Here is a 72,089-nt window from a genome sequence, read left to right as displayed (position 1 = left end):
TATGTGCAAGCTTTGAGCCAACTGTGCTACATAACTGAATATTCAGTGCAAAGAGGCTCTGGTGCTGATGAGATAAAATGTGATTCTTGCATTAAGAGGGCCCATATGAGCCATGTTGGGTCCCTGGTTCACAAGCCTGTGACCCCCTCTCTCTGCCACTCTCTGAAAATATTATGCAGATTATAAAATATAGACTAGTGATTGGGTTTCATCCAAGGAACTCCTGCCTTGTTCTGTGCTCTGGAGGTCTGTAAAAGGAAAATGTCCACTTTCTCACCCAGAGTAAAATAGATCCCCATGGGGAGCAGCAAAAAAGCAGGCCTAATTCCTGGCAACAGCCTTTCCCAGTGCCCTTCACTCAACCCATTTTGGGAGAATGCATCTGATTGCAGTTCGCTCAGCTCATTGTTAAGGAGCATTCAGATTTAACAAAGGTGTATTTTTAAAATGTGTCTGTCTCATTTTACATTTTTCTTTCAGACAAGAAGTCCTAGCATATTATAATATTTCTTAGATCTTTCCCCTCATTTTTTTCCAGCCATTGCCCAAATGCAGATCATAATCACATCATCCTGGGCAATTATAAGGTCTCTCCATCTCCCGTGTTAATATATATGACTTTGCAAAGCCATTCACTTATTTATTCAGCCACCAAGTCAGTTCGTCAGCCAGTTAATATCTGATAATTAACAGATGTGCATTGGCCACTATGTGAGGCCCTGAAATAGGGGAAGAGGAGGGAGATATAAACTAAACCAGACACCCCCACACACACACACACAAAAGGCCCACAATTTAACAGGGAAGATAGACATCTCTGCCTGGGAAGACACAATTTTTCATTATTCAACACCCAAACCAAATATCACAGGCAGAGGCAGAGGTGTTTGCTGCTCCTCCATGCTCTTGCAGTGCTCTGTTTACAACTTCACTTGGCTACCTGTTGCATTCAATTGAGGATTCTCTCTACTTCAGAAATAGTAATGTCCTGGAGAACAGGAACTACAAGCTGGGTATGCAGGGCTTAGTGCATCAGAGATGGCTCAGACCACATTAAATGAGGTAATAAAACAAGAGTAAAAGTTAATGCTAAATTGGCTTCCAAAATGAGTAGCATTTATTGGAGAGCAGGGGCTTCTTTACTGAGTGCCTCTTCTGCAGCCAGACAAAACTGCTTGCCACTCCGTGAATGATCAGTGATTCACTTGTCTTCAACTCCCAAAATTCCTGTTCCAGGCCTACCTTCTGTTATAGCACAGTGCTTCTCAAACTTGCGATGCACACAAATCAGTTGAGAATCTTATTACAATGCAGATTCTCAGTCAGTAGGTCTGGAGGTGGCACCAGAGATTCTGCATATCCAACAAGTTCCCAGTGAAGCCATGCTGGTGGTCCAAGGACCATACTTGGAGTAGGTGAGACTCCAGCTAGATTTCCCTAGTCTCATGCCTTCTAGTAACTTAAGCCAGGACCACTATGTATGGCTGTGTACCAAGGCACCCAGCTGCAGAGGAGAATGATTGTTGAAATATAAACCATGTTCACCAAGCCCTATACCCTGTTATGGTACTAGCCACATCTGCTAGGAGAAAGAGGAACTTTTTCTTCTTTTGCTACTTCCCACAAAAGCTCTGTAGGCTACACGTACCTTCACAACTGAATCCATAAGAAGCCAGCACCTTTTTTTCTAATTCACACAAAGGTGCCACATGGGGTGCCATGAGTGACACCCCCAGCCAACCCTGTGTCATTGCTCTTCTTTTGACTGATCACTCAGGTTGATGATTCTGTATATATGACAGAAAAGTCATTTGTTTGTGTGCCCCTGCATTTCTTTGTATGTGAAAAACAATAGTATGCAAAGGATCACTGTCTTCTTAATTATAGGACTTGGGCTCTAGCTTTTTATTACTTGCTTCATGATATCAGGCAAGGCACATAAACGCTCTGAGCGTTGGTTTCTTCATCTATCAAATGAAGATTGGTAAGACCTGCTGGGCTGGGTCCTCTAGGTTATTGTGAGGATCAAATTGATTAACCTAAGGGAAATCCCTTTGTAAATTATAAAGTTCTATACAAATGTTAAAAATTATTATGAAGGGGTCAGGTGGCATATCTTTAAATCCCTTTTTTACTTCTCCCCAGCTTGAAAGAACAGTGTGCTTCAGAGCCTACTACTGGTTGATGGACTGTAGGAAAGAGCACTGTCCAAATTCTTTCTAACAAAGCCCCAGCTTGCCTTGATGAATAGCACTGTGTGACAGCTTTGGAAGGAACTGTAACCCAACTTCATCAGCTTATAGAGTCTGTAAGATGATAACATCCGTAGCACAATCACAACTGTTTAATAGGAACTATGCAGCAGAGAAACACTTAAGACACCAAATTCCGAATAGATTGTTTTAAGGGTAATCTTTCACTGAAAACTTTTTCAAATGTAGAACACTGACTCACCTGTTTATATGCTAAAAAGAACTCCCTTATTTTGATTTCTGAATAATTTCTCTCCTAGTAGTCAAACTTATTATGGAATGAAAAGTTTTGATAATTGCTTTTTAATATGATGAAAGGTTGGAATCTTTTCCAATGACAAGGAAATGAAAAAATATAATGGAATGATATCTTGTAATTTTTATAACTTTCAAATAGCAAATGAGACAGTCATTCATTTATTCACTGAAGTTTCCTTCCAGAATTACAGGATTACTCCTACACAGCAATTAGAAGTGGGAGATGAATGTTTAAGCATTAGATGTAACTTGTCTTTCTGGGGAGGAAGGGACTGGGTTGAAGTTGTTAGCAATGGGAACAGTTAATTAACAAATAAAAAATTTCAGATATTACTTCCCTGGATTCTGAGGTTTCCTAAATTGAATAGTTAAATAAACCATTGCTCTAAGTTTCAAAGGTTTTCTTTTTAAAAGGAAGTCAAAGTAAATAATCTATATTATTTCAAGTGCTAATCTTTACTTTAAAAATATGTTTCTTTGGGAGGAAGGTTTCTTATCTACAATTTGTCAAAGTCCATAGCTGGGAAGCTCAGTGAGAGCATAAATCTAACAATCCCACATGTTCAGTTTCTTGTGGGCCTCTCAGCTGCTCTCCATCTCAAGTTCACAGCCAAGCCTGCCAGCTCACAAAGGACACTGGCCAAGGAGGATCCTGTGGGTGAAAACAGTGCCATCCTCATTCTTTAGACAAGGAGAGATTTGTAGTAAGCACTCATGAATTATTTTCTTTTTAAAAACATTTCTTTATTGATTACGGTGTTACATATGTGTCCTTATTCCCCCATTAATTAATTATTTTCTTGATTGCCAGAAAGGGCAGAACAATTCCAACATTCAGTTGTAGTAACTCGTATCTTCAGTTCCAAGTCCATTCCCATTTCTCCTCATTTTCTGGCAGAGTTGCTAATTTTTCTCTTATGTTTTCTTTAACTGATATAGTTCTTTCTTTCTTTCTCTCTCTCTCTCTCTCTCTCTCTCTCTCTCTCTCTCTCTCTCTCTCTCTCTCTCTCTCCCCCCACCCCCCACTATAAATCTTTAAAACGTGATGACTTAGATTTAAAGACAGCTGACTCGGTTAACAGCATATCCCAGTGGGCAAAAATAACTTCATCTTTTACCCTGAATCTTTATTTATTTTTGACACTTCTTTTCTTCATCTCTACTTAACATTGGTTTTCTTACCAAGGTAATTTACCAGTTAGCTCTGAGAAAAGAATAACAAAAAATTAATGAAAAAGGACAACATGTGTTAGTATCCTGTGTATGCAAGCTCTTCCAAGAGAATTGTTTTGCTGAGAGTTGTGTGCTACTGCCAAGAGTGAAAAAAGCAGAAAATAGGATTTTGAAGATGTATTTTATTTTTTACTGTTTTAAATCAAGAGGTTAGTTGTTACAACAAATCATTCCTTTGCTGTCCTAAATTTATATTTTACCTAATTTAAGTGTATGTAACTCTCAAGGCATGTCAAATCCTTTTTGAAAAAAGCTGTATGTAAATTAACAGGTGTTTTAATTTTTTTTTTATTTGTTTGTTTGCCTTGTCTGCTATTTTAGTGTTTCATATACCATGGTTTGTCTCCATCCTTCGTTCATTAGTTCATCAGTCAATAGCCATTCATTAATTCAATAAACATTTAGAGAGCATATCTCTTGAGTGTGACAAGGCCATAAAGTTGTCCTATTTATCTTTTGTCCCACAAAACTTTATAACATTGACAAAATTTGGCTCTGAATCCTTGCACTGTTTTTGCTACTAAAAGTGCAAGACTCCCAGTTTTCTGCTTTGCAGTACATTCTGTGGAGGTATAAGTTCTTCCAGGATCTGGGGTAGAGAACATTTGATTGAGAGCCCTCTGGGTCACAAATGTATTTTTTTTTTTTAATGATTTTGAACTCGTCCCAAAGCACAAAGTTCCTTCCTTCTTTCCTCCCTTCCTTTTTTTCCTTCCTTCCCTTCTCCTGAGTCCTCTGTCTTCCTGGAGAATGGCTCCACTCCTCAGCCAAAGGTTAGGAGGCTAGGTCACTCTCTGCATGCCTACTTTGACTTTAAATCCTAGCATGGGAGACTGATCTCTAAATTCCTTTTGTGATTTTGTCAAGAGGACCAAAGGGCATTTTGTAGATAGGAATTCTTATCTTCTAGCCTGTTAGCTCAGCCTCTCTGATGTGAGTTTGCAGAATAGGTTCCTACTATTAGTCTTGCTTCACTTTAAAAAAAAATCTATCAAAATACTGAGATTCTTTTTAAGCCAGTTCACTAAAACAGTATGTTAACTAGTTAATTAGTTATAAAGTCCTTATAAGGAAAGTAGTGTAACACCAGTTAGCACATGAACTCTGTAAGTAGACAGATACAGGCTCTGCCATTTGCTAGCTGGACCTTTGATAAATATCTAACCTTTTCAAGCCTCAGTTTTCTCACCTGTACAATAGGGCTCATGCTGAGAAAATTAAAAGAGACAATCCACATCAAGTACATAACACAGTGTAAGACATTGTAATTGTTCTACAAATGTTTGTCATTATTGTTATTGCTCTCTAATAAGATGGGGGCACTAAAAGCAGGGATTCTTATCTGTATTGTTCACTGCTATATCTCCAGTGCCTGGAACACAATTTGATACATAATAGATACTAATAAATTATTTTTTGAATGAATAATGTGTTTTAGTTTTTTCTAGTTCCTACAGTGTTAGTTACATGTAAATGTCTATTAAAACCAAGAATCCTGGAATATTATTGCTATAGAACCTGAGATATCAAGGCCAACACAAACATTTTACAGATAGGAAATGGAGGTTCAGGGAGATTGAATGAGCTGTCCAAAGTCATAGGTTCAGTAGTTGCAGTATGGGTGCTTAAGACCCCAGACTCCAAAGCCAAAGTACATAGATTCAACTCTATGTTTCCACTCACTAGCTGTATGATTTGGGCAAGTTATTTCACTTCTCTAAATCTCAGTTGTCTCATGTGTAAAATGGAGGTAAGGAATAATAGCCTCTAGCTCATAGAGTTTTTATGAGCATTAGACAAGTGAATCTATGTTCCTGGCATATAATAAATGCTATATATAGTACATATGATTGTTAGTTTCAGCATTAGAAGTTTTCCTACTTTCAGTTCAAGGTGCTTCCCAGTACATTGGTTGGTTAAGTATTTCTCAGCTGGAATGAATGAAATTATATAGATTTATAGAAAGTATACCATGACAATGGGGTGGTGAGGGCCTGGGAGAATGGACAGGAGCAGTCTGGAAGAGGTTAATGGGGGGAAATAGAGGACCTATGTAATACTTTCAACAATAAAAATTTTAAAAAAAGAAAGTATATCATGGCTTCTGTGAAAGGCAGAGCAGATTAGTTTGCCTGAGATCTCATATATGTCTAGTGGCTTTTCACTGTAAAATTTAAATTTCAAATGCAGTATTGTTTATCTTATCATCTGGAATAATAATAATATGTACTTTTCTTGGTGCCAAAAGTATAGTTTTTATAAACACTATCCAGGGCCCTTATCATCTTTTAATTTCAACTCTCTGGACATATTTGAATTTAGTTAAATACTAGTTTTTGTTGAGCGAATGCACCCTCTTTTAGATCCTTTGACATATGATCATACAAAAATAGTAGGAGTCAATGAAGTTTTTCTGTAAAGGACCAGATAGTAAATATTTTAGGCTTGTGGGCCACATGGTTTCTGTCACAGCTACTCAAGTCTACTGTGAAAGGAGCCATAGGACATAAACAAATGGGTATTCCTAAAAGTCTTTATTTACAGTCCAGGCATGAGTAATAATTTGTCAACTCCTTGTTTATTAGAATGGCAAGAGGCTTAGAGACAAAAGTGAATAAAAGCAATAAATCTAGTTAGGAACATGTATGCAAATGAATTTTAAGCATTTAATGTCCATTAAACTAACAAGTTGAGGTTTAAGTCATAAATTCATCTGAATTCTAAGCTTTTGTATTGCATGTTGTCTGCATCTGTTTTATCCATGTTAGTAAATCAATCAAGCAAGAAAGGCCAAAACAAAGTTAACAAGGCACAAATTACTGTGGAGGTCAAGAGTGCAGTGATTCAAATTTTGTGCTTATTTATTCTTTTGTATTCTTATACTTGATTCTTTTTGAATGCCAGTAGTTGTTAGCCACATGACTTATGGTGTGGTTGGTCAGTGGTCCATGGGGACAGTAAAGCACTACTGGGATTTCCTCTTCATATTACAGATGCCCTCTGCATAGTACTTCTTCTTCAAAATCTATATAATAAAGTCTCTCTCCTCTTGCTTTTTAAAATGTGGAAGAAAACACAAGGGAGGAGGTACTTACTCATTTCATTTGATAACCAACTCAACATCTATTCTATGATAACTAAAGGCCCAGTGCATGTAATTTATGCATGGGGGGGGGGTGTCCCTCAGCCCAGCCTGCACCCTCTCCAATCTGAGACCTCTCGGGGGATGTCTGACTGCCAGTTTAGGCACTATCCCACGTACTACATCCCCCTCACAATCCAGGACAGCTGGCTTTTAACCACTCACCTGCCTGTCTGCCTGATTGCCCCTAACTGCTTCTGCCTGCCAGCTTTATCACCCCCTAACCATTCCCCTGCCAGCCTGATTGACACCTAACTGCTCCCCTGCCAGTCTGATCGTCCAGAACTGCCCTCCACTGCTGGCCTGGTCCTCCCCACCTGCCCTCCCCTGAAGGCTGGTCCCCTCAACTGCCCTCCCCTATAGGCCTGGTCCCCTCCAACTGCCTTCTCCTGCTGGCCTGGTCGCCCCAACTCCCCTACCCTGTCTGCCTATTCGCCCTCAACTGCCCTCCTTTGATGGCCTAATCACCCACAACTGCCCTCCCCTGCCAGCCATCTTGTGGTGGCCATCTTGTGACAACATGGGCATGGCCATCTTATGATCACATGGGGGTGGCCATCTTGCGATGACATGGATGTGGTCATCTTGTGACCAGATGGGGGTGATGGTCAATTTGCTTTTACCTCTTTATTATAGAGGCCTAGAACATGAAATTCATGTACTTGGGGAGTGGGGGAAAGAGGTGGGGGTCCTTCAGCCCAGCCTGTGCCTATCACAGTACAGGAGCCTGGGACCGGGCTTAAACTGGTAGTCGGACATCCCTCTCACAATCTGGGACCACTGGCTTCTAATTGCTCACTTGCCTGCCTGATTGCCCCTAACCTCTGCCTGCCTGCCTAATCATCCTTAACTGCCTCTGCCTGCCTGCCTGATTGCCCCTAACTGCCCTGCCCTTCTAGCCTGATCTCGCCCCCAACTTCCCTTCTCTGCCAGCCTGATGGTCCCTAACTGCCTCTGTCTTGACCCCAACCACCATGGCTTTGTCTGGAAGGAAGTCAGATATCAGGAAGATGGCTGGTCAACCAGTCTAATTAGCATATTACCCATAGTATAGATAATTATGGGAACCTAGAAGTGGGAGCTGAAAGGATGAAAAATGCACCATCTCTACTCTTATAGAGCTTACAAGCTAGTGGGGATGACAGACCAGCAAACAGATAATAACACAATAGTGTGTGATATCATTAGTGTCATTGGAAAGCATTTGCTAGTTCCAGAGTTTTTTAATCATAGAGTATATTATTTGGATATTGGAGATTTACATTGCACCTTGAGGAAGTTCAGACCTAGTACTTAGTGTAAATAAAATTAATTTCTATTATAACAGTTAATTTTGTGTGCATACGGATGTGCTTAAAGCAAAAGCTCATCTTTAGAAACATACTAAGAACATAAAGAATTATTCCCATTGGTTAGCTTATGAAATAGCCAATTAATTTGACATTTGTCTCAAAAGATAACAAGGTAAAACAGACCTGGGAAGAGGCAGTTTCTCATTATCTCATGTTCAATACTAGGTTGCACAGAACAGGGTGCAGAAAATAAGAGAGAAATATCACTCATTATAAATATGAGTCATGGCAACCCTATTTGATGTATTTGGAATATGGGAATAATTAGAAATTATATTTATGATAATATTTATACTTCTATTGTAAGAATTTATGATTCACTACAAGTGAGAGGATTTACCTATATGCATCACCATCAGTCCCAGTGATTAAATTAAAATATGTTTATATTTCCACAAACCTTCATTTTCATTGCAAAACAATTTTATGTGCTAACATTTATGACCAATAGCCTACAGTTTTCCCTAAATGAACAAATCCTTATCCTTCAAATTTTACTTTTATTTTTAAAAGGTTTTATTAACTGCTAAATACAAAGACATGCATAGCATAGGTATGAGGAATGAAATTAAAACAAACCCCAAAATATCCATCATCAAGAAATAAGAAGGGAGTTTCAAGATGTTAGTGGAATAGGTGGATCTTTCTCTCACTTCCTTCTATAACCAAACTGGAAATAAAACTAAAGTGGGTTTCAATCACCCTGAATTACCAGCTACAGACTACCTTAAGAGGAAACTTATAACAAATAACTGGAGGAAGAAATCACCATGACACTGGTAGGAAGGGGAAACACAAAGGAGGCTGTCCCTGCTCCCAAGGGCAGTAGCCATGGTTGAAAAGGGATAGCTCAGCTGTGGGATGTTCCTCATGAGAAGTGGGAAGACTAGACCCCAAGTTGGGCTCTCCAGACTGGAACTCCAAAGCCTGGTGGGTGCACATATAGCATTTGACTGTGAAAAGCAATGGTGTTTCTGTCTGCCTAGGAGAGGCAGAGTCTGCTGGAGACAAAGGCTAACTCTTAAAGCTTCATTCATGGCCACTCACCCTGGGCTCTGGCAGAGGGAGGGCAGTGCAGACTGGAGTAATCTGAAGAGAAACTGTGGTGTGTGGGTTGGGGGAGACATGTGAGGGAGCAGCCACCAAAATTCCTCTTTGAGTCGACCTCTAAAATCACAGCAACTATCTTTCCTTGGTGAAACAACCCTCTTGGAGCAGCAATAGCCTGAGGAAAATCTATTGCTTCACCCTTAGGAATCCTGATTGCCCCACCCTGCATCTTAAACCCTGCTGAGGAGTCAGTGGCATAGATAAGGGTAGTGGTGGGTAGCTGGGCAGACTCAGCAGGTGTCAGGGGCTGGGCCATTTCCCCCACTTTCCTGTGAACTAGACTGGCACTTCACTCTCATTGGACCCTGATAGAAACATCCTCCTGGTTTCTAGCAGACTCAACCTAGGTGAAATAGACAAATTCCTAGAAACATGAAATCTCCCAAAATTGAATTAAGAAGAATCAGAAAACGTGAATAGACCAATAACAACTTATGAAATTGAAGCAGTAATTAAAATAACTCGTAGCAAAACAAAAGTCCTGAACTGGACGGTTTCACAGAGGAATTTTACCAAACATTCAAACAAGAACTAACACCCATCATCCTCAAATTATTTTTTTTAAACCAATAGGAAGGAAGACTTCCAAGCTCTTTGTATGAGGCCAGCATTAACTTAATTCCAAAACCAGATAAAGATACTATTGTACAAAGAAAGAAACGTATAGGCCAATATTCCTGTTGAACATACATAGTAAAATCTCAACAAAATATTACCAAACCAGATTCAGCAATACATTAAAAAGATCCACCATATATCATAACCAAGTGGGATTTGTTCCAAGAATGCAAGGTTGGTACGATGTTCACAAATCAATGAATGTGATATATCACATAAATAAAATAAAATATAATAATCACATGATCATTATCAATAGATATAGAGAAAGTATTCAATATAAGCCAGCACCAGTCTATAATAATAAAAGCATATATGCTAGTTAGATTGGACAGCCGAACAACCTTCTGGACATAATTCCAGATGTCCTTCCAGATAAAGCCGCCACAGCAGGGTCGAGGCAGAGGTGGTTGGGGATGATCAGGCAGGCAGGCAGAGGGGTTGGGGCGATCAGGCAGGGAGTCAAGTGGTTAGTGGAAATCAAGCAGGTAGGCATAGTGATTAGGGGCGATCAGGCAGGCAGGTGAGCAGTTAGGGGCATCAGGCAGGCAGGCAGAGTGATTAGGGGTGATCAGGCAGACAGGCAGAGGCAGTTAGGAACAATGACAGATAGGCAAGCAGTTAGGGGCAATCAGGCAAGTAGACAGAGTGGTTAGGGGCAATCATGTAGGCAGGCAATTGACCAGTTAGGAGCTAGCAGTCCCAGATTGCAAGAAGGATGTCCAACTGCCAGTTTAGGCCTGATCCTGCTGCAGGATCAGGCCTGAACTGACAGTCAGACATCCCCTGAGGAGTCCCAGATTGTGAGAGGGTGCAGGCCGGGCTGACAGATCCCCCTCCACCCCGTGCATGAATTTCGTGCACTGGGCCTTTAGTTTATTATAAAAACTCTCAGCAAAGTGGGAATAGAGAAATCATACCTCAACATAACAAAGGCTATATATGAAGAATCTACAGCCAACATCATATTCTATGGGCAAAAGCTAAAAGCATTTCCCTTAATATCAGGAATAACCCAGGAATGTCCACTTTCACTATTCTTACTCTCATAGTACCAGAAGTCCTAGCTGCAACAATCAGACAAGAAGAAATAAAAGGCTTCCAAATTGGAAAAAAATTAAAACTGTCACTATATGTAGATGACATGGTATTGTACATAGAAAATCCTAAAACTAGGTCTAAGAAATAAATTCCACAAGGTGGCAGGATACAAAATTAATATTCAAAACTGGTGACATTTTATACACCAACAAATGAACTATTAGATAGAGAAACTAAGAAAATAATCCCATTAACTATTACAACAAAAAATAAGGTATCTAGGAATAAATTTAACAGCCCTACCTCTCTGATCAGGCCCAGAGATAGGCCCAGTGATGCTGACTCGCATAGAAACCAATGAATCAGAACCAAATCTGGGTGAACTGTGAGGAGCCAATGGATGCCCAGAAGGCGGAGCTTCTGACACTGACTGGCATAGAAACCAACCAATCAGAACCTAATCTGGGTGAACTATGAAGGCAGAACCTAAGGTGGGGGCTGAGAAGGAGTTTTAAGGGCAGCAACTGTTTGGCGTAAGGTGTTAGAAAGCAGTTCAATTTTTTAATGACTGGTTTGGCAATATAGTGCATATAGCTGGCTATCAGTCCAGAAATAGGGATTATGTATTTTTGTCTGCCAAGTGCATCTCCTCCTGCTGAAAAAGGCTCCCGCACCACCCCCCCCTTATAAGCAATCTTATCCTATATAATCTATCTATACTAATAAAAGGGTAATATGCTAATTAGATCGGGATGTCCAACTTCCTTCTGGACAAAGCCATGGTGGTGGAGGCCAAGGCAGAGGCAGTTAAGGGTGATTTGGCCTGCAGGGGTGGGCCATTGGGGTTGAGATCAGGCCTAAAGGGGAGGGCAGTTAGGGGCAATCAGGCCAGCAGGGGAGGTCCTTTGGGGGTGAGATCAGGCTGGCAGGGGAGAGCAGTTGGGGGCAACTAGGCCAGCAGGAGAGGTAATTTGGGGGTGAGATAAGGCCAGCAGGGGAGGTCTGTTGGGAGTGAGATAAAGTGGCAGAGGAGGGCAGTTAGGGGTGATTAGGCAGGCAGACAGAGGCAGTTGGGGGCAATTAGGCAGTCAGGCAGGTGAGCGGTTAGGAGCCAGGGGTCCACCATTGGAGAGGGTGCAGGCTGGGCTGAGGGAATCACCCCCCGCCCCATGCATGAATTTTGTGCACTGGGCCACTAGTACTATTTAACAAAATCCTAATATGCAAATTGACTGAATGGGGAAATGACTGGGTGCTTTGATATGCACTGACCACCAGGGAACATACACTCAACACAGGATCCGCCCCCTGGTGGTCAGTGTGCTCCCACAGGAGGAGCACCATTCATCCGGAAGCTGGGCTCAGAGACTGGTGAGTGCAATAAGTGCTGCGACAGTGGAGGGAGCCTCTCGCACCTCTGCTGCAGGCAGGCAGTAAGGATTGACGGGTCCTGGACTGCAAGAGCCCTGGACTGTGAGAGGGATGTCTGGCTGCTGGCTTAGGCCCGATCCCCCGGCGGACATCCCTTGACGGGTCCCGGACTATGAGAGAGTACAGGCCAGTGCAGTCAGAGCCCACAGTTGAGTCCAGATATCCACACCTTGTGCCCCATGCACTATTACAATTCATACAAGGACACAAAGATGATAACTTTAGACACGTGGTAGGCTTATATATTTTTATACAAAGAAAAATTTATACTTCTACCAGCAATGCATGAGAGTGCTTGTTTGCCCAAACTTTTGTCAATGAAATGTGTCATTTAACTTAGTCAATGTTATACGGTAGGTTAAAAAAAAAAAAGGGATATCATTATGAAATTTAAATAGACATTTCTCTTATTATTACTGAAGCTGAACATATTCTCATATGTCAATAATCATTTGTATTTGCTCTTCTATGAACTGCTTGTTCATCTTCACCTATTTTTCTATAAGGTTTATTGGTCTTTTTCCTATTGATTTGTAAAAGCTGTTTATTCAGGGAAATTTGCTCTTTATCTCATGTTAATCCCACTTCCCCTCAGTTCATTTTTTTTTAGATCATTTAAGTGATTTTTACCATGCAGAAATTCTTTAAAATTTTTTTAATTTAAGTATTGTTGGTATACATATTATATTAGTTTCAGTTGTACAATATAGTGATTCGACATTTATATACCTCACAATAGGTCTAGTAACTATCTGTCACTCTGCAAATTTATTACAATATTATTGACTATATTCCCTGTGCTGTATATTACATCCCCATGGCTTATTTATTTTATAACTGGAAGTTTGTACATCTTATTTCCCTTCACCCTTTTTACCCATCTTTTGGGCAACCATCAGAAAAGAAATTATTATTGTGTAGTCAAATGTATCAATCTTTTCTTTTATAGTTTTGAAGTTTTCTGATATATTTAGAAAGGTCTTCTCTATTCCAAGAGTAAAAACAATAGACATTTAAATAAAATCGTGATTCACAAATCTTACTGTTTATAGAGGGTAAATACTATTTTACCTGTGGGATCTCTATATCTGATCTCCAGCAATGAATGGAATGGACTTGGTTTAAAGGATTCTACATGGCAACACTTCAGAAACCCAGTTGCTATGGAAACCTGATCCAGTTCTGTTGTTTAAAAAAACATTCCTCACTTGTCTATTATGAGTAAAATACTGTGCTAGGCACTTTGTGGAAAACAAATATGAAAGAAGGAAAAAATGAATTCTTTCCTCCAAAGAGCTTGAAATACTGTGTGGGAAATAGATATGTTTTAAAAATGGGGTCCAGGCAGTGAAGAGGAGATTGGTGTGTAGGGATAAGTGGTGGGGCTAAATGTAGATGGAGTACAGACCTAGCTAGCTCTTTTTGGCCTCCATATTGGATCACTGATGTTCTTATGTGGAGCAGAGATTGGCAAGCTTTATCTTTAAAGGGCCAGATAGTAAATATTTTCAGCTTTACAACTACTCAATTCTGCCTGAACAATAAGAATTTCTATGTTCCAATCAAACCTTATTTTATGAACACTGAAATGTGAATTTCATCTAATTTTCATGTGTTGTCAAATACTCTTTTTTCTTATTTACTTTTTTCAAACATTAAAAAGTGTAAAAAAGAAAAACCATTTAGCATGCGTGCCATACAAAAATCAATAACAGGCCAGATTTGGACCACGGGTCACAGTTTGTCAACTCCTTGTGTACAGGAATGACTGTGAAATTTGATTCCAGGAACACAGATGATTTTTGAAGGGTATTAACTATTGAAAGTCTCAAAAAAAAGTAACTCTAAATTCATCATTTTAAGTTTTGCAAAAGGAATCTGGAAGCAATGAATAGAAAGGCAAGAATATGACTCAGTGATCTGGGTTTTTAAGTGATAGCGTCCAGTTTTTCTTGTGTAGTGCCCTGCAATAAAGCTACCCTAATTCCTCCACTGTAAAAAAAAAAAAAAAAAAAAGAATATGAGACCTGCTGCTGCTCAGCTACACACTGCTTTGAGGCGGAAAGGATACAATTCTTTGAATCAAATGCACTGATTCCTTCTGTTAAACTGCCTTTCACCTAATATTTCTGTCAGAGAATCTAGAAACTATGGTGACTGATTCCATAGAAACACACTGTGAGCAAGTAGGGTGATGAGCTTGTGGATGTTGGCATGGCTAACAGGCAAAAGCTTTTTAGCTGCAATCTAGAGGTAAAATAATAGAATAAAATGCAATGCGGCTAGCATGCAGAGAGCTTTCCTGTTTACCGAGCGCTTTCCGCATACATTGTTACCTTTAATTTTACTCAAAACTCATAAATAATAACCCTGTGTGGTAGAGATTTTTATGATTTTACAGATAAGGATCTGACTCATTTTTTTTTTCCTGACACTATTCACACTGCCCTAAGTGTAAGGACAAGGTGCTCCTCAATGCTAAAGTTAAGGTCACAGTTACTAAATAATAATAATAAAGATGATGACAGTAAAAGTGTGGTAGTCATTATGACATATTTGGTTTTTTTATCACAAGCTTTGGAGTCAGATGGATCTAGATTCAAGCCTTGGTTCTGCCACTTATAACTCTGTGAACTGGGCAAGTTACTAAGCTCTGATTTTCAGTTTACTGACCATTACAAGGCAGGTGTCATAATTCTACCTACTTCTTCTAGCTATATATAGCATGGGTCAAAGGGGATAATGAGTGTAAAGTTCTTAGTAAATGGTTCACACATCCTAAGTGCTCAATAAATCTACATTATTACTACACAGAGCTTATAATAAATACCTCTGTTAACGCTGCCAAAGATGATTAAGACAACTTACTAGAATCCACACTTCTGGCATTCAGACCTTTTAAAAATATTTTTATTTGAAATAATTATATATTTACAGGAGGTTGCAAACACAGTGGAAAGATCCGCACACCCTGCACCCACCACTCCCCAAGGGTGACATCTTATATAGTTGCAGTACAATATCAAAATCAGAAAATTAACATTGATATAATGCCATTAACTAGATGAAAGACCTTATTAAGTTTTCACAATTTTTAAACCTGCATTAACTCATGTGTATGCAATTTTGCCCCAAGTGTAGATTCATGTAACCACCACCACAATCAAATGGAAAACTGTTTCCATTACCACAAAATAATTTTAAATTTGCATTCCTGACCCACAGCAACCACTTATTTGTTCACCATCTCAGAAATTTTGTCATTTCAAAACATTATATAAATGGATCATACAATATATAATATTTTGAGATTTATTTTTTCACTTAGCATAATGCCATTGAGGTCTATTCATAATGTTGTATGCATCAGTAGATTATTTCTTTTTATTGTTGTATTAGAGGCCTGGTACATGAAATTCGTGTATGTGTGGGTGTCCCTCAGCCCAGCCTGCACCCTCTCTAATCTGGGACCCCTCTCACAATCCAGGACTGCTGGTTCCCAACTGCTCGCCTGCCTGCATGATTGCCCCTAACCGCTTCTGCCTGCCAGCCTGATCACCCCCTAACCACTCCCCTGCCAGCCTGATTGACACTTAATGGTCGGACCTGCATCACCACCATGTGTCCACCAACCAGATCTGAAATACCTTGGCTGACATGTACACATAAGCAACTGTTTGGCATTGAAAATGGGACTCAAAAGAACTGTTGGCCCAGAAAGGAATTCACTACAGACTGATTTATTTTCCTCTCAGCATAACCATTATGGCTTGTCTCAGTTTCGGTTTTTATAAGGGAATTACTTGTATCACATGATCTAACGCATCTAGGGAAAATAATGAACAACATAAATTGATGAGCAGAAACAGACCCAGAGACAGAGAAGCAGAGATCAGATTGTCAAACCTTAGAGGGAAGGTAGGGGAGGGTGGGGGCACGGGGAAGAGATCAACCAAAGGACTTGTGTGCATGCATATAAGCCTAACCAGTGGTCATGGACATCCCTCGAGGGGTCCCAGATTGGAGAGGGTGCAGGGTGGGCTGAGGGACACCACCCGCCACCCCTGGCCCCATGCACGAATTTCATGCACCAGGCCTCTAGCATATATATTCTTTGCTGATGTCATTAGTTAAAATGAGGTCATACTGGATTAGGGTGGGCCCTAATTCAATGATTGGTATCCTTATGGAAAACGAGTCACAGACACACATAAGGAAGAGTGCCATGTAAAGACAGAGGCAAAACTTATACAGATATAAGCCAAGAAACACCAAGGATTGCTAGCAACCACCAGAAGCTAGGAAGAGGCAAGGAAGAATCCTTTGCTTACAGCCTTCATAGAAAGCAACTGACTATTTGGTATTTGACTTCTGGCTTCCAGACTGTGAGATAATAAATTTCCATTTTTTAAAACCACCAATTTAATGGCAATTTGTTATGGCAGCCCCAGGTAACTAATTGTTTGTAAATGTTTTTTTTTTTCTAGTCTCTTCCTGGTCTTTGCAACTATCTTAACAGGATCTCAGGGATTCAGGCATTCAGGGCTGGATGACATCAAAGATTTTGCCATGGGGCACCATGGATGGGTCTCACTAGACCTTGGAGGTTCTGCTTCTTTGGGTTAGAGGCAGAGACAGAAACCACAGCATAAACTCTAAAGGCTTTGAAATGTTTTCTGTCGCCAACCCTATAAGGAAATATGGACTTCAGTATGCCACAGTCCAGTAGCCTTTTCCAAGGGTGATTTGCTTGGGGGAGCCCTCTGTGGAAACGACTGACTATCAGGAGGAGACCAACTTAGATATAACAATGTTACCTCACTCTAAACAATGGTGTTTATCAGATTAATCATGCCTTCATGCTCTGCAATCCTATAAATAGGGTTAGGTAAAATCCTATGCAAGTCATAAAGTGTGGTACAAATAAGGGGAAGCATTCACCAGTAGTCAAGGGAGCTATTCTGAACTTTTTGGGAAATTGTGCTTCTCTAACTAGTAAGCCAAGAGCAAGTAATAAACTGTAACCAGCCTGAACTTTGTGTTATGGTCTGGATATCCTGTTTGTGATGTCACAACACTGGCCTTGCTCTTGCTGGATTCTCTTCTAGGAACCATAATCTGACTTCTAGACTTTGATACCTGCTAATAGTTTCCTGTCAGTCTATTTGGATTTCTCTTGTATCTCAGATTCTTCATTGCTATAGTGTACTCCTCCCCTATCTGTCAGATCTCCCCCTCATTTCTTTTGGCACAGATATTGATTACATCGCCCATGTCACTTGTCTGTCATGGTCATTCTTTGCCTCATGATCTGACCTTCGTGTCAGACCTGAAGTTTAAAAAAGCACAGGTGTTTGCACCAAACACAAGACCATTTGCAGCAATCACCTACACTTGATTGTCTCTGGCCCTACCTGATCCCCCTGAGTCTCTCTCGTGGTGCTCCTCAGAACCTCATAGTTCAGGGCAGCTAAAGCAGACCCATGAAGGCAGCACATACTAGGCTTTCCAAGACTGCCCCCCCCCCACTTTTGCACAAAGTCTAGGAACAGAAAATGTTCCAGAAGAAGAAACCAGTCAGAAAAGTGATCCTTTAAAGGACAGAGGCTCCACCTAAGTGCAGGAGGTCCAGTTCTGGGTGATGTGACCAGACCACTAGTCACAGCCAACAGTAGCTAAAGCAGATTGTATATGCCACTCAAAGTGAGCTTCTCTCCTGGAGATATTTTATTAGTCCTCTGACAAAGTGTCAGAACACCTATTCCTGAGCTACAATCTTGTTTTAGAAGAGTCAACCTAACAGACCTGAAGAAAAGGAGAGGAAGGCAAAGAGGGAATTGGAGTGACAGGAGAGAAGAGAGAAGGGGGAGGGAGAGGAAGCAAGAAAAGACTACTGGAGGGAGGGAAGATGGGGGCCTTAGAGGCAGAGGGAGGGAGAGGTCAGCCAGTGTGATGAGAGGTGCCAACTCTTCTGTTGGGTATAGACAATAGGGGCTGAGGGGCTGAGAAGATGCTAAATACCTCTCACAGACAAAGGCGCTGAGAAATAAACTGGGAATAAGAGGCCCTCCTTCCCCTCCACAAGGCTAGTCCCTAAACCTAATCCTGTAGTGCCTCAGCGAATGCTCCTCTTCCTGCTTTTGAATGCCTTAGCATGGAAGAAGGGAGGAGCAGGTATGAGGTAGGGTTTATCCCTTATCCCCAAAGCCACACCTCCTTCCAATAGGAGTGGCAAAATAGTGGGAGCCACCAGGCAGGAAGGGCAGAGGTGAATATTGGAGGGAATGCCAGTGAAGGGGAGTGGAGGCTAGGCCAGAGGCTTTCCCCAGATGCTATCTGATGGATAGCATAAGAAATAGTTGTAGTCTATGCTGTTTAATTGGAAATACACTTTGAAGAGACTTCTGTGCACCACAAGTTAAACTTTTCCTACCTGTTCGTCCTTCAATTCCACCACTGCTAATTTCGTCCAAAAGTGAATACTCAATTACCCCTGGGATCTATCCTCCTTTAGGCCCTTGTTAAAGCCCTAAAAGAAATAATCTACTAATTGGTTTATTTCCCTTATGAACCAATATATAAAAGACATTAGGTACTCTAGGCCCCTGCCCTGATAGGGCAAAAACCTAGAAATGCTTGCGAAAGGAGAAAGGCAGGGAGATATGGAGTGAGTGGATCTATTGGCAATGATACTTCCATTACTGTTCCTACCATTTCTCAAAATACTTCCAGAGGACCCTAAACAGTGTTGGCATCTAGTAAACCAACAGACAATCTTTGAGCTGTCTTCCAGCCTATCTACCACACAAGACAATGATCACTATTGATGCAAATTGTTCTATCACAAATCACCACCCACACATCCCTTTCACATAGTTAAAGCTCAAAGATGACAAAAATGTCATGAGTAATTCCAGGCACCTGCCTCTGTACAGGCAGGAACACAGTTGCTGTATCCCAGAAAAAAAGATCTTTCACACCCCCTGGTCCAGGGCTAAAACGTGTTATCCACTATTTCTACCATACTCTGGAGCACATGTGTCAAACACAAGGCCCGCGGGCCAAATCCAGCCCGCCAGGCCTTGCAATGTGGCCCGCACCGCGCTGTCATCACTGCACTCCGCTGTCAGTTTATGACATTGTCAGTTTATGACTGTTCAGTAAACCATTCGGCCCGCGATTTAGGCTGGATTTTAGATTTTGGCCCCTTCTCTGATTGAGTTTGACACCCCTACGAGGAACGCTATCAGAGTTCGCTGTCTGAGACTTCACACTAAACCTCCTCCCATGGGGTAACACTATAAAGGAAGAGCTAATGTGGACAGGGCAAAAAATGTGTCTCTGTTGTTCTCATCATTTTCTTAACTATTACCAAATTTCCTTGTCTGGACAATTTACCTGAGTGTCCATCTGGGCTTCTTCTTGGCCTCCTAGCAAGAGTAGAATGTCTTTTGATCCATCCCACTCTTTAGTGCATCATTTTTTCTATTGGTAATAAGTCAGACTCTGGAAAAACAGAAAAGCTGATAATATCTCCAGTCCCAAGCTCGGTAGAGATCCGATGACAACTGTTTAATCTTAGTCTCTCTTAGAGGAGAGGTCTTCAGAGGCTTGTGGGTGTGCTTCTGCATCTCACAGGACAGCAACATTTTATCCACTGCTACTTAATTTCTCTGGACTAAATCTCTCTCTAATTCTCCCTTTGGGCTGCCTTCCCACCTGTCAAGCAAGGGGGGATAACTCTCGATCCATCCCCGTAATATTCGGTGCCCCAACTGTTTCTACTGGAAATAGATCAAGCTCTAGTAAAATGGAAAGGCTAATGGTGTTTTCTGTCCCAAGACTCCATAAAGGCACAAATATAACTGCTCAAATATAACTTTCAGTCTATCCAAGAGATGGGTGAGGTCTGGAGACCCCACAGTCTAGACTTCACAGGATAGAGGGAAGAAAATGGAGTGGAGGAGATTGTATAGGAAAAAAAAAGTGTATTTATCCTTAGGTGAAGAGGATCGCTCAGTTTAGAAAAAGTTTGACTTTCCAGAGATTAAAAGATTAGTCTTAACTTATTCATTTTAGAAACCCGAAGAGCTTGTGAACCCTTGTCCATAATAGATACAGCAGTAAGAGCAAAACATTACCTAAATTCCTTACTCTAGCCCTGTAAAAGCCCTAACACAGTTTCTTTAAAACATTTTTGATTGATTGATTGATTGACTTGAGAGAGTAAGGGAGAGAGAGAGAGAGAGAGAGAGAGAGAGAGGTCCATTGCTTTACTTATCCATGCATTTATTGGATACTTCCTGTATGTGCCCCAACTGGGGATTGAACCCATAACCCTGGCATATTGGGAGGATGCACTAACCAACTGAACTACTTGGCCAGGGCCACAGTTGCTTTTATTTACAAGGGAGTTAAAGAATGGAGCAAGGCAGATGGCTCCAAGTGCCCAGACCTGTGAAAAGTAGAATCTCAGTTCTAAAGGACTGGAACTGCTGTTAGAAAATTGCTCCATGCTCACCAATTTATCTCCCTTCCATAGTCATGATTGTGGTAATCATATAATCTTTTCAATGTCTTCTAAAAGATCATTTTTGAGATTATGTAAGTAACTTTGCATATTGATGTGCACTGGAACATGTAGTTAGTGTATGTGAAAGAGAACTACAAAACAGTTCATTACCCTTGTACAAAAATTGCTAAGCCAGACTTGTTATATACTCTAAAACACAGGAAAATTGGAGGTGTGGGGAGTCTTGCTTTGGCAGCCTTTTTCTCATCCTGCCTCTGTTAACCAACCTCAGGTTAATCTGGGATTGTCCATTCCCCAACCTCATGTCCACTATGGACCCCTAGTTAGCTAAGGGCTGTAAAACTCAGACTGGCATTTAAGTCCACATAACCATCCCATTAAGTAACCTGGAACACAACCTCATACCACTTCACGGAACAGGCCTGACCAGTTCCTTTGAGGGTCTGTCAGGCTCAAATCCTAAATGTGAAGAAAGAATGAAAACTTTTGGTTTAACAAATGCCTGCCCTAGGAAGCTGAAGGAAAGGCCAGCTGTGAGGAGGGATCCCAGCTAAGTCCAAGCCATTCTTACCAGTAATTGTCCCTTGCTGATTCTGAGGCACTATGCTTTCTCCTGGGGAGGGAAAAGGGGGCCTCTTGCTTTTATCAGCTAGATAATGTAGATTGCTATTTCTCCCACCACTTTACTGGAAAGTAAGTGCACAATGTGAAAACTGAGGGAATAGCATCTCAGAGTAACAAAAGAGAGAAAATGAAATTTGGACCATGCTTACCAATTCGCAATGCCACAGCAATTTGTTTTGCTTGTCAGGAGTCTGTGGTCCATTTATTATTTGTGTGCAGAGTTTCAAACTATCTTTATTACTCACAACTATTATCTCAATTTGTCTACATGTTTATTTTCTTATCATTGATATTTAGATTGTTTCATGGTACCTGATATTTTATTATTCAGGTCTTCTGCACATCTACTAGAAATGTGTTCTAGACACCCAAATAACACTCAGTAGTCAAGATGCCACAGGCATGGTCTCTAGAGTCAGGAAATTCAGGAGGAAGCACTGTCAGGAGAATCAATCTTCTCTTGCACCGAACTCTAAAGTACTTTATATGACTTGTGAGAGGGGCAGTGCAAATCCTGTCGTACTCTGAGACTATGACGTCCTCCTGTCCCCATTCCTGGGACAGTAAGACTCCCACTTGTGTATTTAGTCCCAGTGCTCTGTCTATATGATCAATTGTGGCTTTGAAGCAAACGGGTATATAAAGAACTCCAAACCAGCATTCTGGTCTCATCTTTAAGCTACCTTTCTTTCTTTTGTGGTCTGCCTTTGCTATTAATTTAGATGACTTCAATCCTACCCTTTTCTTACCTTTTCTAAATTTGGACCTGCCTAAATCCTTATCTTGATAATTTACAAAATACCCTTCATTTTTATTCCCTAGATGGGGATTTCTCTTGTTTCTTGGTAGGAGGTGGAAGGGGGTGAATCATAGTTTTGAATGTAACTGTGAGGTTCTAGAATAATCCTTGAAATAGCCCAGAATCACCAATCCTTAACCTCCCAATTCCATGTAACCATCTTCACTGATTTACATAACTCATCTTCCTCCTAGAGTTTAGCAGCTAAACTTTATTGTCCACACGTCCCCTTCCCATATATGAGCCCAAGTTACAGAAACCAGGCCAGATTCAGCTAGTCAGAGCTACTCACAAGGACCTAGGGCTACCAAAGTAATGCCAAAGGAATCTACACTAAAGATCATCCAGGCCCAGGGATGCCCACTCTCGCCACTCCTGTTTGACATAGTACTGGAAGTACTAGCCATTGCAATTAGACAAGAGGAGGAAATAAAAGGCATCCAAATTGGAAAAGAAGAAGTAAAGTTATCCTTATTTGCCGATGACATGATATTGTACATAAAAAACCCAAAAGACTCCATTAAAAAACTAATTGACTTAATAAATGAATTTGGTAATGTAGCAGGATACAAAATTAATGCCAAGAAATCCATGGCTTTTCTATACACCAACAGAGAAACTGCAGAAACAGAGACTAAAAAAGCAATTCCATTTACCATCGCACCAAAAAAATTAAGATACCTAGGAATAACTTTAACTAAGGAAGTAAAGGACCTATATGGGGAAAACTACACGACACTGAAAAAAGAGATAGAGGAAGATGTAAGGAGATGGAAGAACATACCATGTTCATGGATTGGTAGGATCAACATCATCAAAATGTCCATACTTCCTAAAGCAATCTATAGGTTCAATGCACTCCCTATTAAAATACCAACGACATATTTCACCGACCTAGAAAGAACTCTCCAAAAGTTCATTTGGAACAATAAAAGACCCCGAATAGCCACAGCAATCCTGAGAAAGAAGAGTAAAGTAGGAGGGATCTCAATACCAGACTTCAAACTATATTACAAAGCCACTGTTCTCAAAACAGCCTGGTACTGGCACAAGAACAGACATATAGATCAATGGAATCGAATTGAGAACCCAGATATCAACCCAAATCACTATGCTCAACTAATATTTGACAAAGGAGGCACGAATATACAATGGAGTCAAGACAGTTTCTTCAATAAATGGTGTTGGGAAAATTGGACAGACACATGCAAAAGAATGAAACTAGATCACCAACTTACACCATTCACAAAAATAAACTCAAAATGGATACAGGACTTAAACATCAGACGGGAAACCATAAAAATACTAGAAGCATCCACAGGCAGCAAAATCTCAGACGTATGCCAAAAGAACTTCTTCACTGATACTACCCCTAGGGCAATGGAAGCTAAAGAGAAAATAAACAAATGGGACTACAGCAAAATAAAAAGCTTTTTTACAGCAAAAGAAACCATCAACAAAACAACAAGAAAGCCCACAGTGTGGGAGAACATATTTGCAAATGATACCACTGATAAAGGTTTAATCTCCAACATCTACAAACAGCTTATACAACTAAATAAAAGGAAGATAAATAATCCAATTAAAAAATGGGCAATGGACCTAAATAGAACATTTTCAAAAGAAGACAGAAGGAAGGCCAAAAGGCACATGAAAACATGCTCAAAGTCACTAATTGTCCGAGAGATGCAAATCAAAACAACAATGCGGTACCATCTCACACCTGTCAGAATGGCCAACATCAACAAATCAACAAACGACAAGTGTTGGCGAGGTTGCGGAGAAAAAGGAACCCTCGTGCACTGCTGGTGGGAATGTAGACTGGTGCAACCACTGTGGAGAACAGTGTGGAGTTTCCTCAAAAAACTGAAAATGGAACTCCCATTTGACCCAGTAATCCCACTTCTAGGAATATATCCCAAGAAACTAGAAACACCAATCAGAAAGGATATATGCACCCCTATGTTCATAGCAGCACAATCTACAATAGCCAGAATTTGGAAACAGCCTAAGTGTCCGTCAGCAGATGATTGGATCCAAAAACTTTGGTACATCTACACAATGGAATACTATGCGGCCATAAAAAATAAGGAATTCTCATCATTTGCAGCAAACTGGATGGAACTGGAGAACATCATGCTGAGTGAAATAAGCCAATCAATGAAAGAGAAACACCACATGACCTCACTCATTTGTGGATAACAAAGAGCATTATAAACTGATGAACCAAAAGTTAGATATAGAGACAGTAAATCAACAAGTAGACTGTCAAATTACAGCGGGGAGGGGAGGAAGATCTGGGGGAGATAATAGATCAACCGAAGGACTTTTATACATGCATATAAGTATAACCAATGGACACAAAACTCTGGGGAGGGAGGGGATGTGTGGGAGGGAGGGTGGGGGGCAAAAAAAAAAAATCAATAAAATATATTAAAAAAAAAAAAAAAAAAGATCATCCAGGCCATTAACCAGAAAGGCCAGGCTCCTAGAGAGTAGATCTTTTAAGTAACCACACTGACCCCTATACTGTGTACCAGGGAACTGCCCAGAAAAGGCGTGCTCCAGTACAGACTCAGCTGTTAATAGCCTTCATTCTTTGCATCTGCTTTTGCTCTGCTTCCATCTTATTTTATGCTTTCTCCCTTTCTGTCTGGCCTTGTAAATAGAAGAAAAAGAAAAAAAGAGAGAGAGAGAAATAGACCTTGCTATTTGAATTCTACTCTTCCACTGGCAAATGCTTGTAACCTTAAGCAAATTTATTTCTCTTCTAAGCCTTTATTCATTTCTAAAATGTAAAAGCATATCATCTACCTCTCAGACCTGTCTTTGTATTAAGTGCCATAACACCTGTGAAGATGCATTACAGCACCCGATGCACAGTAGGTGCTCAGTGAATCTTGGCTGTTATTCCACTTCAAATCAAGCTATTGAGGCAGCACCTATTCCACTTAATGTAAGCCTAGTTGTGGCCAAATGAGAGGATGAACAAAATACACATTCTGAATTAATATTTAAATCCACCCACTTTTTTTTTTTCCAGAGCACTTCCCTCTACAATCATGTGTGTTCTCTCCATCAGCGAAGCTCTAGCAAACAGACTTTTAAAAAATTGGTGTGGCCCTAAAACCCTCTTTTTAAAGCCCCTCCTCATTTCCAGCTCCTCACTGTAATTCAACAAGAAATGCTTGTATGGGCTGGATTCAGAAAATGGGAACTGGAAAAGCAAAACAAGACCGGATATTAAAGCCAAATAAGACTACTTGGAGACAATGTAATAAAAAAATAAGATGAGTTTTTGGGCAGGTCAAGGTGATGTTCAGAAATGATTCTAGGAATATAGGTCAGCACCCATTGTATACTTCTTAGATATAGTTCAGTACACTTCTTGAAAAAAAAAACACACACACACAAATGTGCTTTATATGGTTTTAAAGGAGCCAAACTAATCCAGACACCAACTTTAATTCACTCAAGTACACAACCCAACCACAAGTGTGGCTGCTGTATCCCTAAGTTGTCAATCAAAATATGTGAGAATTCCCCCTGGGTTTCTGGTCTGAGATTGTAAGAGGGTGTCTGTACATATCACTCTTCTACTCAAGTTTGAAATAACCTTTTAAAAATATATTTTATTGATTTTTTACAGAGATGAAAGGAGAGGAATAGAGAGTTAGAAACATGAGAGATAAACATCTATCAGCTGCCTCCTGCACACTTTCTACTGGGGATGTGCTCATAACCAAGGTATATGCCCTTGACTGGAATCAAACCTGGGACGTTTCAGTCCATAGGCTGATGCTCTACCCTCTGAGCAAAACCTGCTAGGGCTGAAATAATTTCTTATTGTCCATTGAATTAAGTGTTACTTGTTTCTATCCTCTAAGGGTATCTAGCCCAGGGCTTACTATTTTTTCTCATTTTTTATCTTTATTGAGGTATAGCTTGCATACCATGAATTCACCTTGTTTTACATGTACACTTTGAGTTTTTATCAATGTATGCAATCATGCAACCATAATTATAGAACATCCCCAATTTTTCCCTTGTGTTCCTTAGCAGTCATTTTTCCCCCAACGTCCAGACTCAGGCAACCACTGATGTGCCTTCCTAGTTTTGACTTTTCTCATTTTAAGAATCATATGTTGAACCTAGTGTCTTTCATTGAGTATGTTTTATATTCATCCTTTTGTAAGATGTACCAATATTTTGTTCTTATTTGGGATTAGTTACAAGTCTCAACTCATAAGAGTTTACTGCTAACATGTAAGGAAACCACATCTCTTGATATTCCCATCCTACAGTGAAGGTGAGATGAGAATAATAAAAAAGGCATTTAATCATTTGTGTCTTTGATAATGTGGAATTTCCAATTTGCAAGTGTTACTATTTTGATTTGAGACAATTCCAACTACAAATTCTATATCATAAAAAGGTTTCATATCACTAACTAAATAGCCACAGTGTTAATATTTATGTCTCATAAAAAAGTAAAATTCATAACCAATGAACTGCATTAAAAACTAGTTTATTCTTTTTTATTGCTGAGTCATATCCATTATAGCCACATTTTGTTTACCCAATCACTAACTGATGGGTATTTAGGTTGTTTCCAGTTTATTTTATGAATGCTTCCATATACATTCATATACAAATCTTCATGTGAACATATGCTTTAAATTATCTTCCAGTAGATACATAGGAGTGGAATTGTGGGGCCATATGGTAAGTGTATAGTCTTTATTGATTTAAAGTGCCTTAGCATGAATTAACCTGCAGGAGGCTGAAAGTAAGCCCTGTGGGAATGGAACACGTGATCAGGGACATGAGATAATTATAAGAAAAGGGAGATTACTGAGAAGAGAGGTAGAAATGCATTAAAAGATAAATTCATCTACTTCATTATTTGTACCTCAGTATTCAGGAAGCATAAACATCTTACTGCTGCAAAACTGCCTCACTGTTATTATAATTATAGAACTTCACATTGACCCCAGCACACAATATTAGGCTTGTGTGGGTGGACAAGTACAGTGATTCGGGCATCTAAAGGCATCTAAATCTGAACAGCCTGCATGGTTGTCCACTTTTAGGGATCCATTAGTTTAATCACGACAAGAATTTGCTTTAACAAAAAAAATTGCACTTAAAAATTTCAGTTGGAATTTGTACTATTTATAGAGCCTCCTATTACACAGTTTGTATTTATTCTAGCTGGTTTCTGCAGAGGCCATTCTGAATAGCCTCCCCTTGAAATATGAAACTGTACTAGAAATTATGAGGGAGAACAAAGAACTCTGTGACAACAGAAATCACTATTATATATTGGGTCGGCAAGTAAGTAATTGCGGATTTTTAAAAGAAAATCAAAGACAATTTTTTCATGGAACTAAATAACTTTATTCTGTAATGTATTGCCCATTTTGATCAATGACCTTTTGCCATCTTTCAGGCAGCATCATAATCCCACGTTCAAAAAACTTCTGGTTTTTATTAGCAAAAAACTGCATCAGGTACGATTTGACATCATCATCATTATTGAAATTTTTACCATTCAAGGAGTTTTGTAAAGATCGAAACAAAAAGTAATCAGATGGTGCAAGGTCAGGACTATATGGTGGATGTGGCAAAACATCCCAACCAAGCTCCATTAATTTTTGCCGAGTGACCAAAGTTGTGTGTGGCCTTGCATAGTCATGATGGAATACAACACCTTTTCGATTTGTCAATTCGGGCCGCTTTTCTTCAACTGCATTGTTTAATTTCATTAGTTGTTCAATGTAGACATCAGAATTGATCGTTCGGTTGGGTGGTAAGAGTTCAAAGTAGACAATTCCTTTGTAATCCCACCAAACTGATAACAAAACCTTCTTTTGATGAATATTAGCTTTTGATGTTGTTTGAGTTGGTTCACCTGGCCTGCTCCACGATCTTTTCCGCTTGATATTGTTGTAAACAACCCATTTTTCATCGCCAGTTATCAGTCGTTTTAAAAATGGATCATTTTCATTACGTTTCTTTAGCAAATCGCAGCTGCTAATGCGTTGAGTTAACTGTGATTCTTTCAATTCGTGAGGAACCCATGTATCGAGTTTTTGAACATAGCCAAGTTGTTTTAAGTGATTTTCAATGCATGTATGTGATACATGAAGCTTCTCTGCAATCTCACGTGTTGTACTGTGACAGTCCGAATTGATTATTGCTTTGATTAGGGCGTCATCAACTTCAACTGGACGACCAGAGCGTCTTTCATCTTTGAGTGAAAAATCACCAGAACGAAATTTGGCAAACAAATTTTGACACTGCCGTTCTTTTAAGGCTTCGTCACCATAAACAGCACATAACTTTTTATGAGCTTGCGATGCGTTTTCCCTTTGCGGAAATAAAAAAGCAAAATATGATGAAAATGTTCCTTTTGATTTTCCATTTTTCAACGAACGCCAAACGAAAACTACAAAACAGATCAAAAAACTTTTTTTACTGATTAACAGCTGAATAGCCAACTATCAAATAACAAAATGTGTTTTACATTTTACTACGTCTGCAAACCTAAAAATTCAACTGAAGCCATATATGTGTGAAACCCGCAATTACTTAGCTGCCGACCCAATAGATCAAAATATACCCGCAAGTCAAATTGTGTCCTCTTAAAATTGATCTAATCCAGTTAATTAATTAATAACAAAGAAATCCATCTTGTTTCCCAGCAAAAGAGTGTGTGTGTGTGTGTGTGTGTGTGTGTGTATATATACACACACACAGAGTGTGTGTGTGTGTGTGTGTGTGTATATATATATATATATATATATATATATATATATATATATATCTTGGTTGGAGTGTGGGGTGTGGGTTCAATTCCCTGTCAAGGCATGTACCTAGGTTGTAGGTTCAGTCCCCAGTTGAGGCATGTACAGGAGGCAACTGATCAATGTTTCTCTCTCCTCTCTCTCTCTCTCTCTCTCTCTCTCTCTCTCTCTCTCTCTCTCAATAAAGCGATATCTTCAGGTGAGGATTAACAGGGGGAAAAAGAGGCTTCTGTAATTAGAGACTTATGGGTTGAGAAATCTAGTTATTTATTTTTTCAGTTCTCGAATATACAACCAGAATTAGCACTTGAGTTATAGGCAAAAAGTTTATCCACTTTATCTTTCTCCTACTGAAAAGATCAGCCCAAATATCTTGGGTAATTTGAGCATAGGTACCCAAGAGTTCAGTAGATCTGGCTTATCAGGGACTGAAAAAATATAGAGAACATTTTTGAAGTATTCATAGTGATACAGAATTAATTTTATAAAATATAGTTTTTATTTATTTCAAAGAGGAAGGGAAAGGGAGCGAGAAATAGAAACATCAGTGATGAGAGAGAATCATTGGCCCTAGCTGGTTTGGGTCAGTGGATAGAGATCAGCCTGCAGACTGAAGGGTCCCAGGTTCGATTCTGGTCAAGGGCACATGCCTGATGATTCTCTCTCATATTGATGTTTCATTCTCGCTTTTCCTCTCCCTTCCTCTCTGAAATCAATAAAGACATATTTGAGAGAGAGAGAGAGAGAGAGAGAGAGAGAGAGAGAGAGAGAGGGAGAGAGAGAGAGAGAGAGTCATCTATCATTGATCAGCTGCCTCCTGCACGCCTGAACGCCTGCATGCCCCACACTGAGGATCAAGACCAAAACCTGGACATGTGCCCTGACCTGGAATCAAATCCTGACCTCTTGGTTCATAGGTTGACGCTCAATCACTGAGCCACACCAGCTGGGGGTATTCCTTTTTCTTTAATAAAGGCCAACAAAGCCCTAGCTGGTTTGACTCAGTGGATAGAGAGTTGGCCTCCTGACTAAAGGGTCCCGGGTTCGATTCTGGTCAAGGGCACATGCCTGGGTTGTGGGCTTGATCCCCAGTAGGGGGCGTGCAGGAGGCAGCTGATTGATTATTCTCTCTCATCATTGATGTCTTTTTCTCTCTCCCTTCCTCTCTGAAATCAATACAAATATATATATATTTTTTAAAGTCCAACAGAAATATCTCTTCGACCTCAATATCAGGAAAAGCCGTGCTTCTCTTAAACAACTGGATTATTTTTATCCTACATAAGTAGTTCTCAGAGTGTGGTCCCCAACTAGCATTATCTGTATCCCGTGGGAACTTGTTAGAAATGCAAATTCTCAGGCTTCCCCCAAAACTAACAAATTAGAAACTCTGGAGATGAAACCCAGCAATCTGTATTTTGATGAGTATTCCTGGTGATTCTGATGCAAGACAAATTTTGAGAGAACTACACTTCTGTGTAACTGATGGCTGAAACCTTTGGGGCTAAATTTGTAGTCTCTCTAGCAACAGTTTTCTAATCCCTAACTCTTAAGAGGCAGAGAAGAGTTCTTCAGCATCCTTAGATCGCCAGCTCTTTGGAAATTTTTAAAAAAAGATTTTGCTGACACTAAGTGAATTGGACTGAATCAGGAAACTCAACTTCAGAAAAATGCTAATTTGTTTTTTCAATATCCACTACTTCTTTCAAATTAAAAGGCTACATTAAATTGTATTACAGCCGAAACAGATTTGGCTCAGTGGATAGAGTGTCGGTCTGCAGACTGAAAGGTCCCAGGTTCCATTCCTTTCAAGGGCATGTACCTTGGTTGAGGGCACATCCCCAGTAGTGGGTGTGCAAGAGGCAGTTGATGGATGATTCTCTCTCATCGATGTTTCTAACTCTCTATCCATCTCTCTTCCTCTCTGTAAAAAAATCATTAAATAAAATTTGAAAAAAATGTATTACAGCTGTTTAATCTATAGCCAAGTAGTTGGTTTTGAAAATCTTGGGAGATGATATTGACCAATTATGCACTAAAAACAAACAAAATTATTTCATCATTTTGTATAGACCAAGTGCCCTGTAACTTTAACTACAAAAGACATGGTTGTGTTTTATGGGTGAATTATAAGGTAAAAGAAGTAGATATAAAAGCAGATACATTTAAACTATCATGATTTGCTTCTCTTGTTCTTTAATTAATAAAACATACAGAAAACCTAAGTCCACAATACCAAATGAGGAAATATGACTTATGGTCAGGAACCGGATTTTTCAGCTCTTGTCACTGATTTTTTAATCTTTTGGAATAGAGAGATAACCTCTTTCATCTCAGCTACAGAATACTTGTGTGACCTTGCATGAGATACTTTCCCCCTCTGAACCTCATTTATGCCTCTGAAAAGATAGAGGATTGGATATTATCTTCTTTTAGGTCACTTCAATCTCTGATATTCTGGGATTCTAGGATTCTAGCGATAAGAACTCCATTGCACCAAGAGCACTCTGCTCTCTCCTGACCTCTCCTGACTAGAAGGAAGAAGGAGGAGAAAGCACAGGCTGGTGGGTGCAGGCTGACGAAAAGCATGCCCTAGATCTTTGGAATCCAGATGATTTTGGAAATCACTGGCAGGCTTTGTTTCTTGCTGTGTGGCTATCAGTTGAGGTGTGAATTGGGAGATACTGTTTGCTCTTTGCTAAATGATATGTAGGAATCCCAGAGAGATTTTATCATTAGGTTTGTTGAAACAAGATATGAACCATGAAATTACTTAAGTGTATATACTAAAACTAAGGGATTTGGTTTTACCCAAACATTTCCCTTCCCCATTCCCATTAAAACAGTTATTTAACTGAGTAATTCAAGCTTTGAAGATAATTTCATAAAGGGTAAAGGATAGGTGTGGTTTAGGTGGTTCGATTAACCAGATAATTGATTCAATTCATCCAATAAGTTTTCCCTGTAGAATTTATTACAACTATTCTGTCAGTATAAAGAGCAACCTTTCTTTGTCCCTGCTGTTCACTGGCTAACTTTTCATTTTACTCCCCAGGTTAATTCTTATACAGATATATTTGTAAACACCTTACTACAAAAAGTTTCTCCTAGCTGAGAGATTATCCTTTGAAATTGATCATTTCAGAAAAAACTTTTTTAGCAGGTTATATTATTAAATGCTTTCAAACTGTTGGCTGCCCACTCCCAAACAACCCCCCACCCCACATACACACATAAATCACATAATCACATTTTCTGTAACAAAGGCCTTTTCTTGCAGGTACTAAGGTAAATTGTCTTCATTTTCTGCCTCCTTCCATTGATACCATCTATATGCTTGTCACCTCTGGAGTAACCTATGACATTCCCTCACTTGAAAAGAATGATTTTCATTCTTACAAGTCTTTCTGTGTCAGAACCTTAAGCTGTATTCTGTGTTATTTTGTTTTGTAACAAGGCGGATTCATTTCTAAAGAGAAAAATGCTAAAAAGCATTTAAAAATAAATATCTTTAAAGCAAACAGTCAAATAGTAAAAACTGTTTTATTAGGACATTTAGGGACAAAGAAACTGGTGGTTTGCCTGTATTTTCATCTCATCAAGGTTGCTTTGCAATTGTGCAGTGCAGCCCAAGTAATATGCACAAAGTTGGGAATTACCATGTGTCAGAACAAAGTGATAAGCCCAGGTCACCTGAATTATCCCTCCTTGGAGGTGACATCAGCCCTGTCAACATGTGAGTGATGTTTGCTTCAGCACCTCACTGATACAAAATATGGAGAAGTGGATTCAAGTTTGTGCTTCAGGGAACATACATACTTAGTTATCATGTAAAAGAATGCATTAGACCATCCTCTGATTGCAGAAAAGTGAATGATGAGCCCCAATAGAAAAGTGACAAGATCTATTTAGGTTTTTGTGGTTCAGTATGGAAACAGATTGATTCTAGTAAACCATAGGTATTATTCTATACTATCTTGTTATCCATAAGGTTCCCCAACAGGGAAGAATAAGCAACTGCAGAGCATTTCCCAACCCCCCTCATTCTGTCACAGAAACACCAATAAAACTCCTCCACCTCTGACTCTTCAAGTGCCAGATTCGTAAGCACTTAGCCAAGCATGCTGGGAGACACAGAACAACTGACGGAAAGCAGTATCCGGATGTCTTGAATTTGCTTGCCATTCTGCTGTGTTCCTCTAACATCTCATCACTAGACATGGGCATTAGATGTGACAGTCAACCACACTTGAACTGAACAGAAGAAATATTAAAAGCATAATCTTCAGAAGAGATGCCTCAAAGACAGCCTCAGTCACCTAATCAGACTTTCATTTCAATCTCTAATGACACAGAATCATCCAGCTCTGTTGTTCCTAATGATACCAAAAATAAAGGATGGACCGGAGACAACTCTCCAGGAATAGAAGCATTATGTGCCATCTATATAATGTATGCTGTGATCATTTCAGTGGGCATCCTTGGAAATGCTATTCTCATCAAAGTCTTTTTCAAGACTAAATCCATGCAAACTGTTCCAAATATTTTCATCACGAGCCTGGCTTTTGGAGACCTTTTACTTCTGCTAACTTGTGTGCCGGTGGATGCAACTCATTACCTTGCAGAAGGATGGCTGTTCGGAAGAATTGGATGTAAGGTGCTCTCTTTCATTCGGCTCACTTCTGTTGGTGTATCGGTGTTCACCTTAACAATTCTCAGCGCTGACAGGTGGGTTCTTTTCTCATTTATATTTGCCAGAGTGTGAAATGAGATGAAAAAAGGAAAGCTTATACTTAGCATTCACTGGCTACTCTGCTTTTTTCATATTGTAAGCTGGATGTAAGATAGACAATTGGGGGCATTTTAAATAAAAGTTGGTGTAAGAATGTTAAATTTCCTATGTTAGCATTAAAGGAGAGGTTGAAATTGTACGTTTTATGGATAATGTTTTCTCTCTGCAGTGAAATTTGTTTGCTTGAAAGAATATGTGAATGATCCCCCCCACCCAGTTTATAACGGAAAATTGTTTCAGGCGTAAAAGAAAAACAATTCATGCTTTATACGTTAGTGCAGCCTAGTGGTGCAATATTGTCAACATTTAAAAATCAGCCTAAGTGTGAAATTGACCATATATGCATTACTGACTACCGGAAGACCAGTAAACACACACACAAACACACACACACATCTAATTTATTTAAAATTCATCAAATTAATTAGTGGCAGAAAAACGTGAGGTTTTCAGCTTCCTGATAACTTAGTATAATATCGTCACTTAATTGTATTTGTTTTCTCTTTAGGCATTCAATGACATTGTCGTTTCCAGAGAAATAAATTTATCTTGTTTAACTTTTAGATCTCTGTGTATAAAGCATGTGAGAACCTCTGGCAGAGTGTTCAGGCTCTGTTAGGATATTTTCAGTCTAAGTATTGTTTTTCTGTATTCCTATTGCAGAATGGTAACTGAAAACATGAACAAAATTGAGGCTCTAAATGTTCAAAGTGATGCTTAAGAAAATCGGCAAGAAGCCGATAAGTAATCAATGCCTGGCAATGCCAGAAGGAATAGCTTCTTCAGATTCTGGAATCTGAGAGGAGGAAAAGCTTTCCTGATGCCTTTTTTATCTTGATTTTTTATATTCTATCTGAGGACAGATTTATTGAAAGGCTGTAGATTTTTAAGGTGGATATGTCAGAATTAAGAGGCATCTTTGCATGGGCACAGACAGGGCTTCTGATTCCCTCACTTTGCCCCAAATCTACCTACAACATGTTGCTTGGGCAACAAATTAGCACTTTTCAACAGGGGAGAAATTAACCCTCTCCTCTTTACTGCATAAATTCGTGGGATTACTTTTCTAGTAATTCTGACTGCTCACTCATGAAGAAGGGAAAATTAGGTTTAACATCAGTCCACTGATATAAAAAATATTTTAGAATACTTACAGTAATACACAGGTAATGAATTACTCTGAATCACACATAAAATTATGCTGGAAAAAACTTATTTGTATTAAATAAAAGATCTACACAAAAAATATGAAATTGCAAACCTGCAATAGCTCATACTGGTGAATAAGGGAAAAGGTGATTGACACAAATAAAAAAATACTGGGATGTATTATGTGTATTTGAAACCATAACAAATTCCAGTGGTTAATGTTGGCTTAGTTATTTACATTCAGATAGGAGTGGAACTGGATGGCCACTTTTAACCCTGAGAGTCTGTAATTTTTATATTTATTTGATCTTTGCTTCTGCTTTATGTGTTCCTAGATACAAGGCAGTAGTGAAGCCTCTGGAGCGACAGCCTTCCAATGCCATCCTGAAGACCTGTGCCAAAGCTGGCTGCATCTGGATCATGTCTATGATAATTGCTCTACCAGAGGCTATATTTTCAAATGTATATACTTTTCAAGATCCCAGCAAAAATATGACATTTGAATCATGTGCCTCTTATCCTGTTTCAGAGAGGCTCTTGCAAGAGATACATTCTCTGCTGTGCTTTTTAGTGTTCTACATTATTCCACTCTCTATTATTTCTGTCTATTATTCTTTGATTGCTAAGACTCTTTACAAAAGCACCTTGAACATACCTACTGAAGAACAAAGACATGTCCGCAAGCAGGTGTGTACTAATTAGGACTCATGCATGAATTTATAAGTCAAAGGTCCTAGTTTAGCACCTGTGAGCAATAAATACAATAGCAGTATGGTATTTTGTTACAGACATGGGATCTGGAGTCTGTCAGACCCAGAATTTAATTCCAGCTTTATCACATACTAGCTAAGAGATCTTGAGCAACTTACTTAACCTCCATAAGCCTCAGTTTCCTGGTCTGTGAAATGGACTTGGGGAGTGGATGTTCTATATTAAATGCTTATCATAGTTCTTGGTGTATAGTAAGAATTTAATAAATGGTAGAACTACTATTATTTGAAAAGAGATAGCTGAAATTTGGGAGCAGTCAAAATTATTTACATAATGGAATAGTGAGGAACATTGTACAAGGTGGTTCTATAAATAGAAGTATATTTTGTTTTCAAAAGTGTAACAGAATGAAAGAAAAACACAGTTTGATAGAACTGGCAAGAAACCATAACATTATTCAATGCAAACCACATACACACAGATGAGTAAACTGAGATCTGCAGGTATGAAGTGCCAGTGGTAAGAGAACACAGTGATTCACAGACGCTTGTTTAAGACTATAGCAAGGAAGTTTTAAAAGAAAAAAAAAGACTATTGCAAGATCCAGGTGTGCTCTCCTCCCACAAATAAGAAGAGTGTTGCCAAAACATTGTTCCATTTTTAAAAATGCAACAGGATTTCTATATTTCTTGGGGGAGAGGGAAGATTCCATTTATCTCTTGACATGTTTACAGAGAGCTCAGCACCTTTCGTGGAGCTGGTTCATTTGAATAGTTAAACAGTGGTGCTCATAAGACTAAAGTTGCATATTTAATGCCCATGTGAAGTTTCTTTGCTCTATCTGTGACTACATGCAATGCCTTCATTTCATCTGGTGCGTTTTTCTTATTACTAGAGGTCCGGTGCATGAAAATTCATGCAGTGGAGGGGGGTCCCTCAGCCCGGCCTGCCCCCTCTCACAGTCAGGGAGCCCTCAGGGACAGGAGGCGACTCAGTGATCAGGGGAAGGCGATGCCCCCATCACACCTCTGCTGTTGCCACCGCTGGCAGTGCAAACCTTGGCCTGTCCTGGTTACCTGAGCCTCAGGCGGCCCTGGGTGGCTGGGAAGCTACCATCTGAGGTTTGCCTGTGCTTTGGGCTGGCCCTGGGCAGCTGGGTGGTTGAGGAGACTGGGGGACTCAATCCCCAGCATCCAGTCCATGGTGGGGTTGAGGGGACTGGGTGCCACCATCTTGTGGCTGTGGGCACCACCATCTTTGAGGGTGTGGCAGTCAATTAGCATATTCCCTCCTTATTGGCTTTGGGTGCTGCCATCTTTGTGAGGGTGTGATGGCCAATTAGCATATTCCCTGATTATTAGATAGGATAGTTAAGAGAACTGTAAACCATCTTGAAGTGGACCAAAGAGAACCAGGAGAAAAGATGACTTAAAAGTATTCTTTTGATTAGAGAAAAATCTTTTGCGAAAGGCTGAAGTTTACAACATTAAAAAACGTCACTACTTAGTATGATATTAGTTTGTTTAATCAATTTATCAGGTAATATTTCAAATATATTGGGTTACATAAAACATAATATTAAAGTTAGCCTCACTTATTTCTTTCAACCTTTTTTAAGTGTGACTTATATTCGGTTGAACACTACTACTCTACAGTAATTTTCCTAGATGGAAGTAAAAATAACTTCTTCACTGGAAAGGAAACATAATGATAGGTTACCTTATATTTTTTCTAGATAATTTATTCATGTTCTTTCTGCCATCATATATAATAAAGAGCTAATATTCTAATTAGACCAGATAGCAGAACGACCTTCCAGAGGACTTTCTGGAAAGACCAGTGGCAGGGGCTAGGACTGCAAGGCAGCAGGGGCTGTGAGGGCCTACTCTTTCATAAATTTTGTGCATCAGGCCTCTAGTTATGTCATAAAATGCAGTCAGATATAAGTATAGAATTTATACTGATAAATTCTATAAGTATAAGCTTATGGATTCAAATCACCACAGATTTCTCATCACTCATTTATCTCATAATGAATGTTGAAGGATAAATCTTAGTGCCTAAATAGTATAATGTATTATTAAAATAAATAAGTATAGGACTGGCTCTGACTAGCTAACTCAGTTGGTTAGAGCATAGTCAACAAATCAATGTTTCTCTCTCTTTCTTTTTCTCTTTCTCAAAGTCAATAAGTTAAATAGGTATAAGATTTTTTTTCACATATGAAGGAGGAACATTGATACTTATTCCTTTGACTATATATTTAGAATTGCTACAGATTAAAACCAGTTTTTGGTACCAACTTGGCAACTTTCATAAACCCCAGAATAATATTCTAACCTATTCAGCCTCTGCTGATATAGTGAAAGCAGTCTTCTATAGTATCTCTCTCTACTGTTAATATAATTAAAATTTCCAAAATCCCAGAACACTCCTTGAGATCATTGGAGACATCCTAGAGTACCTCAAAACCAGGGGTGGGAGTCTCTGAATTGGAGCTAATAAAACCAAGATCATGGCTTACCATGTGTATTCTATAGCCACAAGCTGCCTTCCCACACATCCCAGGCAGTTATCTCATAAACGCATGTTTAAAGGGAAATCAGCTTGTTGACTACAAATGTCTAGGTAAGTCTAGAGAATGGCTTTTTTAAATCTTTAAGCTAAATGAATTTTTTTTCTTTTGCCGTTTTTCTTCCCTCTTATAGATGGAATCCCGGAAGAGAATTGCCAAAACGGTGTTGGTGCTGGTGGCTCTGTTTGCTCTCTGCTGGTTGCCGAATCACCTCTTATATCTTTACCGCTCATTCACTTCTCAAACCTACGTAGACCCCTCTGCCATTCATTTTATAATCACCATTTTCTCTCGGGTTCTGGCTTTCAGCAATTCTTGTGTAAACCCCTTTGCTCTTTACTGGCTGAGCAAAACCTTCCAGAAGCATTTTAAAGCTCAATTATTCTGTTGCAAGGCAGAGCTGCCTGACCCTCCTCCTGCAGATACCCCTCTTAACAACTTGTCTGTGATGGGAAGGGTCCCCTGTGCTGGGAGCACACAGGTGTCTGAAATTAGTGTGACTTTGTTCACTGGGTGTAGTGTGAAGAAGGAAGATGACAAAGTCTAGCTTTTAAATTACATTGGTTATTTTTCTTCCCAGCATGTGTATCTGATTCTGAGCTGTGCGTAGGTGTATGTTGTCAGGATGTTTGTTGTTTGTAAATTGTGTTGAAATCTTAGGAGTGAAGGTCCCTTATAAGTAAAAGACAAACCATGGTTTTTAAAATGTATAAATATTAATGTTATTGGGCTTTCTAAATAAAATTAAGCCCCCTAGGTTAGGAAGATACATTTATATATGCCAGTGTGTCCTAAGGGAGCTTGCATAGACGGGAAGGTAAAAAAAACAAGATAACATTTAAAAATCTATTTTGTTTCCATCCCATCTATAATGCTTTTGATTACTCACATATTCCTGTGATTTTCATAAACTGTGTTTGTGTTTATTATGTGCTGTAAATCTAGACATTATGTCTTGTATATGTAAAGGGGATAAAAAAACAACAACATCTCTTCTGCACTTTTCTTAAAAAGCAAAGTCCTTACCCAACTGGCGTGGTTCGGTGGTTGAGTGTTGACCTTTAAACCAGGTCATGGTTTGATTCCTGATCAGGGCACATGCAGGGGTTGTGGGCTCGATCCCCAGTGGGGGGCGTGAAGAAGGCAGCTAATCAATGGTTTTCTCTCATCATTGATGTTTATATCTCTTTCTCCTTCTCCCTTCCTCTCTAAAATAAACAAAAATACATTTTTTTTAAAAAAAAGTCCTAAAAAAATAAACCTTAACAGGTTTTTTTGACTGCCCTTTTCTATTAATCTCTAGCCCAATATAACTAAACCTGAGCACGTGCAATGAAAATGTTTTTGGGGACAGTGCGTATAAGGTAATGAGTAAGGATCTGGGACAAGGAACTTGCCTTACTGGGTCAACACTTACTGACCTAATGTAGTTTTATTTAAAACTATCATTGGTTGATAATTGGACAGCATTTTCGTTCACAAATACTGAAGAACTTGCCTTTACAGGCAGAATAAGTGGACGCATTTATGGTGTCATTTGAGAGCTCCAGAGAAAGACAAATTCCTATTTAAAAATCTGCCAGCCTGCCTGTCTGAAACCTTCCTTTAAGGAAATTCATTTCTTTCTGGTAAGCAGTGCCCTCTTTCTAAAAAAATGCAGAAGTACACATGAAATCCCTTACACCTGGGTGTGCAGTTGTTATCTATCAGATCATCTTCCTGCTTGATTTCATTAAAGCTGATGGGGTGCTTAAGTCCTGTAAGAGTATAACCTACTTAATCTCTGCCCTTAGAAATCAGATGTAAGGTTCTGGTTTCCTATCCTCTGCTCCTACTTGCTATCGCTATAAACCTGTTAATCATTTTTATTTCAAACAACTGTTGTCAGTAGACATCAGATTTAGATTTGTGATTTCAGACAGTGTTTTCTTGGAGTAATTTAAAGCATATGTTTGACACTAGAGATAGCTACATTTGCATTTTCAAAAACTTGATTTTTCGGGTGTGCTTTTGAGCTTTCTTTAAATGGCTGTGTATTGTAAACTTTTGGATAATGTGTCTCAAATGAGGATATATATTATCACTAGACTTTACATTTCTGTAAAATTTGTTTGCTTAAGTGAGGGTGCCTAAATTGTATTAGTATTGTTTTCAGTTGGACATTGTAATAAGTGGGACCAAACAAATAAATATTAAAATTTCAAATAACTTTGTGTAACTTTATGTTCTAAAAAAAAAATACCTCTGACAGAATATAACTGGGAACACACTTTAATCCAAAAATTTAAGTTTTTTTGAAAAAATAAATCTTTATTGTTCATCTAAAAATGTTCCTCTTCCCCCCGCCCCATAATTTCCTTATAAGTTTTCTGTCATTATTTCTTCTAATAGGTTTTAAATATTTTTCTCTCTTCTTCTGGCACCCCAATAATTCGGATGTTGGTACACTTAAAGTTGTTCCAGAGGCTCCTTGCACTATCCTCATATTTTTGGATTCTTTTTTCTTTTTGTTTTTCTGGTTGGGTGTTTTTTTGTTTCCTCATATTTCAATCTTTGGTTTGATTCTTGGGGTCCGTTGATCTACAGTTGAATTTCTGTATATTCTTCGTTTCAGACAGTGTATAATTATTTTCTGACTGGTCCTTTTCCCTTTCCCCCCTTTTTTTTGCGGGGGGCGGGGGTATTTTCATTAAGATCCTTGAAGGTCTCACTAAGCTCCTTAGAGGTCTCACTTATGGATGTGAAGAGTTGAAATCTGGTGTTGTCTCACACTGACCACTAGGTACACTGGCTTCTGGATCTCCAATGGGGTGCAGGTCAGCTACTGTCTGAGGCCACCCAGCAGGATCTACAGCGAGAATTACAGTTTTCTCTTCTTTGCTTGGGGTTTGGAGGTTTTGGAGCTGTCTGACCAAAGATGCAATTTGTTAGGTTAAGCTAAGATAGGGCAGGCCATTTATATACAAAAGCTGCTGCATGGAGCTTAGGTGGGTTTATAGACTGTGCAAGGCGGGGTTTCAGGGAGTCACTAGGCTAGGGTGTGGCAAACCGCGATGGCTGCCAGTCAGCCGTCTTGCATCTCTGAGTTTCAGCATCACCACGTCTTGCGCCCCAGCACAGTAAACAATGATTCCTGCATGCAACTCTGCAAGCAAGCCACCCGCACTTTCCGATCTGATGGCAGACAGTCCAGCTTCTCCCCATAGGAGTTTGGGTCCCCAGCATTTCCCCAGAAACTGGACTTCAGAGTAATCGGGAGCTTGTCTCCCTTCAGATTGAAAAAAGCAACGCCCGCCACCAGCCTGGTTTACATGCCTCTGTACCTCAGCTTTGCAGTGCTTGTGCATGTCTCAATGCTCTTTTATCTTTACTTCTAGTTGTAGAACTTCCACTCAGCCAGCTTTCCCATGGTTCTGGGTGATAGACGTTTTGTCTTTTAATTGTAGTTTTGAAATTGTTATGGGAGACAGCAGTTTAGGTGTTTACTTATGCTGCCATCTTGGTTTCTCCACCCCCAAATTTAAGTTTTTTAAAGTCACAAAGCTCCCAAATATTTTATTGTTTTCCTCACTTTGGTTAAAAATTACATCTTTACTCTCCTAATACAACATTTTAGAAATAACTTGACATAGGTACCAGATTATAAAAGCCGAGAGAAAGGGCCTTTTAGCAGTTGATAAAACTAGAGCTCAAAGAACTTTCATTTTCTTCATTCCAAGTAATCCCAAGGTGAATTATGGATCTTATATAAAATAATTCCCTAGTTTAATACGGCATCAGTCTCCCTTCCAGAGTTAAAGGATTGGGATTAAACTTTGTGGCTTTGTGGTGTTTTTGTTTTGTTTGTTTTTTAGGGGGTGATCTTTTTTTTTTTTTTTTTTTTTTAATATATTATCCTTGTCAGGGCAAACCTTACAAGTAGGCTCCAATATCTACATTGTCTTTTACATTGTCATTGCCTATTGTGGTGCTATAAATAGTATGATGGAAGATTTCATTTCTTTAGAAAGGTTCCTAAATGGGGGGAGAGATGGGACACATGAAAAACAAATTTTAGTCCTAACCAGTTTGCTCAGTGGATAGAGCATCAGCTTGCGGACTCAAGGGTCCCAGATTCGATTCTGGTCAAGGTCATGTACCTTGGTTCCAGGCACATCCCCAGTGGGGCATGTGCAGGAGGCAGCTGATCAATGGTTTTCTCTCATCTATTCCTATTTCTAACTCTCTATTCCTCTCCCTTCCTCTCTGTAAAAAATAAATAAAATATATTTTTTTAAAATAATAAAAATTTTATATACTTCTCAGTTTTTCTCAGGGTCTTCCCTGACCATGACTATGCTTTAATGCAGGAAAACAAAGGAATAGATTTAGTTATAACCAAAATGTTCAGTGAGTAATTGTCAATGAAGTTGAAAGTGCCACAAAACATTAAACATGGTATATCTACTGAAAATAGCAAATTTGGGTTTAAAAATTTCCTTAGTTATAACCACTTTAGGTCAGTGATCCATCAATCATTTGTCAAAAAGAGTTACTTATGTTCACTAACTTTTGAGGTTATAGGAAGTGGGAACAGAAAAATCCCCAATAGAGTTAGATTGAAAAGGCCATTAAAATAAATCTTATTTGGTGTAGTTCAGTAATTTTCCAGGAAAAGTCCCTGGGCCACGTTGGTGACTTCTCTGGCCAAGCAGTTTCTGCTTTTGTAGGTTAATGTATTTTTATCTACCAAGAAGGCTGTGGTCTGTCAGACCAGGACTACAGCACAGATCACCACTTACAGAGGTCAAAGACAGAAGAATGAAGATATTCAGAAATAAGCCACATGTCTAGGTTCTAAGATAGGTTTAGCTTCCTGCGTTCGGCAGCCACTCATGTGGCCCATCTACATTCTAGTCCTGGAGTTTCAGGAGCTATCCTCTATCTTTATAATAATGAGTCCCCTTTTTGCTTGTTATCTTGAGTATTTCTGTGACTTGTGAAAAATCTTGAAAAAGACAGGTTACCAAGACAGAGATGCTTCCAGATTACCTTGGTTACTAGGTAGTTAATTCTACGAATTCATAGGGAAATAAGAACAAAGAGATGCCAGGCTTCATACAGACAATAGCATTGTTTAAAAAATAACTGTCAGGTCTCATGGTCAAATAGAATACCACATAGGTACAAGTGTGCTTAGCTTCCAACTCCACTATTACATTGACTCAATGACCCTCCGTCACTGTCAGCTACTCCTCTCATCTCTGGGAAACTTCACAGAAGGCCTCTGTTCTGCTTATTACAATTCCTATATGAGCCTCTCTGCTTCTATGCTACTTGGACCATGTCTCTGTCTGTTCCAGACTCATTCCTCTCACTGAGAGGCTCTTATTGGCTCAATTCATCAAACTGTCTAGAATGCAGGGCTACCCTGCCAATCACTTCACAGGCCTCTGGATAGCCTTTGGGCTAGGGTGGCTGGGTCACATGGGACATAGGCATAAGGAACCTTTGTGACCACCTACTCAGAGGAGCCTGTGGATACAGCAGGCACTCAGAGTGCTACATGCAGTAGGACTATGTAGCATATTATCACCTATCTATCAATTCACCCAGAAATGAAAAGTATTCCGTAACACATTGCTGAAAACAGCTGTATACTATTTTCGGATCCAGGAACAAATATTTAGCAATGCTTAAATGAGCCTAACACAACTCATGTTATCTGTATTATAAAAATGCGTGCAAGTTCAGTTCTCCAATAGTTCCTAACACAAGAACTTCATTTTTAAAAAAATGCAATTGAAACAACACACCAAAAACCCAAGATACAATTTAAAAATTATTGTTATGGTGGAAACCATAGTCACACAGCTAGGAACTGGGGAGTCAGGAAGTTTAGAAGCAAAGAAATAGTAGAAATTATTTTTTGCTGTAACCGGTTTGGCTCAGTGAATAGAGCGTTGGCCTGCGGACTGAAAGGTCCCAGGTTCGATTGCTGTCAAGGGCATGTACCTGAGTTGCGAGCACATCTCCAGTAGGAGGTGTGCAGGAGGCAGCTGATCGATGCTTCTCTCTCATCGATGTTTCTAACTCTCTATCGTTCTCCCTTCCTCTCTGTAAAAAATCAATAAAATATATATATTTTTAAAAAGAAATTATTTCTTTTGGGACACTTTTCCCCACCTTCAACTTTATGTTTATACATAATGGGTTCATTATATTTAAAGGAATTAATAAATAACTTTAAATGGCTGTTTTAATTGGGTGTGACAAATATTGGTAAGTATCATCCACATAAACAAAAACCCTTAGAGGTCTTCAATGATTTTTGCATGTTAAGGGGTTCTGAGATTTAAAAATTTAAGAACTGCTGTTGGCCAGCATCCAGTATTTCCACCCTATCATTTCCCAATCGCCCTATCATTTCCCCTGAGCTGCGAGCAGTGCCTGGCACTTAGCACAAACTCAATAAATATTCGCCCAATTAAAAGTTATACACTTCATTTTCAGCGACATGTGTAATTTCTAGGAAAAACAAGTTGTTTGGGGGAGAAACATTCTGTATCTTTCCCAAAGATAGACAAGAACCATGAAGTTAGTTGGCCAGTATAGCTGGTGTTTATATGTTAAGGTGACCAGACATCCCGCTTTTGGCGGGACAGTCCCGATTTTTAACAATGTGTCCCGCAGCGTTTTAAAAGAGTCCCGATTTTAAAACGCCGCGGGACACATTGTTAAAAATCGGGACTGTCCCCCCAAAAGAGGGACGTCTGGGTCACCTTATTATATGTGGATTTTTATGTTTCAGGATTGGAGCATGAGCACCTCTGAATCATGGAGTGCAAGAGGCAAGCTGCCCTCCCTCCCTTTCCCCAGTCTATCGTCAGCCGGAGGAAAGTACCAAAGCAATAAAGCAGGGGGCTGAGGCTTGGACAAGGTTGATGCTTCCACCTATCGCTCCTTCGTTCACTCCTTCATTCACAACGCATCAGACATCAGACTCCATGCTATGAGCGCAGGCTACCAAGATGCATCAGAATCCACGCTTATCCTAGGGAATCAGAAAGAAACTACTAAAAGACATTTCCCACGCGGAGGAGGGGCCTTTGGGCGAATGAGGCGTGGCTGTTTCCCATCAGTCCGTCCCAAGCACCGCCCCAAAAATGGCGGCGCTCCAACATCCGCCCGCCGGGTGCGAATATTCCAGTACTTTCAGGCTGCCGCCCCGGCCTGGCCCAGCCCTGCTGGTCGCGGGCCCCAAAACCCCGTGCCTCTCTCCCTCTCGGGGCGGTCCGCGTGGGCACCTGCGCGCGGCAGCCGGCCACGCCCCCTAGCGCCCCGCCCCTTAGTCCCCGCCCCCAGGGCTGCGTCAGCGCTCCGTGACGCCGACGTGGGCGTGTCAGCGCGCGACCCGCAACGTCTCGACGCGCCAACAATGGCGACTGCGTCAGTGTGAGCGGGCCTCGGTTCTTTCAAGTCCATTCCCAACGTCGCCTCGGGGTTTGCAATCTTCTCGGACTCCGTAGGCGGTGGCTCGCGCCCCCAGGGTAATTGCTGCTCGGAGACCCCGGGAAGCGAGGCAGGTGGGCGGCTGCACGGCCGGGCGCGGGCGGCGGACGGGCGGGGGCGGGGGAGCCGCGGGGCCGCTGCGTGGCCAGACCTCCTGGGGGCTGCTGGGGCGCTGCGGGGAGGCGTGCCGGGAGGGGAGGGCCGGGCCGAGCTTGGCAGACCTTATTTTCTCTATTTCCCTCTCCTAGTCTCATCTCGGCCTTTGAGCTCCCCTGCACTGGTCCCCTGCGCTAAGTCGGCAACATGAGCCGCAACAGCTTGGATGGGAAAGACGACTTCGATGAGCAGTTGCGACTGCAACAATTGTATGGAAACACCCAGAAAGGTCCCGGGAGAGAAAATTCTTTCGGGCAGCAGCCCGATGACACTCCCTACGAGTGGGACCTGGACAAGAAAGCTTGGTTCCCCAAGGTAAGTGTGTCGCCGGTGCCCCTGCAGAGCAGGCCGCTCATTTTCTTTTCGAGGTCTTGGGGTAGAGCCCCCATTAGTGGTGGCCTTTCTTTTTGTTCTGTTGTTGCAGAACCGGTGCGTAAAGGAACGAAAATCGTTAGGGAGATGTCGTACATCTAATTTAATTCTTGTCTTTTTTTCTATGCCTTATTAATTTTACCTATGAAGGTCATAGTTGGGTCTTACATTGGTGACTGCTTTTTATTGCAAAGAGGAAAAACACCAAGAGCAAGCTTGGTAGTTGTTTCTCTCAGGAAGCCAACCTCACTTATCCTGGGAATTCAGATGTTTACCTTATATACTATGTGCATCAGGCAGCTTCTTGATTTTTTTAAATTTAGCCATTTATATAGCATTACTGATTGAATTATGCACCTCTATTTTCCTATTTTGTCCCTAGACACATGCTTGAACCATATAACCACAGGAATATGACTAGAGGTGCACAAAATATGAATGGAAAATATATGTGTATATTTATTTAGAGTATTTGGAAATTGTTAAGCATTTTACTTCAGCTTAATTTCAGTAAAATAACTGGTGTTAGACTTTGTTCTATGAACTTTTCTGTAAAAAGTATCCTGTTAACTAGAATCTCATATGGTTGGGGAAAAGGATACCAATAGCACACTAATTGACTTGGAAGCCTGAAATAAACCATGTCTCCATTGCATAACTTTAAAAATTATTCAACGTCTTTCTTTACCATTTTGTGTTTATGTATTTTCCAATCCTTCCAAATTGTTAAATGTACTAGTTGATTCTTGAACAACCAGGGTTTGAACTGGATCCACTTAAAACACATTTTTTTTTTCATCTTGTAACCAGATCACATAAACATAATGTAAATGTAGTTCAGTACTATAAATGTATTTTCTCTTTCTTATGATTTTCTTAATTACCTTTTCTGTAGCTTGAAGAATACAGCATACACCCTGGCCAGTGTGGCTCAGATGGTTGGGCATTATCCCATGCACTGAAGGGTTGCCAATTCCATTCCCAGTCAGGGCACATGCCTAGGTTGTGGGCTTAATCCTGGGTAAGGGGTGTGCCGTAGACAGCCAATCGATGTCTTGCTCTCAAATCGGTGTTTCTCTTTCTCCCTCTCTCTTCCTCTCTCTCTCTAAAAATCAATTTAAAAAAAGAATACAGTATACAATATACAGGGTGTCCCAAAAATGTACACACACTTTGAATGATTATAAAGCCAGCATTTATTAACATATAGTTCATTTTTAAATTTTAAAAGAATCAGTAGAACTGAATAATTCATCAATGCCTGTTTTCAAACTAATGACTGTTCTGGTCCAGGCACTGCTTATAATGCCAAGCAATGGAATTGCAAATAAGAATCATTTCGTTTGGTATTTGTAAGCCCTCACTTCGTTGACTGTTGCCAGTTTTGTACTGTAAGCATTATCTTTTATATTAATACAAGTCTAGTGGCGTACCAAAACTGGTTTGGCTCAGTGGATAGAGTGTCGACCTGCAGACTGAAAGGTCCTGGGTTCAATTCTAGTCAAGGGCATGTATCTTGGTTGCGAGCACATCCCCAGTGGGGGGTGTGCAGGAGGCAGCTGATCAATGATTCTCTCTCATCGATGTTTCTAACTCTCTATCCCTCTCTCTTCCTCTGTGTGTGTGTGTGTGTGTGTGTGTGTGTGTGTGTGTATGTATGTGTATAAAATGTCTAGTGGCGCTTTAGGATAAGTTTTCTGTATTCAAAGTTTGGTCTGGCTTCACCCATTATTTCAAATTAGTTAAGCCTGAAAAGGAGTGAAAAGTAAATAAAAGTACCAGCTGTTAGAGTGTGTATGCATTTTTGGGGGCTATCCTATGTATAACATACAAAGAATGTGTAAATTGACTTTATGCCATCAGTAAGGCTTCTCGTCTACAGTCAGTTACTAGTAGACGTAAAGTTCTTGGGGAGTCAGAAGTTATATACAGATTTTCAACTGAGTGAGGTGTTGACGTCCCTAACTCCTGTGTTCAAGGGTCAACTATATTTCACTTTTGTATTGATAGTGCCAGCCCTAGTGCAGATTTGGTTTCTTCAGCTTTCTGAGTTCTTTTAACAATAGTCTGATAATTAGATTAACTTGTTATTCTGTCATTTTATGCCAGGGAAGCCCATATCTCTTCAAACTTCGAGTTAAAATGTTTCCCATTCCTATGTGTGCCTTATCTCCATTGGTATGAAGACATAACTACATTTCTTGCATTGCGAAATTGTGCTTTTTCCCTCTAAAAGCCAGGGTAGATGTTAGATTAGTTCTTAGTTTTTTTTACAGTAAAAAAAGTGATTTCAGTATAAAGTTAAAACAAGCATTTAGATTTACTGTTGTTAGCCCCTTTTTTAAACAATAAATACAAATTCTGTTCTGTTCTTTTTGCATATATAAATATTTAGTGTACATATACTTTGTACATCTATGTAGTTAAAGAAAAATTAATTCTGGCCTGGCCAGTGTGGCTCAGTGTTTGAGCATCGATCATGAACCAGAAGGTTGCTGGTTAGATTCCCACTCAGGGAACATGCCCGGGTTTTAGGCACAATCCCCCACTGGGCATGCAGGAGGCAGCCGATCATTGATGTTTCTAACTCTCCCTCTCCCTTCTTCTCTATGAAAGAAAGAAATAAAACATTAAAAAAGAATTCTGTTGTTAGATTACTAATTGGCTGTTGTTTTTTATTCTATTCTATTGTTATCTGGTACTTCCTTTGTTACATGTTCTCATAGCCTTACTCAAGTAACTGTGGAGAGGTAGTAATTTATAAATGAAACAGAAAGGTGTCAATATCATTTATAATAACAGTAATATCTCAGACTTTTGTGTTGGTAATCCAAGTACCCATGTCTTATTTTTTATCCTACACGGTTTTCTATATATAGTGTGAGGCAAAAGCAGGCTTACAGTTGTAAGTATGCAACACAGAGTTTATTCTTGTATTATTATTTATTAATTAATGTATTCTCACCTGGCTGGTGTGGCTCAGTTGGTTGAGCATCATTTCACGCACCAGGAGGTAGCTGGTTCCATTCCCAAGCAGGGCACATGCCCAGGTTCGATTTGTGTAGGAGGCAGCCAGTTGATGTTTCTCCCTCGCCCTCGCCCTCGCCCTCGCCCTCGCCCTCGCCCTCGCCCTCGCCCTCGCCCTCGCCCTCGCCCTCGCCCTCGCCCTCTCCCTCTCCCTCTCCCTCTCCCTCTCCCTCTCCCTCTCCCTCTCCCTCTCCGGAATCAATAAAAACATTTAAAAAATGATATTTAATTGATGTATTATTTTTCCATTCAAACAATTGTAAACCTATGTTTGCCCCACTCCTAAGGTGACTGTTCTTGCATTTACACTTTATTGCCACAACACTTCTATCTTAAGTTGTCTAGTTGAATACGCTGTAATTTAATGCAGTGTAAACTTTTTACAGGATAAAATAATTTAATTTGTGTGTGTGTGTGTGTGTGTTAATTTCTTGTTTAGATCACTGAAGATTTCATTGCTACATATCAGGCCAATTATGGCTTTTCTAATGATGGTGCTTCTAGCTCTACTGCAAATGTCCAAGATGTTAATGCTAAGCCTGCAGAAGAACCTCTGCAAAGAAAAAACCCTGAACCGACTGATTCCAAAAAGAGAGGAGAAAAGAGGAAGGCTGAATCAGGCAAGTGTATTTAGCTTGCAAAACATGAGTGTGAAAACAATATGTGTGTTTTTGGAGAATTATAATGGCTCTGAAGGAATCATGGAGATGGGTATTTAAAAATTATTTGGGTTCATATGTTGGCTCTCACACTAACTTATGGGCATGGAGTGGTTTGTTTCAATTCTATGCCTCAGTTGCTTCCTTTTGCAAAATAGAGCTATTATTGGGGGATTATCAAAGTTCTGTTTGTAAGGTTATTTTTTACAGTTTTTGAGTTTAATTAAATTGAACTTAAGCCAGTTTTGCTTCAGCTTAGCCATGTCTAACACAGTAGATTTGTGTCTAACACAGTTAGAAGCAACTTAATGAGAAGGTCTAGTCAGTGCCGGGATGAGTTTTTTAAAGGAAACATCAGAATCATAGCAAAGATTTGGAAGCAGCCCAAGTGCCCTTCAGTAGGTGAGTGGATATAAAAGCTGTGGTACATTTACACAGTGAAATACTACTCACTGTAAAAAAAAGAAGGAAATCTTATCTTTGAGACAGCATGGATGGACCTCGAGACTATTATGCTGAGTGAAATAATCCACTCAGAGAAAGACAAATACCATATGATTTCATTTTATGTGAAAGAAAATTAACTAACAAAGCAAAATATAAACAGACTCATAGATACAGAGAACAGATTGACAGCTGCCAGGGTGGAGGGGATTTGGGGGCTGGGTCAAAAAGTGAAGGGATTAAGAAAAAAAACCTGGCTGGTGTGGCTTAGTTGATTATTATCCCTTGCACCAAAAGATCACTCGTTCATTTCCCAGTAAGGGCTCGTCCAGGTTGTGGGTTTGGTCCCTGTCAGGGTACATATGGGAGGCAACTGATTGCGTTTTCTCTTTCTCCCCTCTCTTTTCCTCTCTTTCTAAAATCAATTTAAATAAATAACCTCATAAACACAGATAACAGGTGATTATCAGAGGTAAAGGGGGATGTGGGTACAGAGAAGGTAAAAGAGTTAATTGTTGATAGAAGGAGACGAGTTTGGGTGGTGAACACAATACAATATAGAGATGATGCATTATATAATTGTACACCTGAAACCCATATAATTTTATTAACCAACTAAAGGCCCAGTGCATGAAATTTGTGCACGTGGGGAGGGGGTTCCCCTCAGCCCAGCCTGCACCCTCTCTAATCTGGAACCTCTTGGGAATGTCTGACTGCCGGTCAGACCAGCAGTTGGACATCCCCCTTGCAATCTGGGACCACTCACCTGCCTGCCTGCCTGATCAACCCTAACCACTTGCCTGCCTGCCTGCCTGCCTGATTGCCCCCAACTATTCACCTGTCTGCCTGATCACCCCTATCCACTCTGCCTACTTGATTGCCCCTAACTGCTTGCCTGCCTGCCAGTCTGCCTGATCACCCCTAACCACTCTGCCTGCCTGCCAGTCTGCCTGATCACCCCTAACCACTCTGCCTGATTGCCCCTAACCACCTCTGCCTGCCTGCCTGTTCACCCCTAACTGCTCCCCTGCCGACCTGGTCACCCCCAGTGGCCCTCCCCTGCCAGCCTGGTAACCCCCAACAGCCCTCTCCTGCAGGCCTGGTTGTCCCCAACTGCCCACCCCTGCTGGCCTAATCACCCACAACTGCCCTCCCCTGCCAACCTGATCTCACCCCCAACTGCTCTCCCCTGCCGGCCTGATCACCCCTAACTGCCTCTGCTTCACCCCAACCACCACGGCTTTGTCCAGAAGTAAGTTAGACGTCAGGAAGGTGGCTGGTTGACCCAATCTAATTAGCATATTAATCCTTTTATCAGTATAGATGTCACTCCAATACAATAAATTTTTTAAAAATATATAAATAGCTCTTTTTTTTTTAAGACAGAGTTCTGAAACTGATTATCTGTCAAAAGAGCCAAATACATTGAAAGCTGGACAGTAGTTTGAATATTTCTTGTTCACAGGGTAAGAAAAAGTTCCTGGAAGTTTTCAGAGACTGCCACAATGACAAGATTTTATAATGTGACTTTTACCTTTTCTTGCATGTGTTTTATTTATTCATTTTGATTTTTAGGATGGTTTCATGTTGAAGAAGACAGAAATACAAATGTATATGTGTCTGGTATGTATACCTTTTTAAACAGATTTTAGAGTAGAAAATATTTTTATATTTTTCACGAAGTCATTTTTAGTTTTCATTTTCTCTGAAGCCTTTATTATTGTGCCATTTTTGTTCAGTTGTTTGCATTAGTGAGGAATACGTTTGCTATTTATTACAAAACTAAGAAAAATTAAGTGTATGTAACTTTGCATGCATGCCATCCTTTTTGTGTGCTCTAGGTTACTTGTGGCAGTTTGTCCCTTCAGATTCATTGAAAAAAGAAATTTGCTCAATTCTATATATGCGAAATTTTTACATACATTTAGAAATTTTAAATTATGCTCATCTAAGGTGTAGCTTTCTAATTAGTAGAATGCTAAATAACCTTCACCCTTATTTAGATGCCTTTATAAATTAAAAAATTTTTCCTAATGTTGACAGGCTTGCCTCCAGACATTACACTGGATGAATTCATACAGCTCATGTCCAAGTTTGGCATTATTATGAGAGATCCTCAAACAGAAGAATTTAAAGTCAAGCTTTACAAAGATAATCAAGGAAATCTTAAAGGAGATGGGCTTTGCTGTTATTTGAAGGTTAGTTATATGGTCAGATAAGTTTCTTTTCCATTTTTAAATCAGGAAACAGGGCTATAATTTTATATTGATGATTACTAATAAGAGAACTATTCGAAACAGTACATGAAGAAGACTGAAATTTCAAATTGTGCCTGTTTGTAATTGGTAAGGTTTTTCACTTGTTTGTCAGGTCAAAGTATTATGTAAGTTATATGACCAAAGTGCTTTTGTCTTAAAAAGAATTCTCACTGCAAAGAGCTCCTTCAGAGTGTATGCATATAATCAATTCAGAACACATTTTCAAAATTCACAAGGAAAAGAAAGCCAGTAATATTTTATTTGCCTATTTGAACAAATTAGACCAAGGATCAGCAAACTGCCTGATGTTGTTAATACTTTTTTATTATTAAAATGGCTGCATTTGTCTATGTCTACTTACATATTTGAACAGCAGAATTGAGTGGTTGCAGCACAAACCACATGGTCCACAAAGTTTAAAATATTGTTTAACTGGCTTTTTACAAAATACGTTTTCTGACCCCCTAAGTTAGACCATAAAGGAGAATGTAGAGAAATCGAGATGCCAAGAAACAAAACTACTTTAATAATGATTATCTATTGAGCAACTATATGCCTATCACTATCCTTTACGTGTATTCCAGTTAATTTTGTAAAAAACTTATTATGAAGGCATTACTATTCCCGTTTTACAAATTAAAAAAACAGGTTCAGGAATCTTGAATAACTTGCCTAAGTTCACATGGATGGTTGGAGGTAGCTATATCTTGAATGCAGATTTTCTGATATGCATTCTAGAGTTCTTTATCCCAAACTGGGTAGTTATGCTTAAATTATTATTGCATAGTCATCATTCATCTAAAAAAAAGAAAAAAACAACTAGTGAAGTTTTATTTCAGTGTGTACCTTCTGACTGTCTTGTTTTCCCTTAATAAAGAGGGAATCTGTGGATCTTGCATTAAAACTTTTGGATGAAGATGAAATTAGAGGCTACAGATTACATGTCGAGGTGGCAAAGTTTCAACTGAAAGGAGAATATGATGCCTCTAAGAAGAAGAAGAAGTGCAAGGATTACAAGAAAAAGCTGTCTCAGCAACAGAAGTTTGTGTTCTTTTCTTCTTCAAAAGATTATTATAAATATCCTAGAGTATGCTTTTGGTAATAGCCACCTAGTTTTGTTCATAGAGGACATCATGTAAATATACCTACAAATTATTTTTAAAGAACTTTAGGTCATCTGGAACCCTTAGTAATCTGTACCACAGGATGATTTGTCAGTGGTGTTTTTCATTTTTTGTGGTGTTCATTTGTAATACAACAGGGACTTAAATGAGATAACAAAGCTATCTCTTCAGAAGTTGTTGAACATTAGATTAAACAAGATAGTTTAGGCTTGTATAGCAGAGTCATCAGTTTATTTTCAATGTGTATTGAAATCAGCTATATCAGAAATTAAATTTTTACATAGAGGTTTGTATTAGAAATTTGAAATGGTAGGTTTTATCATTCAGTTTATAACTTACTAGAGGCCCAGTGCACGAAATTCGTGCACTGGTGGGGGAGGGTGTCCCTCAGCCCAGCCTGCAACCTCTCTAATCTGGGACCCCTTGGGGGATGTCTGACTACTGGTTTAGGCCTGATTCCCCAACTGTTGGACATCCCTCTCACAATCCGGGATTCCTGGCTCCCAATCGCTTGCCTGCCTGCCAGCCTGATCACCGCCTAACCACTCCCCTGCCAGCCTGATTGACATCTAACTGCTCCCCTGCTGGCTCAATTGTCCCTAACTGCCTTCCCCTGCAGACCTGGTCGTTCCCAACTGTCCTCCCCTGTTGGCCTGGTTGCCCCCAACTGCCATCTTCTGATGGCCCACAACTATCCTGCCCTGCTGGCCTTCTTGTGGCGGCCATCTTTGACCACATGGGGGTGGCCATCTTGTGCGAGGATATGAGGGTCAATTTGCATATCACCTCTTTATTATATAGAATTACATATACTAGGAGTATATGCATAATGCTATCAACTTTCTGTTAACCCATTTGTTTAATATGTGTTTTGAAGTATGTTAGTTTTAAGAAATTAGCCAAAGTGATAAGTACCTTTATTGCAGAATTCTGATAATATTTTTAACACTGCTTAAACTATTGACAATATGATTATGAAACCATTTAGGTGATATCCTATAGTTTTTTACAGGAATAGTTAAAACAGATACCTAAAATTTTTAAAAACAGTAACATTTAAGATTATAACAAAGAATGAGTAGTTTTACATATTTCAGTGCAGTTTGTCATAACCATAAAGTGCCTAAAAACCAGTACAATTTGGATATATTTTTTGTCTTGAGTATATCTTCCTAGATACTCAAACATAGTGAATAATTAGCAATTTTCCAAGAATGTCATTGGAATATTTGTAACCAGACAGCAGTTCTGAAAAAAAAAAAGCAGGGTGGGGCAAAAATAGGTTTCCAGTTGTATTAAAAACACAGAGTTTATTCTTGTATTATTATTTATTAATTATTGTATTTTCCATATGAACAACTGTAAACGTACTTTTACCCCACCCTGTATATTCTGGGGATTTCAGATATTGGGTCCATCTTTCACCTGCCTGTTATTTTTATTCCAGAAAGTTCCCTGAATAGAATGGTGATTAAAATATACATTGTTGTTCTGGAATCAAATAATCATCATTTTTAAATAATCAATAAAGGATTATTTCTACTTTATTGCATTAGGCAGTTGGATTGGAGACCTGAAAGAAAGGATGGGTCAGTCCGAATGCGCCATGAACGAGTTGTCATCATCAAAAATATGTTTCATCCTATGGATTTTGAGGTAGGGTACAATATTCTTATTGATTAAAACATTGATATGCCTTCTTTTAAGGGAGCCCAAGCTTGCCTCCCCCCATCTTTCTCATGTCACATCCTGCACATTTATGTAGTCCTCAAGATAGGAAAACATAGCCAAGAATCAGTCAAGCTTTTTAGATTTTCCCATGTTTAGCTCAGTGTTTCTTTAATTGTATCATAGGTAAGACTGTTTAATACCCATACTGTGGCCCCAAATGGCAGCTACTTGGTATGGGAAATTATAAAAAATATAATCATTAAAAGATTTATGGGAGCTGCAAGTACAGGTTGATTTTGGTGGGGAGGACCAATTTCACACGTGAATTGAAAACTTCATTTTAGTATTAAAAGTTGTGTCTTAGAACTCTTTAGGTTAATAAAATAAAGCCCCTGATGTGTTAATATTGAAGGTTGTTTTTCAGGACCTGATTTTTACACAAGTCTTTGGTGGCTGTTAGGACATTATAATATTAATGTCCAGGTAAAATTCCAGGAACAGAAAATAAAGGAAGAGCTACTAGAGAGTTTTTTTAAAATATATTTTTATTGATTTCAGAGAGGAAGGGAGAGGGAAAGAGACAGAAACATCAATGATGAGAGAATCATTGATTGGCTGCCTCCTGTATGCCCCTACTGGGTATCAAACCTGCAACCCAGGCATGTGCCCTTGACCAGAATTGAACCAAGACCCTTCATTCTGCAGGCTGATGCTCTATCCACTGAGCCAAATCAGCTAGGGCCTAGAGTTTTAAGGAATGTTAATTGCCATCAGGGTACCTTCATATTGCACTCTGCCTCTTGTTCTTATCTCTCTCTTTTGGCAGAGACCAATGGAATTATTTGTGGAAGAACAAGTCTTTACTATCTTCCTGGATTCTGAAATTAATGATAACTTACGCATAAGAGAAAAATGTTCCTAGTGAAAATTCCAGGTTTACGAATTATCTAGTTGCAACCAAAGCCCACTCTTGTTCCTTTTGTGCATTTAAACAGAGTCAGAATGGAAATATCGCTTTATTCCCCTTAAATACTAGGGCCCCAGGCTGGTCTTTGAAGTTTATCCAGGTGAATCGTGATATGATAGGGTTTGCTATGCACCTATGGAGTCTGTTTATCTTTTGAGATCATTGTTAAGATACATATGGTCTATTTAAGACTTTTTATGTCTCTTCTGACTGAAATTCTGAAGAATCTTGAAATATAGCAGAGCTGCTTTAGACTTGCAGTGATAATGAAGTAATGTTTTAAAAGTACACGTGTACACATGCACACCAAATGCTTTTTGAAATGTAGTTCTTGTCAGGTGGGGCTTTAAAAGGAATGCATAGATGGATCATGATATCTAGTCTATTAGGTACAAGTCCAGAATTAACTACAGTAAATCACATTTTACCCCCCCTGGTAATAATTGATATTTTAAATTAGGAGACCTATTAGTATCTGACTTTAGGTCCTTGATTCACACACATTGCATACTCCTAACACTTGAATGTGAATATGAATGCAAACCTAACTCAAAATATCTGGAAGTTCTGCAAGTGAGTCTGTTGTGTAATTACATTGTTTTTGTTTCTGCTTCTGCCTCCTGTCTTGTTCATTGAGACACCTTATTTGAGTCTATCACCCTGGCCATATTTAGCTTTTCCTACCTTAACAAATATTCTTTCCTCCAAAAGCCACATTTATCCTACCTCGACTCCTAGAAATTCCCTCCAGTGGATATTTTTAAGGTTAGAAGTTTCATGCTTATAAATTTTTGATTGTTTTAAACAAAAAACACCCCAATTGGTTTAGTGTAAATTTTATTTTAGAGTTACAGAGCTTTATATTATACCGTTTGTTTCCTTCATTGCATTTCGTATTATTGGAAATAATTAGATCTCCTCTGCTTCAATGTGTGCTCCATGAGAGCCAGGACTCTGCCTACCATGTTTGTTTACTATTAATATTCCCCATGTTTAGAATTGTGCCTGACACCACAATAGGCTCTCAATACATTAATAGGTCCTTGGTATCTATATGAAGAAAACGTATAAGAATGATTGAATGAAACCACTGTTAATCACAAGACAGAATCTTTTCATTCCTGAATGGATAAAACATTTTCTCTTTAGCATCTTTGCACACAAAGGAAAGTTTTCTTTTCATGTGCTTATGCCACCCAGCTGGAAGGGCAGTAGTAGACTTCAGAGTTCACAGGTAGAGAAACCCTTGGTACTGTCCTTGTTTGCCCACCTGCCTTGGTCTGGTTTGTTCTGCTGAACTTAATGAGAGCCTGTCAGTCAGAGTGACTACAGACAATCTTATTTTTTGTTCAGTGTCTCTGTGGGCCTGACCCTCAAAGTATATACCGTATTTTTCGGACCATAAGACGCACCGGACCATAAGACGCACCAGTTTTTAGAGAAGGGAAATGAAAAAAAAAGATTCTGAAACAAATAGTGTCCTAAAATATTTTATGTGCATTAAAACCCAACATCACAGTCATAAACACATGTAATCAACCCTGTAAAGTAAATAGGGAGGGGGTAAAAAAAAAATCAATAAAATATATTAAAAAAAAAAAAAAAAAAAAAAAAAAAAGAAGTGATGAGGGTTCCCACATTACTTGGGAATACTGTTACTCTGCCACTTGCTCAGCAGTAAAATCTTTCTGAAATGAAAAAAAAAAAAAAAAGTAAACAGCAGCATTTAGAACCATTTTAGAGCCGGGCAAGCACACACAGACCACACAGAGCCGGGCAAGTAAAAAAACTTTTTTTTTAAAGTATATGTGTAGGCTATATTTGGACCATAAGACGCAGGGACTTTTCCCCCCCACTTCTGGGGGGAAAAAAGTGCGTCTTATGGTCCGAAAAATACGGTAGTAGAATCTAGGCTCATGGGTTGTTTGTTTAATTTTGTAGACTACAGACAAACATAAATAACTTAAAGCCTTTTTTATTTGTTAGCATGTCATAGCAGGATATGTAATTATCGGAATTTGTACTTTTGCAGGATGATCCATTGGTGCTAAATGAGATCAGAGAAGATCTTCGAGTAGAGTGTTCGAAGTTTGGACAAATTAGGAAGCTCCTTCTGTTTGATGTAAGTTCATGGCTTGGGCAGATGATTTCTGAGACAGTCATTCTTCCAGTTAAAAGTTATTACCAGTTGTCAGTATGCCCTAAATTTTACATTAACGTTCTAATATAGTAAGTCTTCCATCTAGTGGTAGGCATCTATTAGCAATAATTAGATGAACATGGATTGTAAGTCATGGCTTTGATAGATTTGGTATGCTGTGATTATTTCCCTTTATCATCACTCTAGAGTAGTGATCGGCAAACTCATTAGTCAGCAGAGCCAAATATCAACAGTACAATGATTGAAATTTCTTTTGAGAGCCAAATTTTTTAAACTTAAACTTCTTCTAACACCACTTCTTCAAAATGGACTCGCCCAGATTGTGGTATTTTGTGGAAGAGCCACATGTGGCTCGCGAGCCGCAGTTTGCCAACCATGGTTCTAGAGCACATGTGTCAAACACAAGGCCCGCGGGCCAAATCCAGCCCGCCAGGCCTTGCAATGTGGCCCGCACCGCGCTGTCATCACTGCACTCCGCTGTCAGTTTATGACATTGTCAGTTTATGACTGTTCAGTAAACCATTCGGCCCGCGATTTAGGCTGGATTTTAGATTTTGGCCCCTTCTCTGATTGAGTTCGACACCCCTATTCTAGAGTATATGATCAAGTAAAGAAAGTACAAGAAAAATGTATAGTTTCTTATTTGCCTATATTTTCCCCTCTTGCATGATTCTCCAACTATATTTGGATAAAAACAATCAAGGAAAATATTCTCTTATATGTTTCCCCTTCTCAGCCATTTTTTACTTCCAAAATTGACATGTTTATAATAAAATAGTCACTATTTATTGATTACATACTTCAAGCTACTTCACATGTTATCTCATTTAATCTTCAGTCCTTTGAGGTAGGTAGGTGCTAGTATACCCATTTTACAGATGAGGATGCTGAAAGTTTAGAGATTGAGCATCTTTTCCCAAGATTATTCAGCTGCTAAATGGCAGAGCCAGGATTGAATCCCAGGGCTGTTCAACTTCATAGTCCACATTTAACAATGTCTTGCCTGTCGTAGACAATGTTATTAGCAGAAACATTTCCAAGGACATCATGCTTGTTTCTTGCTAGAAAGATTAAGCTGAAGAGGCAGCTAGCTGTGTGTTACTGGCTGGGGTAAAAGGGAAGAAAGGCTTCATACATAGTATCTTTTACTCAATTTATAAGAAAAAAAGAACTCCCACTTACCTAGTCAAATGTGTATGTTTTATTTTGAATTTTCTCATTTACTCTTGTTTCCTTCCTTCTTTTTTCTAGAGACACCCAGATGGTGTGGCCTCTGTGTCCTTCCGGGAACCAGAGGAAGCTGATTATTGTATTCAAACTCTGGATGGACGGTGGTTTGGTGGTCGTCAAATCACTGCCCAAGTATGGGATGGAACTACAGATTATCAGGTAAATTCTGCAACTATCAAGGGAACATAATTTATTACCAACAAATACTGAACTAGCAGTCCTTTAGATAAGTTTTGGATTTGTTCAATCTTTGTATTGTAATAGTAGTTCATTCATTCATTTACTTTAAAATCTCACCTGAGGATATTTTTTCATTGATTTTTAGAGAGAGTGTAAGAGAGAGGGAAAGACAGAGATGAATATCAATGTGAGAGAGATACATTGATTGGTTGCCTCATGCACAAGCCCTGACCAGGGCCCAGGCTGGGGATAAGCCTGCAATTAAAGTATATGCCCTTGACGGGAATCGAACCCGGAACCCTTTGGTCCTCAGGCTGATGCTCTATCCACTGAGGCAAACTGGTTAGGGCTAATAGTAGTACTTTTAAATACTGTTTTGTATTCAGAGCATAGAAAGAAAAATTTTCAACTTTTCACTTTACCAGTCTGAAATTTGAGGCTTGCTCAGAATAATGGTAAGAAAAGAACATATTAATCAAAATGTTCCTCTTCCTTTTTGTGTTGTAAAGGCAGAGTTAATATATTAACTTTTTAATTGATGAGACATTTATGCAGTACTGTGGTGTTCTGAATTTATTTAAATGATCTTAAGGTCAACTCTAGTAAATCAAGATGTAAACTTTGGAACTGAAGATAGGGAATTGCTTTGATTTCCTAAGAAGTAATGCCTTATATTGGGATACTTTTGTCAATATTAGTAATGCTTAGAGGTGTTGTTACTTTTAGCCTAAAACTTATTTTAATGGCAATTTCCATTTATGCACAGGTGGAGGAGACCACAAGAGAAAGAGAGGAAAGGCTAAAAGGATGGGAGGCTTTCCTCGAGTCTCCCGAGGCCAATAAAGGTCTTCGGCGTTCAAATTCCATCTGTGCTTCAGAAAGGGCAGGGCCTTCTAGAGTAAGGCATTTTTCAGAGTGCCCTAGCACATCTAAAATGAATGATGAAGAAGCTGAAACTCAAATGGAATTTGAAGAACCTGTAGATGAAAAGAATTTTGAAAAATCAGAAGACGAGGGAGAATTTGAAGATACTAAAGAAAGTGGCCTCAAAAAAGAGGCCGAGAAACACTACCCCCAGCAAGAATCTGAAGAAGAATGCCTTGAAAGAAAGTCTGAGGAAGGCTGCCGCCAAGAAGAGTTTGAAGAGGGTGGTCCTAAAAATGAGTCCAACATGAATGGCCCCGGAAGAGAATCCAAAATGAAGCAACTCAAAAGTGATTTTGAAGAGAATGGCCTTAAAAAGGAGTCTAAAGAAGATGGCCCCAACAAGGAGTCTGAAGAAGACGAGTCGGAAAGAGAAGCTGAAGAAGACTACTCTGAAAAGCTGTATGAAGATAGCTCTGAAAAAGAATTTGAAGAAAATGGCTTCAGAAGAGAATTTGATGAGAATGGCTCTGATGATTTTAATGGAAGCTTTCTCGAAAAAGAGTTAGAAGAAAATGACTCTGAAAGGTCACAATTTGATGATGACAGCTCTGAAAAAATTATTGATGAGGAAGGCTCTGAGAAAGAGTTTGATGATGAAGAATCAGATGAAAACGGAGAAGATAGTTATGAAAAAGTTTTTGATGATGAGTCTGATGGAAAAGAAAGCAAAGAAGATGCAGATGAAAAGATGTTTGAATATTCAGATGAAAAAGAAGATGAAGTAAATGCAAAGGAGGATGAAGAAGGTATAGATGAAAACATGATCGAAGATGATTCCTCTGAGAAGTCTGATGATTCTGATGAGAAAGGGACTGTGTGTCATATGGGGAATGTTCGGGAAGAAAGTGCCCTGTCCCCACGCAACAGCTTTATCATCAGTAGTGATGATGAAGAAGAAGATGATGATGAAGAAGATGATGATGATGATGACATTTAATCCCTTAAACTTGCTTTTGAGGGAAATTCCTCCATCTACATTTTACCTATGCTCCAGGGTAGTTACTACTAGTGTTAATAAACATTGCATAGTGATAGGATGCCATCAGATTAATGCATTTACTTTTGCATTGTTACCTGTACTTAATGATCTCAAATATATGTTAATTGGCTATTCAGTTAAAACTTAATAGTATAATATAACTTAAACTGGTTACTCGTCTTTTGTCAGATTTGTTAAATGCATGCAGAATATTTGTTAAAGTATTCTGATTGAAGTTTGTGATATTCAGAAATAAAAAATAAGTTGTTAATAGGCAGAAACTGGAAATTTGACTTAACATTAAATTGCATTTTAAGTTCTTGCCATTACTTTATTCGTACTTAAGATTTTAGTTGTTTAAGGATTTGAAAAATCCTATAGGAGTCTCCTTACTTCCAGCTTATATTACCACTTAGGTCCCCATTTCTCCTCTCTAAACCAGAACATGTTACTAAACTAATATAAACAGCACTTTGGAGTTTTCTCCTGCCCAGTCCTAGCAAGTTACTTTCATTTGTTTTCTACAATTTCCATGAAAATTGACTCTTAGATGTGCAAGATTGAACTTCCTGAGGTCCATCCACAGCTTTCTTTACTGAAAATATAGGAAAGGGCATTAGAATTCTGCTCTGTATTGTGTGGCCCCTTTAGAAGTTTATTGAAGTTTAGTGGAACCTCTCCCCAGAAAAGTGCATGCACTACACAAATTTTGTATATAGTTTTGGGAGGTTCATTGATCCCCTGGAGTTTAACAATGTCTGTCATCATTCATACTTCAATTTTGTGTGTGTTTTTGTTCTAGTATGGTGCCTAATACTGTGCTAAATTGTGTAGTCCCAATAAAATGTTCGGTCGTCTTACGCTTTCCAAGTTAATTGACTTCTGATGTAGCATTACAAAGTTGTTCTCATAAATTAGAAGTATTGAAATAAACTGCATTGATGCTTTTTCATTATACTGCCTATAAGTGTAATCATTACCCCCTTCAGATAGAAAAGAATTCTTGTACTTAAAGCCAGCTTTCAGAGAAGATTTTAGTTGATGTCTGGGATTTATAAAGATACGCAGGATTTTCACTGGGGATAAATCAGTAAAAGAGGTAAAGAGTTAAATTGAAAGTTTGCAAACCAAAATAGGATTCCCTTTAAAGATAAGCCAGAAGCACCAAAACACAATTTATTGGTTTTCTAAGTGAAAGGAAAATAAGTTTTATATTACATGTACAATGGGTGGGACACATAACTACAACTTGTAAATGAGCTCTTGAAGACCATTAGAAAGGGGCTGTTTTCATTCTGACTTCCCTGCTCACTGATTTGATATCAAAATACTCCTTTTCACATAGACACCTGGAAATGAAAGTTGCAATCACCTGTAAATTGGTTAATAATTTATGAGGTGTTATTGATAAATTAAGTGTCAAGATACAGTCACCTATTGTCTAAGTCAGTGTTTCCCAAAGTGTGGTACGCGTACCCCCAGAGGTACGGGAAGAGTTTGGTGGGAATATGCACTGCACCGTGCTTAGCTGCGCCTAATTCTACGTTCTCATGAGTGCGAGGAGTACTCAGCATTACAAAAATTATAGAAGAGGTACACATATGTCAAAAGTTTGGGAAACACTGGAAGTAATCAGATTTTCCTGAAAATAAAGTTAATTGTGAGGCAATAATACATCTTATCAAAAGAATAGAAAAATAGAGGGTTGGATATTAAACAGCAATGTTCAACAATTAACCCAGCATTTTCTAAATGTAAATATAAACTCTATAAATATCAAATAATGTATTCAGCTCTGAATGTGTGAACCAGAAGTATCTTCAGGGATACCTTTGAAAGGCTTTTATGCCCTGCTGAGTCTAAAAGTACCTTCATAGAAACAAATTTGAAACTTTATTTTAAAAGATAAAAATATTGGCATTGCCAGTATTAATAAAATATTTGAAATCATTACTGCTTTCTACAAAAGAATCTGATGGCAAAATTAAACTAATTTATTCCAAGGATCTCTTTTCCTTCTCCAGTAATGATAGCACTGGACTCTTCCGGAAGCCCTGAGTTGCCAAACTTGATCCATTTGGGCCACGGTGCCTCTTCCTTTTTCGAGCGGAACCTGTTTTCCTGATATAAATTACCTGGTGTTTCTGAGGCTTGGAAAGAGGAGGATTTAGCTAATTTTCTGCATACTCCTTTCTGAAATAACATGTCTTTTTTTTTTTTATTTCTTTATTGATTATTGTGTTAGATATGTGTCCTTATTCCCCCATCACCTCCCCTGAAGACACTTCTGGTTTACTCATTCAGAGCTGAAATTACCCCTCCATCCCCACCTTCTCTTCCCCCCCCAACCTCAAGCCCTCACCCCCCCCCCCATTGTCTGTGCCCATTAAGTAAACCAACCTTTCAGTGTAATGCCCAGAAGCACTCTTAAATTGTTTGAACAAAACCGTGGCTTGGAGAATAGTAGAAGGCTTATCAACTTGCCTTTTGTAAATATTTGTCCATATATTGTTTTGTCCTTATTGGGCCTCTTTCAGATATAAACCATGCCTTTTTAGTGTTTGGTTTTTTCCCAGACAGTCACATCATTTAAAATCAGTTTGCTCAAATTAATTTTCCTCTTATCACATGTCATTTACATGACTGACTTTACATCTCTATGTAAAATACCTGATATAAGAAAAAAGTTACTGAGTGAAAAAGATAAAGGAATTAAGAAGTACAAATTGCCCCTTATAAAGACAATCACAGAGGCCCTAACTAAATACAATAGTTTATGGTGTTAGGGTTTCATCCCAATATGCCAAGGTTTCAGGTTTGATCCTTAGTCAAAGCACATACAAGAAGCAACCAATGAATGCATAAATAAATGGAACAACAAATCTATGTTTCTCTTTCTCTAAAAATCAACAAATTTAAAAACAGTCACATAGATGTAAAGTATAGCATACAGAATATAGTCAATATTGTAATAACTATGGTGCCAGGTAAATATTGGAAATATTAGGGGGATCATGTTGTATATTACATAAATGTCTAATCACTGTGTTGTATACCTGAAACGAATACAATTTTGCATGTCAAGTGTAATTGAAAAATAAAAATTAAGTATTAAACATTTTCCTAAGTCACAAATTGATATTGCAAATAGCCTGAAATTCTTGAACAATTATTACAGGAATAGATTGAGAAAAATACTTCATAGTTTAAATGAAATATTTAAAAATACTTCATTTTTAGGTGTTCAGAGACCTACAGATAAGTTTTACTTTTCATTTGAAACCAATAGGATACTGATATTATGGTTTGTCAGCTGCATTATTCTCAAATAGAAAGCATAAGCAGGTTGGCTTGTGTTTATAGTTTAGTTGTCAGTAGATTTTACAGGCTGTGATATTAAAATGCACTGGCAGTCCCAGGCCAATAAAGAAAGCTAGGACAGCAACAGCAGCACAATGGTTGGTTTTGTGCTGCCAGGACTCTACTTTTCGTACACTTCTGCTGAATGTTTCTGCTGAAATAACCATGATAATATTAGAAGAGTAAAACTCTAATAAGTATTTTTTGATTCACCATTTCCAGCTTTCTCATAGAAATTATTTAAGTCTAATTTCTAGTGATAAACTTTCAACACCTTAATGTAAAAATTTCTAGGCTCAACTGTATATCTAACTTTAAAGTTTGAAAATATGATATCTTAGCCCTAGGCCGGTAGCTCAGATGATTAGGCCATCATCCCAATACACCAAGGTTATGGGTTCCATCCCTGTCAGGGAACATATAAGATTAAACCAATGAATACATAAATAAGTGAAATAAATATCTCTCAATCTCTCAATTTCTCTCTCTCTCTCTCTCTCTCTCTCTCTCTCTCTCTCTCTCTCTCTCTCTCTCTCTCTCCCTTTTTATCTCTCTCAAATCACTACATAAAAAAGAATCACCAAGAAAGGAAATAAATGAAATGGAAGCATGCAACATTACAGTGATATCTTAAACTCCTACCTTATTTTTGTAAAGGGGAGTTTTTCCTTTTTAAAAAAAAATATTTTATTTTGGAGATTAAAATGGTGACCTGCAAGAAGATAGGGAGGGAGAGAGTGAGGGAGTGATAGAGGAGTGTGTGGGAGTGGTGTGTGTGTGTGTGTGTGTGTGTGTGTGTGTGTGTGTGTATGAACTATAGATAGTTAGATCCTGCAGGTCTTCCAAGGGGCTGCCAAACTGGGCAGTCTTAGATAGCAAAACTCCACTGCCACCACACACTCCAGGGGCGGCCAGTGCAAGCACAGAGACTATGCCACCTTGAAAAACAGAACTGCTTGAGACTAGGATCCTAGCCTCAGCAACACCCAATCTGGTTTCAGATGCAAACCAGGATCCTACAGCCACTAGGGACAAAGACCTGTAACCACAGCTGCAGACCCAGAGACACCAAGAATCCAGAAATCCTGGCCGCAGATTTCTGTGAGTCACAGAGCTCATCCCCCTCCATGCAGGCTCGCTGCAGTGCCATAGGACTGCTAGACCTGCCCCTCACACAGGGCTGTGGCTCCTACGGGAATTTGAGCCTGGGCACCCGCATGGACACTGGGAATCTGTTCCCCGCAATGCAATCAGGCGACCACAAAGCTACAAACTTTGCTCTGCTCAAAGCTAGATACCAGGGCCTCCGCTTCGGTCACTGGAGGAGTGGATGGCCTGCAAACCACCACAGGCCCCTCGTCCAGGCTGCCCCGCCCCAAGGGGACGCCCATTCTGATCCGGGACACACTTCAGGGCAAACCAGCTGGCCCCCAACCATGTAGCAGGCTTCTATCCTATCTAATAAAAGAGTAATATGCAAATTGACCATCACTCCAACACACAAGAGGCTGCCCCCATGTGGTCAAAGATGGCTGCCCCATGTGGACACAAGATGGCCATCACAAGATGGCCAGCAGGGCACGGCAGTTGGGAGGGACCAGGCCTGCAAGGGAAGGCAGTTGTGGGTGATCAAGCCTGCAGGGGAGGGCAGTTAGGGGTGACCAGGCCAGTAGAGGAGGGAAGTTGGGGGCAACTGGGCCTGCAGGGAAGGGCAGTTGGGGGGAACTCAGGACTGCAAGGGAGAGCAGTTGAGGGGGACCAGGCCTGTAGCGGAGGGCAGTTAGGGGTGACCAGACCTGCAGAAGAGGGCAGTTATGGGTGACAAGACCTGCAGAGGAGGGCAGTTAGGGACAAAGAGACTGGCAGGGAGCAGTTAGGCATTAATCAGGCTGGCCAGGGAGTGGTTAGGGGGTGATGAGGCCGGCAGGCAGAAGCGGTTAGGGGCAATCAGGAAGTCAGGCAGGCTAGCAGTTGGAAGCCAGCAGTCCTGGATTGTGAGAGGGGTGTCCGACTGCCCATTTAGACCTGATCTCGGTGGGATCTGGTCTAAATGGGCAGTTGAACATCCCTCGAGGGGTCCCAGATTGGAGAGGGTGCAGGCTGGGTTGAGGGACACATACACCACCATGAACAAATTTTGTGCACCGGCCCTCTAGTCAATAATAGCATTAAACATAAATGGATTAAATGCTCCAATCAAAAGACATTGAGTGAGTAAATGGATAAGAAAACATGACCTATATATATATGCTGTCTACAAAAGACCAACCTCAGAACAAGGGACTCACACAGACTGAAAGTGAAGAGATAAAAAAATATCTTCCATATAAAAAAAGAAAAAGAAAAATATCTATCAGGCAAATGGAAATGAAAAAAAAAAAAAAAAAAAGCTGGGGTAGCAATAATTATATCTGACAAAATATACCTAAAAGTGAAGACCCTAACAAGAGACAATAAAGGCCACTTCATAATTCTAAAGGGATTAATCCAACAAGAGGATATACCTCTGGTAAACATTTTTGCCTCAATGCAGAAACATCCAAATGCATAAAAAACTCTGGAAGATATTATGGAGAGATTGACAGCAACACAATCATAGTAGGGGATTTTAATACCCCATTAATATCACTGGATAAATCCTCTAGACAAAAAAATAGCAAAGAAACATCAATCTTAAATGGCTCACTAGATCAGATGGACTTAATTGACATCCTTCCATCCCAAAACTATAGAATATACATTCTTCTCAAGCACACATGGGACATTTTCAAAGATAGACTACATATTGGGACACAGGCAAAGTCTCTCCAAATTCAAAAGAATTGAAATCATATCAAGCATCTTCTCAGATCACAATTGTGTAAAATCAGAAATCAACTACAATAAAAAAAATCAAACATTTGGCAGCTGAATAGCACACTATTAAACAATGAGTGGGTTACCAAAGAGATCAAAGAAGATCCAGGACCGGTTTGGCTTAGTGGATAGAGTGTCAACCTGCAGACTGAAAGGTCCCAGGTTCAATTCCGGTCAAGGGAATGTACCTTGGTTGTGGGCATATCCCCAGTGGGGGGGTGTGCAAGAGGCAGCTGATCGATGACTCTCTCTCATTGATATTTCTAGTTCTCTCTATCTCTCTCCCTTCCTCTCTGTAAAAAATCAATAAAATATATTTTTAAAAAAAGAGATCAAAGAAGACATAAAACACATCCTGGAAACAAATGACAACGAAAGCACGACAATCCAAAACACAGTGAAAGCAGTCCTGAGAGGGAAGTTCATAGTATTACAGGCCTACCTCAAACAAACAAACAAAACCAAGAAAAACTGGTAAGGAAACATCTAACTCTGAAAATTGAAGAATTAAAAAGAGAACAACAAGAAAAGCTAAGTGTGAGCAGAAGGAAGGAAATAATAAAGATCAGAGTGGAAATAAATGACATGGAGACAAAAAAAAAAACAAAAAAAAAAACAACAACACACACACACACACACACACACACACACACACACACAAAACAACCAACAATACAAAAGATCAGCCGAAACCGGTTTGGCTCAGTGGATAGAACGTCAACGTGTGGACTGAAAGGTCCCTGGTTCAATTCCGGTCAAGGGCATGTACCTTGGTTGCGGGCACATCCCCAGTGGGGGGTGTGCAGGAGGCAGTTGGTTGGTGTTTCTCTCTCATTGATGTTTCTAACTCTCTATCCCTCTCTCTTCCACTCTGTAAAAAATCAATAAAATATATTTTAAAAAAGAAAAAAGATCAATGACACCAAGAGCTGGTTTTTTGAAAGGATAAACAAGATTGATGGACTTCTAGGCAGGTTCACCAAGAATCAAAGAGAGAGGAACCAAATAAACAAAATCAGAAATGAAAAAGATGAAATAACAACAGTCCACATAGAAATATGAAGAATCATAAAAAAATACTATGAGCAAATCTACTCCAACAAACTTATCAACCTAGAAGAAATGGACATACTCTTAAAAAAATATGACCCTCCAAAACTCAACCAGGAGGAATGAAAAAATCTGAATAGGACGATAACTATGGAGGAAATTGAAGCAGTAATAAAAAATAAAAAAATAAAAAACTTCCAACAAACAAAAGACCTGGACCAGATGGCTTCACAGGGGAGTTTTATCAAACATTCAAAGAAGAAGTAAAACCTATCTTTCTCAGACTATTCCAAAATATTCAAGAGGAAGGAGCACTTCCAAGCTCTTTCTATGAAGCCAGCATTATCCAAATCCCAAAACCAGATAAAGACAATACAATGAAAGAGAATTACAGGTCAATATCCTTTATGAATACTTGTTTATCCTTTCAAATGTAGCAGGATACAATGTAGCAGGATACAAAATTAACACCCAGAAGTTTATGGCTTTTCTGTACACCAATAATGAACTCACAGAAAGAGAAATTAAAAAAGCAATCCCATTTACCATTGCAACAAAAAAATTAAGATATCTAGGAATAAACTTAACCAATGAGACAAAGTACCTGTACTTAGAAATTTTCAGGACGCTAAAAGAGAGAGAGAGAGAGAGAGAGAGAGAGAGAGAGAGAGAGAGAGAGAGAGAGGAACACATGAACAAATGGAAGAATATACCATGTTCATGGATTGGTAGAATCAACATCATTAATCAACTACCCAAAGCAATGCATATTTTTTAAAATTATTATCTGTGTACATATCTTACCATTCCCCCCCCTCCCATTCATACCCTCCCTCTCCACCAATGGCATATCTCAAAGACCTAGGACAAATTCTCCAAAAATTAATCTGGAATAAGAAAAGATCTGAATAGATGCATAGCCGTGTTTATGCTAAAAGAAGAACAATGTTGGATGGATCACAATATCAGATTTTAAGCTATACTACAAAGCCACTGTTCTCAAAACTGCCTGTTACTAGCACAAGAACAGACATATAAACCAGTGAAACAGAACAGAGAACCTAGAAATCAACACAAGCCATTATGCTCCATTAATATTTGACAAATGAGGCAAGAACATACAATGGAGTCAAGACAGTCTCTTCAATAAATGGTGTTGGGAAAACTGGACAGATACTTGCAAAAAAATGAAACGAGACCACGAACTTACACCATACACAAAAATAAACCCAAAATGAATAAATGACTTAAACGTAAGATGTGTAACCATAAAAATCTTAGAAGAAGCCATAGGCAACAAAATCGCAAACATTTGTCATACCGATATCTTTACCAATACAGCTCCTAGGGCAATGGAAACAAAAGAGAAAATAAATAAATGGGACTACATCAAAGTAAAACCTTCTGCACAGCATAAGAAACCATCAACAAAACATTAAGAAAGCCCACTGCATGGGAGAACGTATTTGCCAGTTATCTCTGATAAGGGTTTAATCTCCAATATTTACAGAGAACTCGTACAACTAAACAAAAAGAAGATAAACAATCCAATCAAAAAATTAGCAAAGGACCTAAATAGACATTTTCCCAAAGAGGACATTTTTCAGAAAGCCAAGAGACACATGAAAACATGCTTGAAGTCACTAATCATCTGAGAGATGCAAATCAAAACAACAATGAGGTGCCATCTCACACCTGTCAGAATGGCTATCATCAACAAATCAACAAATGACAAGCACTGGTGAGGATGGGGAGAAAAAGGAATCTTCATGCAATGCTGTTGGGAATGTGGACTGCTGCAGCCACTGTGAAAACAGTATGGCGTTTCATCAAAAAGTTAAAAATGGAACTGCCATTTGACCCAGTATTACCACTTCTAGGAATATATCCTAAGAAAACAGAAACACCAATCAGAAAGGATATATGCACCCCTATGTTCATAGTAGTGCAATTTACAATAGCTAAGATTTGGAAACAGCCTAAATGCCCATCAGCAGATGAATGGATTAGAAAACTGTGGTACATCTACACAATGCAATACTATGCTGCTATAAAAAAGAAGGAACTCTTACCATTTTCAACAAGATGGATGGAACTGGAAATCATTATGCTAAGTGAAATAAGCCAGTCAGTGAAAGATAAATACCACATGATCTCACTCATTTATAAAGGCCTGGCTTATGAAATTCATTCACAGGGAGGGAAGGTGTCCCTCAGCCCATCCTGCGCCCTCTCCAATTTAGGACATCCCTCTCACAGTCCAGGACTGCTGGCTCCAACCGCTCGCCTGTCTCTGCCTGATTGCCCTAACTGCTTCTGCCTGCCAGTCTGATCACCCCCTAATCACTCCCCTGCCAGCCTGATCAACACCTAACTGATCCCTGGCTGGCCAATTGCCCCCAAATCCTCTCCCCTGCTGGCCTGCACACCCTAACTGCCCTCCCTGCTGTCCTTATTGCCCACAACTGCCCTCCCCTGCAGGCCTGGGTCCCCCCCCAACTGCCCTCCTCTGCTGGCCCAGTCACCCCTCACTGCCCTCCCTTATGGCCTGATTGTTCACAACTGCCCTCCCCTGTAGGCCTGGTCCCCACCAACTACCCTCTCCTGGGTCCCCCCAACTTTCTTCCATTGCAGGCCTAGTCCCCTCTAACTGCCCTCCCCTGCAGACCTGGTCTCCCCCAACTTCCCTCCCCTTCCTGGTGTCTCCCTCCCCCAAATGCCCTCCACTGCAGGCCTGGTCCCCCCCCC

The 72,089-nt window shown here is 39.5% G+C and overlaps 2 protein-coding genes across 3 annotated transcripts; both read left to right on the top strand.

The window, feature by feature from the left end:
• Positions 1-33,496: 33,496 nt before the first annotated feature.
• Positions 33,497-38,976, top strand: BRS3 (bombesin receptor subtype 3; the record flags this gene model as incomplete). The annotated part of the gene is made up of 3 exons (XM_084869356.1): positions 33,497-33,930; positions 35,479-35,830; positions 38,563-38,976. The coding sequence occupies 3 exons, from the start codon at positions 33,497-33,499 to the stop codon at positions 38,974-38,976; spliced, it is 1,200 nt and encodes a 399-aa protein (XP_084725482.1).
• Positions 38,977-45,808: 6,832 nt separating this feature from the next.
• Positions 45,809-63,030, top strand: HTATSF1 (HIV-1 Tat specific factor 1). Of its 2 annotated transcripts, none has more exons than XM_084870211.1 (10): positions 45,809-45,958; positions 46,169-46,391; positions 49,915-50,095; positions 52,154-52,201; positions 52,622-52,776; positions 53,714-53,877; positions 55,517-55,616; positions 58,631-58,720; positions 60,011-60,148; positions 60,936-63,030. In XM_084870211.1, the coding sequence occupies exons 2-10, from the start codon at positions 46,224-46,226 to the stop codon at positions 62,031-62,033; spliced, it is 2,142 nt and encodes a 713-aa protein (XP_084726337.1). In that variant the 5' UTR covers positions 45,809-45,958; positions 46,169-46,223; the 3' UTR covers positions 62,034-63,030. The 2 variants fall into 2 exon arrangements, with proteins under 2 accessions (XP_084726337.1, XP_084726338.1); XM_084870212.1 differs by having other exon boundaries at positions 45,809-45,994.
• Positions 63,031-72,089: the final 9,059 nt, after the last annotated feature.

The sequence above is a fragment of the Pipistrellus hanaki genome (genome assembly GCF_964339955.1).
Source record: "Pipistrellus hanaki genome assembly, chromosome: X".
In the NCBI taxonomy this organism is placed as follows: Eukaryota; Metazoa; Chordata; class Mammalia; order Chiroptera; family Vespertilionidae; genus Pipistrellus; species Pipistrellus hanaki.
This window is presented reverse-complemented; position numbering and strand designations above follow the sequence as displayed.

Bases quoted from the DNA above. Each gene is read 5' to 3' on its own strand.
- HTATSF1 (XM_084870211.1), top strand. From the start codon at position 46,224: ATGAGCCGCAACAGCTTGGATGGGAAAGACGACTTCGATGAGCAGTTG. The intron at 52,202-52,621 runs GTATGTATACCT...TAATGTTGACAG, and splicing joins TACAAATGTATATGTGTCTG to GCTTGCCTCCAGACATTACA. The intron at 55,617-58,630 runs GTAGGGTACAAT...GTACTTTTGCAG, and splicing joins TTCATCCTATGGATTTTGAG to GATGATCCATTGGTGCTAAA.